General features: G+C 24.9%; 2 protein-coding genes and 10 non-coding genes across 13 annotated transcripts in view; 4 read left to right on the top strand and 8 right to left on the bottom strand.

The window, feature by feature from the left end:
* Positions 1-26,010: 26,010 nt before the first annotated feature.
* Positions 26,011-29,457, top strand: LOC145842426 (uncharacterized). Of its 2 annotated transcripts, none has more exons than XM_082949870.1 (5): positions 26,011-26,104; positions 26,201-26,375; positions 26,568-26,720; positions 27,995-28,165; positions 28,901-29,457. In XM_082949870.1, exons 2-5 carry the CDS (start codon positions 26,239-26,241, stop codon positions 29,373-29,375), a joined length of 936 nt encoding a protein of 311 aa, XP_082805996.1. In that variant the 5' UTR covers positions 26,011-26,104; positions 26,201-26,238; the 3' UTR covers positions 29,376-29,457. The 2 variants fall into 2 exon arrangements, with proteins under 2 accessions (XP_082805996.1, XP_082805994.1); XM_082949868.1 differs by having other exon boundaries at positions 27,995-28,168.
* A 3,219-nt stretch (positions 29,458-32,676) lies between these two features.
* Positions 32,677-32,749, top strand: Trnak-uuu (transfer RNA lysine (anticodon UUU)). The gene has a single exon. It is a non-coding gene; the product is annotated as a tRNA-Lys (tRNA).
* Positions 32,750-33,307: 558 nt separating this feature from the next.
* On the bottom strand, positions 33,308-33,379 carry Trnaq-uug (transfer RNA glutamine (anticodon UUG)). The gene has a single exon. It is a non-coding gene; the product is annotated as a tRNA-Gln (tRNA).
* A 1,947-nt stretch (positions 33,380-35,326) lies between these two features.
* Trnal-aag (transfer RNA leucine (anticodon AAG)) lies at positions 35,327-35,408 on the bottom strand. Its single transcript has one exon. It is a non-coding gene; the product is annotated as a tRNA-Leu (tRNA).
* Positions 35,409-37,759: 2,351 nt separating this feature from the next.
* Positions 37,760-37,831, bottom strand: Trnap-ugg (transfer RNA proline (anticodon UGG)). Its single transcript has one exon. It is a non-coding gene; the product is annotated as a tRNA-Pro (tRNA).
* Positions 37,832-37,936: 105 nt separating this feature from the next.
* Trnaq-cug (transfer RNA glutamine (anticodon CUG)) lies at positions 37,937-38,008 on the top strand. Its single transcript has one exon. It is a non-coding gene; the product is annotated as a tRNA-Gln (tRNA).
* Positions 38,009-39,579: 1,571 nt separating this feature from the next.
* Positions 39,580-39,652, bottom strand: Trnaa-agc (transfer RNA alanine (anticodon AGC)). Its single transcript has one exon. It is a non-coding gene; the product is annotated as a tRNA-Ala (tRNA).
* Positions 39,653-40,292: 640 nt separating this feature from the next.
* Trnae-uuc (transfer RNA glutamic acid (anticodon UUC)) lies at positions 40,293-40,363 on the bottom strand. Its single transcript has one exon. It is a non-coding gene; the product is annotated as a tRNA-Glu (tRNA).
* A 1,581-nt stretch (positions 40,364-41,944) lies between these two features.
* Positions 41,945-42,017, bottom strand: Trnaa-agc (transfer RNA alanine (anticodon AGC)). Its single transcript has one exon. It is a non-coding gene; the product is annotated as a tRNA-Ala (tRNA).
* Positions 42,018-47,196: 5,179 nt separating this feature from the next.
* Trnat-agu (transfer RNA threonine (anticodon AGU)) lies at positions 47,197-47,270 on the bottom strand. The gene has a single exon. It is a non-coding gene; the product is annotated as a tRNA-Thr (tRNA).
* A 768-nt stretch (positions 47,271-48,038) lies between these two features.
* On the bottom strand, positions 48,039-48,120 carry Trnas-uga (transfer RNA serine (anticodon UGA)). Its single transcript has one exon. It is a non-coding gene; the product is annotated as a tRNA-Ser (tRNA).
* A 17,372-nt stretch (positions 48,121-65,492) lies between these two features.
* LOC145843154 (uncharacterized) overlaps positions 65,493-72,089 on the top strand; it is a 7,565-nt gene continuing 968 nt past the window's right edge. The window contains exons 1-2 of the mRNA XM_082950616.1: positions 65,493-65,532; positions 67,384-67,470. Of these exons, the coding sequence (XP_082806742.1) occupies positions 65,493-65,532; positions 67,384-67,470 (127 nt within the window). The remainder of the gene's footprint in view (positions 65,533-67,383; positions 67,471-72,089) is intronic.

Genomic DNA, 72,089 nt, shown 5'->3' with positions numbered 1-72,089 from the left:
CATATATTTAAAGACATATTAATTGCTTTTGATATATTATGACGTCAAATCACCCTAAATGTGCAAATAACATTCTGTAAAATGTAGGGCTAGGGAGTACAGCACATTTTTTTAGTCATATTGTAAAATTCAAATAAGTTAATATAAATTGTATGTGATTTTGCTTAGTTAAAAAGAATCTAAGAAAAAATTGTAATTTTGCAAAAAAAAAATTGCTGCCCAAAAAATGATTTTAACCCCAATAAACAAATATCTTTGATTTTTGGCAGCAACTTTTTTTTACAAAAATTTTATCCAAAAAAATTAAAAAGTATGTGATTTTTGGGGTTGAAATTAGTTTTTTGGGCTGCAAGCATACTTTTTGTTTCAGACTCTTCTTAATAAAGCAAAAACACATCCAAATCATATGGGCTCGTAAGTCTAGCAAACATCACCCAAGAACTCCCTACCCCTAGCTAGTCTCTATCAATTTGGGACTTTGATGTTGCGTCAAAAAGCAGAGTTGACTTTATGTTGTCTTTTTTTATATAAGGTTATTGCTGCTTCATTTTCATGTTGCACAGCATTATGCTGTTTTATGATCTTTCAAAATGCCTGTGCTTGGAAAAAAAAATTCATAGATCCTCTAAACTTGAGTAAAATGAGGAAGGTTTTTAGCGGCTACAGACAAAGAGAAAGAAACTGTCTTCTATATCTAGAAGGTTTAATGAACAAAGAAGAAGATGATAGGGAAGAAGTACTTAAAACTAGTTCTGATAGATCTTTTATGGCTTCTTCTTTAGATAAAAAATACTTATGGCCAGCTACATATCTCAAATTAACATATTTGTTTATACTGGGAACTTGGTTGGTCAGTATAAAAACGTGCATATTTACATTAAGAGAATCAACGTTTTTGCCTATTCTAACAAAATATCAACAATTAGAGTACAGTTATTATGTCTACTTTTATTTATAGTAGATTGTATCCATTCTTTCTTGAGCTGCCTTAAACTGTTTTTGAAAAAAGGGACACTTTTTTTTTTCTTTTTGAATTCCTATTATACATTTTGTTATAGTTAGCATTTATTACTGTTAACAAGTTTCGTTTTACTTGGTCCTTTGATAAAGTAAATACTTTACCAAATGCTTTGGTCCACTGCAAACTGAGGGCTTCTAAATATGTTAAAAAACAATCTTGCATCTTATTTGATTTTGGACTAAAGATACCCTTATCAACATAAGTTGTTGGCAGGCAATCACCCACAGTTATATTAAAACATTTTTAACTACTTTTATTCATCTGTTAAAATTAATTAAATTAAATTTATTAATTAAAATAATGGTAAAATTTTTGAAAACAATGTAATACTATTTTTACAAAAAAGTAAATCACAACTACTATTAACTTATCTTATAATTTTGTTCTGCTACGAATATGCTTTAGGATAATATTTTTTTATTTTTTAAGAATAGATTAAATAATACTTAATATTAACTCAATACCTTGTAAATTGTAGTTCTAGTATGTGTAAAATATGCGTAAGTGTCTAATATGCATGAAGGAACACTTTTGAACGAAGGGTTAAAATGCACGAAGAGGCTTTTGTAAAGACACTTTTTCACGAAGAGACATTTTTTCAAGAAGATACTTTTTTACAACGTCAATTTTGCACGAAGACACTTTTGTACAGATTAAAAAAAAAGTTATAAACTTTAATTTTTTTTTACTATAACTTTTATCCCTAACCCTTAACCTCGGTCGGTAATTTATTTTGTTTTTTAAATATTTACTTTTTATTTTTTTCATGGTTTTGTTTTTGGTTAATGATCTTCACTTGGTTTATAATTATTTTTTTTCTATCACTGTTACCCTTAACCCATACCCAGGTCGATAACTTTATTTTTTTATTTTTTTATTTTTTATTTTTTTATTAGTTTTTTTTTTCCTATCATTATTACCCCTAACCTTCACCCTCGGTCATTTACATTTTATATATTTTATAACTGATCTTTTAATATTTTTTTCTTGGTTTTTTTAGCTTAAATATATTTTACTGTCATGGAAAAATGACCCTTCGTGCAAAAGTGTCTTCATGTAAAAGATACCATGAGTGCAAAAGTTACCCTTAGTGCAAAAGTGTCTTGGTGCAAAAATGTCACTTCGTGCAAAAAAAAATTCCTGTTAAAGTGTCCCTTTGTTCTTATTTGACCAGTTGCCGTAAAATATAGCTTTTAGCTAAGTATATGTAATTATAAACTATATAAATGAGATTTTATACCTTGCTAAGAGCTAAGTCTTGTAAATAGCATTTATATAAAGTGAATATACCAATAATCTGCTTTGAGTTTAAAACTCAAATAAATTTGATACAAAGCTTTTACATTAGATAGTTCAAACATTTTAAAAAACAAACAATAGAAATGTATTTAATATAATGTTAGAATTTTTTTTAATTTAAATTAATTGTGAATCAATACCATGCTTTAACCTTACTTTAAAGAAATTAATACAAACAAATGGGTACACGGCTATTCAAATTCGGACAATTCAAATTCGGAAAATTCAAATTCTTCAAAAAAATTTGTGAAGGCCACGACTAAAGAAGTAATGTGTATTTGTCAAGTATAAAAAATATATTTGTAGGTCCTATTAATATCTTCAAGCCATTTTTTCTTTATGCAAAATATTAAGTAATTTTCGAGATATGGTATAAATAAAGTAAAAAACATAGTTATTTTTTATTATTATTAAATATCTTTAAAAATATTTAAGATTTTGCAAAAAAGAAAAAGAGGCTTGTAGATCTCAATAAGATCAACATATATATATATATTTTTTTTAATTTTTATTACTTTTAGAGAAATAGTTTTTCAAATGTTTTATAAGAGTTTGAATTGTCGGAACTTGAACTGTCCAAATTTGTAGAGTCATGTAACCCAATCAAATATTTATTGTTTAATTAAACAAAAACTCTTTATATAAAACAAATAAAGTTACAGTAATATTAATAAACTTACATGCATTTCTTATAATATATAGATGTTATTATTTTAGTCTTAGTCAGGTATATTTATAAACTTGCAACTGAAATCACATTACATTGGTAGTTATATGTTTTTACTTGAATGACTCGTTCTGGACGACAAGACGTTAAAAGGTATCCGTGGTGCGCGACTCGATAACCTGAAGGTTTTTTCGTGCACATGGTCCAAAGACCAAATATTTTGAAAGTTTTTTTTTTCTTTCAACAAACTATACACACTCCACACATTTAACCTTCTAAGTTGAAGAAAATATAAGTAAAATCAGCAGAAGATTTTTTTTTATATATTAGAAATACAACCATTATACAGTCAAAATTTGTGTGATTATGATGTTTTATGATGTTACGATATGTCAAAAGCAGTTAATTGTCTTAGAATGCATGCCTATTGTTATAAGATTTCATTAACTATTTGAATTATAAGTCTAAGACATGTACAAGTGACTTTATTGCTATTTAAGTTGAAAAATCAAAAAATAAATTATTCTTGGTGTGCAAAATTTTTATTTTCAAATTTTTGTTAATGAAGCTAAAACACATCCACATCATATTTATTAATATGTTCCGCAAACATCAACCAAGTACTCCCTACCCCTAGTATAACCATTTTATTATATAATAAGGTAACAAAATTTTAATCATAAAACTGTGTTAAGTTTCAGGAAATGCATGAAATTTATTTCATGCTATAGTCTAACACTAACTGAACATTTTTTGAACCCAGAATTTAAAACATTGTAAGGAACTATTGAATAACAGTTTAGATCCAACATTTCTAATTCTATATGATATAAAAAAAGGTGTTTTAAAAATTAGAAAATGTAACATAACGTCTATTTAATGGTAAAATTGAAAAAAAAATAATTACAAGTAACACTTTATGCTACCCATGCCTTATTAACTTATATACATTTTAGTAATACTTAAATAAAACTAGTAACAAAATTTTCAATTAATAATGAATTTGATTAAAATTTCAATAAACATAATTAATAACCTAAAAGTATTGAGTTTAGATCAGTGAAATTTCAAAAATTAGTGTAATTGAGGAGGTTTTAGTCAAGTAATTAAAACAACATTTTCAAAATATATCAAATTTAGTTAAATTTTCAAATATAAGAAATTAGAATCTTTTGAACTAAGGGATAGCTGTTTTATAAAAAGTCTTTTTGATAAAACAGAATAAGTTATTAATACCTTCTTTACTTGAAGCTTTTTATTTAGATTTAGCCCATGCAGGAGTGCATCTATCAAGTGTAGAGAAAATTATTTCCAACCAGCATGAAGAAATTTTAAACCTCCAAAAGAAACTAAAACATCAAGCAGTACATCTCGAAAAGCAAAACAAGGAAAACGTGGCACTTAGAAGCAAAGTTGTAAACATGCAGACAGTTCAAAATGAGCTGCAGGATATTGTTTCCAAAGAAAGCGCCAAAATATCTCAGTTGCATTCCGAAAATTATAGCTTAAGCTTAGCCAATGATAAACTGACCGATTCAAAAGTTAAGCTATCATTGAAAATGAAATGTTAGAAAAAAAGTTAGTTTAATAATAGTAGGTAAAGGTTTAAAAAATTTTGTAATTAATAAATAAAGCTTGGGTAATATATAACTTTGTTTTGAATGTATTTGAGAAGAATAAAATTGAAAAAATTTTAGTGAGATTAAGTTTAATAAACCTTTTACATAACTTCACTTTAGTTATTTTTGATAAATAGCTAAAGATTACAACTATAAAATTGATATGACAGGTTTGAAATGAAGGAAAAACTAATGAATGACAAGAATATAAGTCTGATGAAAAAATACAGAAATCTAAACAGAAAAGTACACTTGAAAAACAAAGAGTAAGTTAAATTAAAATATCATAAAAATAATTATATAAGTTTATCGTTAAATAAAACTTCAGTTTTTAACATAAAAAATTGTTTAAGTAACTTGCTTAGTTTTATTTTGTTGTAGTTTTGCTTAGATGTTTTGTGATGGTAAATAGAAAATGATTCTATTCACATTTTTATTAAATATCTATTTAAACGTTAACAAGTTCACGTAACATTAAAAAAACTAAAAAGGAGAGTTAGCTAAATGTTGTGTTTTGACTCTTGTATAAAATGAAAATATTTACAGTTAAAGCTTGTTGTAATTTTTAGGATGCACGAGTTGTAAATCAAAGTTTCAAAGATAAACAACAACATCGATTTGACTCAAACTGCTGAAAATTCTGAAGGTAGTTGTTATAAAATAAAATAAAACTACTAAAACATTAAACTATTTAAAACAAGTGCAAACAACAACTATAAAAATAGGGAACAGGTTAATATACAACTTATGCATGGAGGGTCACTTTTGCACGAAGGGTAATTTTTGCATAAGAGTAAAAAGTAAAAGTAATAAAAAGAAACAAAAATTATAAAAAAAATAAGTAAAAAATAAAGATTAAGTAATAAATAAGTTAAAGTTACCGACCGAGGGTAAGGGGTAACAGTGATAGTAAAAATAAAATTAATTAAAATAAGAAAAAATGTATGAACAAAATAAATAATAAAGATATACGAATAAAAATACAAAAAAAAAGTTACTGAACGAGAGTAAGGGTTAGTGGTAACAGGTAAAAAAAAAGTTGAATAAAAGTTATTAATAAAAAAAAATGATAAAATGATAAACAGTAATAAAAACTGAATTATCAAAAAACAAAAAAAAACACCTAGGATAACGGTTAGGGATAATAAAAACATATTTATAAAAAAGTTTGATAACAAAAAAATGAAAAATATTTTCAACTTGTGCAAAAGTGGCTTTGTGCAAAAAAAGTCCTTTTGTGTAAAAGTGACCCCTTGTGCAAAATTGACGCCATGAAAAAGTTTCTCTGTGCAAAAATGTCTTTGTGCATATTTGACCCTTCGTGCATGTTAGACTCCTACCCACAAAAATATGTTTACGACTTATGAATTTACGATTTAGAAATCGGAATGGAGACTTATGAAGCTGAAAATGACATATATCGTGTTATTCAACCCGTAGGAGTCACAGTATCTGAGTTACATCAAAATAATTACAATTTCTCTGAGATTGTGACTCAAAGTGAACTGAGCAATAATTTAAATCAAACCAGAGAAGTGCAAGATGAATTTATGATACCAACCATAGTTGGTCGTCGTTCTGATTTGCAAGATAATACTTGGAAATCGGGTAGGACTTTTTAGTTTTGCTGTATGAGTTTATATTTTGAGTTTTGTTTAAAAGTTGAGATAAAATACTAGAGTGTTTTTTGTTAACAGATGCTGGAGATTCAGGTTCAAACAGAAATTGTGTAGATGTTCAAGTTGAACTTAAGGAAGCTGGACAGAATTCCAAGCCTTGTGAGCAGTCCTCCAACTTGATTTCAAAAGTGAGCTCCGGAAAAAGTGCTACAAGTTGTTATTTTATTCTTGAATAAACATTAAGCATCTAATACACTAAAAATATGTTTTGTAACTAAAGACTAAAACAAATTAAAACATACTTTTTAAGAATAAAAAACATTATAGTAACATTAATCTAATATCAATTACTGTTTTCAAATGCTACCAAAATTAAAATATCTCATATATTAGATATAAAAATCTTGACTTTGATTCTCATGGTAAATCAGCTTGGTTTATATAAAATGTTTTTTCTTGCTTTAAAAACAGTCTTTTTTTAAATAATTTTTAGTACTTCTTTTAATGTATGCATCAGTGCTTCTTTGATTTTTTTTTTTTTTTAGTAATCATTTACTTTTTTTCAATCATTAGCATAAAAAACTGCTTATAGTTGTATAAATAACTAATATGGCCCATGTTATATGGAAGTAAACAATTTAAAAACAAAGTACTTTAATACAAAGTCTGTATGTACTCTACTTAGTCTGTAATAGGTTATAACCTTAAACTTATTTGATTTTACATTGTTAGATTATTATAAATTTCAACAAAATACTAGAAATGTTATAGCAGGTCTTGTTAGTTTTGTTTTATAAGTTAAATTTGAAATTTGATTAAAAACTAAAAATTAATTTTTGAATCCTTTTTGTTAACACATGCTGAAGACTCAGGTTCTATCAAAAATATTGAAATTCAACAAATGGAAACTGAACTAAATTTCAGTGATTGGTCCTTCAATGGATTGTCAAGACTGAACTCACGAAAAAGTGTTACAAGTAAGCGTTTTTTTTCTTGAACAAGTATCCAAAATCTTCAAAACCCTTACACTATAGTCACAGATTGTAATTAAAAGCTACAGCTAGATTGAGCATACATTTTAAGAATAAATCACAACTCAAAAACATTAATCTAACAAACATTTTGTTACAGATGCTTCAAGTAATACAACATATCAAAAAAATGTTGGAGATCAAAATGTTGTAACTATCTCTCAAGGTAAGTAAGCTTGATTTAGATTAATTTACACTTGCAATAAAACTAGTCTTTCTGAAATAATTTTGAGTACTACTTTTGATGCAAGCAACAGTGCTTCTATATTAGTTTTACAGTATTTTTAGTAGTTATTTACTTGTTTTGAAATTAAAGCTTCCTTAACTAATTGCAATTGTATTTATAACTCTTGTAGCTAATTATAAAAACAAAGATTAAGATCAAAACTGTATGCACAATAGCTAGGTAAACAGTTTATAACCTTATATTATTATGAGTTTTACAATGTTACTTAAACGTTGCAACATAGTACATATTAATAGGCGTTTAGGTAGCAGGTCTGGTTTGTTTTATTTTTAAGTTTAATTTGAACTTCGTTTAAAAGTTAAAAATTAAACCGAATATTTTTGTCAACAGATGCTGAAGATTCAGGTTCAAAAAACGTTTGTCAAACTTTTCAATTTAAAGTAATGAATATTGAAAACAACACCAATGCCTCCATTTTGAATTCAAGATTGAATTTTAGAAAAAGTGTCACAATTGGTTATTTATTTTTGAATAAAAATCCAAAACCTTCTTATCTCGTAAACTTAACTTAAAACTATAAATAAAGGCTACATTTATTTTAAACATACATTATAAGAATAAAACCGTACAGAAAGATAGTTATTTAATATAAATTGATATTTTAGGTGCAATGGCAGGTTATGAAAAGTCTCAAAAAACTGCTGATCAAATTATTGACCCTCAAGGTAAATCAGTTTTATTTGTTTTAATTAATTTTTTATACTCTGTAATAAATTAAAATTTTAGAGCTTCGAGCACTATTTTGATATAAACAAAAGTTTTTGATTTAATTTTTTAGTAATTATTTCCTTGATCTAAAATTTTAGCTTCCAAAAGTAACTATACACTTTATACAGAATATCAGTGTATGGTATAAAAAAATACTTAGTTAAAAACAAAATTGTATATCTAAAGAAGTTTATAACCTTTCTATTCTCGAGAATTTTGCTAATGATATTTTTATTTTAAAAAAGAACACTTAACCTTAAAGGTTTACGTTCCATTTAAAGCAGTTTCTTATTTTATTTATGCACGTATTATGTAAATTTTTACTAGAACTTGTTAAATAATGATTTTAATTTTTTCTAGATAAACAAGTTTTGCTGAAGTCTGTTCAACCATCGACTAGCTCTACTACTCAAAAATCTAGATCTAATGGTAAACGTGAGTAGTTTTAGATATACTTTGTAATAAAATCTAAACAAAATTGTGTTCTTTAATTTTTTTTTTCTGTAGTGATACTGTTTTATAAAAAAAATACTCTTAGAAAACTTATTTAGTTGTATGTAAACGCATGTATTTGAATTACGTATCTGTTTTATTTTTTCATACGGCTCTTAAGTTTCAAAATTTAAATAGATAAATTTTTTTTTTAATATTAAGGTTGCAAAAAAAACCGGGAAAGACCTAGAACTTGACAGCTTTGAAAATAATTTTATTTTTTAAACGTCAATAAAAAGCATGCCTTTTCAAACAGTTATATAGGTAAAATATTAAGCTTTTATGAGATAAAAAATCTACCATGTACAATAGATTTTTTTTATCGTTTAACGATCTAATTGTTTTAAAACACATTTAAAATAGTATTTCTAAAAGTATTTAATGTTTTTATACTATGTAAGGCAGCTTTTTTGTCCTAAAATTTAGTTTTTAAATAAAATTTTAAAAAATCATTTATCTTTAAAAACCTGGAAAAATCAAAAAACTTGAAAAAATAACTATAAATACATTTGGCAATCATGTACTATCTAAATTTAAAAGAAATCTATTGTACCGTTTACTGTACTTTATTGATATTTATATTTTTGTCAAAAGTAAGACTTTTTTTTCATAAATAATGTTTCAGTAATGTTTGGATGTTTTAGTGTGATCATTACATTTAATTTTTGTATTTGATTAATAAAATTGATTGTTTATTAATACAATATTATAAAGTTATTATTGGGTTTAAACCATGTTTTTCACTTATTTGGTATTGCCTCTTATATAAAAGCTCAAAGTGTGAACTATCATTCAAATTAGATAAAACATAGAATTTTAACATATTTACCTTTTATGATATACACAATTGAAAAAAATATTAAATAAATTCTTCAATTCTTAAAATTGTTGTAATAAATTATTTTTTTAAATATATTACATTAAAAGTTAATTTTTGAGAACAAATTGAATTTTTATGACCAATGAAAGTTTTTTTAGCGTTTTTTTTTTTGATATTTAAACTATTACTTATATATTGTCTTGATTTAAGTGTTGACTAATTTAAGATTAGACTAACTTTTATAACTATACAAGAAGATAGATACTTTAATAAAATAGTATTTTTGAATATTTTCAGTTTGCGCCGTGCACAAATATACCTCTCCAATTTCTTTTGCTCATTCTCATAAATTACTTTAAGTTTTTACAATTAGATAAAAGTAACTAGTAGCTTAGGGTTAAAAAAAAGACTTTGCTTCTAACAAACACCATAATCAGGGTTGCAAACGGACAGGCTAAGTCAGTTGTTTTTTTTTTTTTTGTAAAACTAAAAAATTATAGCTAAGTTATTTTTTGGTTCACAACGACCAAAAGTCAGTTTTTTCGGGTTAAAATGGTAAAAACATTCAAAAAAATCTCTTTAGTCAAGACTACAAAAAATCTAGAAACAAATTGAACTATTACCTTATTTGAACAAGTAGTTGTAGTGTGTAATCTTTTTAGAACTGATGATCTGTGGCAAGGACACTTCCATAGTGAAACTTTGGTATATACATAAAGGTCTATTTTGCAAAATTTTAGAATCAAACTGTTTTTTGTTAAAGTAAGTTATTAAGATGCACTTATTTTAGTATTTTATGTAACAAATTTATGTGTATGGTTTACCTCTTTATATAATTTTTTCAGAGTAATTTCAATAAAAAAAATGTTAGCAGATTATATTATTTATTTTTGTATTCTAAATATTTCATAACATGTATTAGAATTAGGAGGAAGTGTTTTTTTAAAACAGATCTATGGTTTATTTTATATAACTATTATTAAGTTTGTAAAGTAAGTATAAGTAAAAAAAATATTTATTAAAAGGTTTAATTTTAAAAGATATAAGATAATATCAAATTTATATAACAGAACATGGTTAACTTTACTTATTTGTAATATTTTGCAGTTTTACTCAAGTTTTTAAAATAAATGAGAGCAGACGTCTTTGTTACAAATTTATAAATTAAACGTTTTATATTTAATGATTAGAGGAAATATTTTTAAAACAGATGTATAGTTTACTTTTACATTTATTAGTTAACAGTTTATATTTAGGTCATTTTTAAGAATTCTCTTTTTTTTTTAACTCTAAACTGTTTCTATGTCAGAGTTCATCATAATTTAATAAATATGTTAGTTTGAGGTTATATTTTTAAAAAGTTTTTAATAAGAGCGTTATGCTCATATATTAATCATAGTTATTATCTCATTACATATGTTGTTTTCTTTATTTTTATTTTGTTTTGTAAGGTGTGTTTAAATATTTTATGCAAGAAATGGCTAATTCTTTTGGGTGGGTGTCACTTTTGCACGAGCGTAACTTTTGCACGAGGGAACACTTTTGCACGAGCGTCACTTTTGCACGAAGGGTCACTTTTGCACGAGAGGACACTTTTGCACAGCGTCACTTTTGCACGAGGGGAAATTTTTGCACGGCGTCACTTTTGCACGAGCGTCAATTTTGCACGAGGTGACACTTTTGCACGGAGGGTCATTTTGCACGAGGGGACACTTTTGCACGGAGTGTCTTTTTTGCACGGCGTCACTTTTGCACGAGGAGACACTTTTGCACAGTTGTAACTTATGAACGCAGGGTCCTTTTTGCACTGCGTCATTTTTGCACGAGGAGACACTTTTGCACGGCGACATTTTTCACGATGACAATTTTTTACGGCAGCATTGTTGCACAACGATACTTTTGCACAACGTCACATTTTTACGTTGAAGTTTTTGCACAGCGACAATTTCTCACGATGAATTTTTTGCACAGAACATCAATAAATCATTTTGGTAAAAAGTTTTCTGTAACATAAAAAGAAACTGAAAACTAAAATTTTATAACATACTTATATTAAGGGCAAATAATGAAAGATTAAAAATCTTAGACATTAAAAGTTAATGTTTGAAACAAACTAACGAAAATATAAAATAATATTATTTACAAAAGATTACTACCAGAGACAAAAAATTTAGTTTATTTAGAAACAAAAATAATTTAAGTGTGAGTAAATTATTCTAGTTTATTTTGTACTATAATATATTAATCAATAGCTATGCCTTTTTATATAGTTTACTATACGGTTAGAAGTCTATTGTCCATGTGATGGACCTAGGCATCACTACCTAGACCACTTAAACTAAAAGATACATAAAGAAAAAAAAAAGAATAGACACAAATAGTTTCTTTATTAAAACATAAATAAAAACATATTTTGATATAAAATTTATAGGTTAACATAAAAAGCAAAATTTTAACCACAAACTTATACTTATTTACGCTTCGATGTAGAACGATTAACATCAAATATTTAACTGCATTGACTAACAACAAAATAAAAAATCTAACGCTGCAAGGACATTAACGGTAGACTGGCCCGATGAATAATCATTAAATACATTGAAAAATGACTCATTATTAATAGAGTAAATATGCTGCTAACAGAATTAACCTATAGAATAAACTAAATCTTAAACTTAGATCAACGGTTGATAAAAATTACTTATAATTTTACTAACACAAATATGATTAAGATAAAACCTTTTTAACTTGAATCAAAATTCTTTAAAATTCTTGCAAGAAACTAATATATTTGGTAGTTTGTTCCATAACTCAACTGACCGATAAAAAAAAAAGAATTCTGCCAAGCCTCACTATTGAAGTATTGCAGCGGTTTAAGACTATTATTGTATATTTTATTAGAAAATAAGTTTAAACTTCCAAATGTTACTCTCTCATTGGCTTATCATGATCATTCAACATTATAGTAATGAAACAATCCAAGTTTAAATCATGAAAAATGCGCTATTTTATTGCTTTCTTATTCTCACGCTAAATTAAAAGATAAAAACAAATAAACACCAAGTAAAATTTGAATACCTTTAAACTTCATAAATTAACTAAATCATTTTTTTTTAGTTTAACGATTTTTTGAAATTAGAATAGAATTAAAATATTTTTTTAACAACTATATAATGTTAATATAACATCAAGAGAATATTAGTAAAAAATAATACTCAAGATTCGTGTTTTAAAGCCTTACTAAATTAAGTTTATCTTTCTGTTTGCAAATTCACAAGATTGAGGCTATTTTTATTTAAAGTATTCAAAATTTTTTTAATTTAAAATAAGAAAATGTGTATTTATCTAGTTTATTTAAATTAAGATTATAAATATGAATTAATGAAATGTGGTAGGTTGAAATATTGTTTTACGTAAAACTTCAAATAAAAACTTTTATTTTAGAATTTTATTTAAGCACTTACGAGGTCTTTAACCGAAACTTAAGTTGTAAAATAAATCTTTAAAAGAATAAATTTATAGAAATTTTACGTTAAAATTTCATTAAAAAAATAGCTAATTTTATTCATTCAAAACAACTTTCGTTTAAAAGCGAATATTATTTAAGTTAACAAAAATATTATTTAAATTTATATATGAGAAAATAAAAATTAGAAGCGTGCTAAAAAGAAGTTCCCTTTAAAATTTGACTGATTGTTTAAAATTTTTGCAGTTCATAAGTATATCCGTGAAAATATAACGCCGTGCGAAAGTGACGCTTTGCAAATGTAACGTCGTGCAAAAGTTTTGATGTGTAAAAATGTCTCTGCGTACAAAAATGACACTGCGTGCAAAAATGATGCCGTGCAAAAGTGTCCCCTCGTGCAAAAGTGACCCTCCACGCAAAAAAGTCGCCGTTCAAAAGTGTCCCCTCGTGCTAAAGTGACGCTCGTGCTAGAGTGACGCCGTGCAAAAGTGACCCTGCGTGCAAAAGTGACGCTCGTGAAAAAGTGACCCCTCGTGCAAAAGTGACCCGTTCCCAATTTTTTTTAGTATGCATCATGATACAATTTTTTCAAGTATTAACGAAGTTGAGTACAAATGTATAAACTTTAATACTGATTTTATTTTTGCAGAACTAGTTAAATTTTAATTTGAGTATTTTAGGTAAAAATTCTTTGCCAGTAGTTTACTTCACACTTGTTACACTTAGATATTATTTTTAAAGAGGAAAACAGTAAGAAAAAAGTATACCTAGTTCAGTGCAAATTTTTTAACAATTAATTTTGTATTATTTATTTTTACATTGCAATAACTTATTATTACAGTTATATTTTACTGAAGTAAACATTCTGAACACAGCAGCTACTCAATAAAAAGTTTGTAGCTAAGAATTATTATTCAAAATAAAAAATAAATTTGACTTTTTTTTTGTTTCACAGATGTGTATTAAATAAGAAGCGCGAACTAAAATACGTACTTGTCAAAATATGCGTATCCAGAATGCGTAAATAACTTGAAGTGCGTACTTAGAACGCTTACCTAAGAAGAATGTAAAAATCAGGCTAAATCGGTCAAAGTTTTGAAAAGTCAGGATAAATTTACAACATTTTGCATGGCAACCCTGATAAAGAAATTTCTTAATATATAAAACATGAAATAGAAGCTTTGAGTTACAAATTTACAAAAATCATACAAATTTTTTTTAACTATAAAAGTATATAACTATATTTATAATTACTAAATAATATATTGTAGAAGTTTAATTAAAATTGGTTTAAATAAAGTGTATGTTTTAAGCAAATGTTTTTTTAGTTTGCCTTTATTAAATGAACCTATTGAATTTTCCAAATTTGATCCCTTATACCTCAAAAATTACTTTTAGCTTAGTTACTTCATGTTATAAAACTCTACAAAACAAGAGCAACTTGTTAAAAGTAAGCACAAGCCCCTACAGCCTTATTAAGTCCCTTTTACAAACCATATTACAACAAACTGTTATTATCTGTATGTATAGAAACACGCATAAAAATTTTCAATTTGAATTTTATTTTTAGCTAAGCGTCGTACTACGTGCGGAATATCTGTCAAACCAATCAAGTGCCCAAGATGTCGCGTGAATTACGCAGATTCACTCTATGCACAGCATTTGACTAAGAGGGAGAACGGTTATTCCTGTACTGTGTGCAAATCATCTTTACTCACCAGATGCGAACTAACAATCCACATGAACAGTAAGCATTTTGGCGGGAAATCAGCCGGTAGAAAAAGGCGCCAACAGGATATTGGAACCAGTGTTGCGGAAAATTCAAAAAGATCTTCAATTTAACAAATGAGGTTTGTTTGATCATGTAGTGATTTTTTCATGCAACATCGCATTACAAGAATCAATGTTTTCAAGTGATTCGAGTTAATTAATTAATAAAACTAATAATGATCATATAGATATTGAAACTTGAAGTAAAAGTTAAAAAAGTTGTATGAAAGATATTTCACAGTTTTTTAAGTATTTTAAAAGTTTAAAAAAAGTGGTTTAGTTGTGCTTTTATTTTTAATGTTAAAATTGTTTTGGTACAAAGTTTAGTATTCAATAAGTAAAAGTTTTCCTTATATTTTTGACCAAAGTATGTCATTTTCTGTTTTAATTTGTTAACTTTTTATAAGTAGAAAATTTTATTAGTTATTAATGTTAAAATGATCTAAAGTAATATCATTCGACTTGTAACACTTTTTAATAAACCACAACTATTTGAAATATAAATTTTATGATTTGCTTGCAAAATTAAAAAGGTTATACGTCTTGTAACTGTATTTAATTATATTGCTCAACAAAGTTTTTTTTTTGAAAAATTATTGAATCTGTTAACAAATTTGCTATCAAGGTTGCCACTTGCAAACACCACCGACTCAGAATATTTTATTTTTTGGAAATTTAATTTAAGCTTTTTAGCATACTTTTAGTAGGGCTATTTAAACGGGCTAAGGCTGGTCATTTTGCATAATTCTGACTTGCTTAATTTAATCTTTAGTTAGATGAAATTTTGTCTTTAGTAGATTTTTTCCTAGGAAATACTTAGGTTAGTTGTTTTAATTTTTCTGCTATAACTGTTTTGGTTTGTAAATTAAAGCAAAAAAAAATATTGCTAATTATAGTAAACAACGTATGATTTCAATGATTTATTTAACGTTTTATCAGGGTTGCCAAAAAACATAGAACTCTGGAAAAACCTCGAATTTGAAAATTTAGGGGAAAAAAAAAGGAATTTTAAACTATTTTTACAGGCAAAGTAACGAAATTTCAATAAGTTACGAAAAATCTATCAAAAGCAAAAAAATATTGATTAATATTAAACATTATTCATTTAAATACACATTAAAATTAGCTTGATATTTTTTTTCAATAATCTTGAAGAACTTTATAAAAAAAATAATCAATCTTGTTTAACTTTTATAAGTGGCAATCTTATACTTTTTAAAATTATGTTAGAATAGTTTAATCTTGTGTTACTTGTTTGATGATTGATATTTTTTTTAAAAACATTGTATGTAAAACAAAATTACTGGTATGAGTTTTTGAATTAACCCCTATTGTATAATAAATATTTAAACTTATAAGCATCTCTTTTCCTACTTAAAAAAATTAAATATACAATTTAGTTTTTGCTTTTTACATTTTAACCTAGCTTACATCAAATCGTAATTTAATGAAATTTTAAAGCTTGGTTGTTTAAGTGTTAATGAGCCTACTAATCAAAATTAAGTCTTTTTTTTTGCTTTATAACAAACAACTTTCACACGTTCTTTAATTGAAAATAATAAAAAGTTTATATATATTATTTTCAATTTCATTCTTAATTATGAGAAAATTTAGTATAGATCTTAAAAATTTTGACTTTAAAAATACATCAGTTAAAGCTGTTATTTTTCTTGTTATTATTTTTTTTTTTTTTGAAATAAGTGGTTGAAACCATTATTTTAATTCTAAACTTTATTTTTTTAATTTTTTCTAGCGTTTTCCTTTTGTCTTAAAGTAGATTTGAAAAAATTAATTAAATAGTTTTATTTTTTATTGTTGATAACTTAAAATGAAAATGAACTGGCTTTGTTTTATTTTAAATTTTTTATAAATTACTTTCGTCATGGTTTTAAATTGTCTAAAAATAAATTTTTCCTATCAATAAATGTTGTGATTTCTATTTTAAAATAATAGATTTACTTAAAAAAATTAATTAATAACTACAACTTACATTAAATAAGTATTAATCACTAGCTCATATGTAAGTCTGTAAAGATAGTGTTAATCCTAAAGCATTAAAGTTCACAAAGTGAAATGGAAATTATTTCAAGTTGTTGCTTAAGTATTTTATAAGAGTTGTAAATTTTAATAATAATAAACCAATTATGACATTTTATCAAACTCCTAAATACCAATTAAAAATTTTAGTGTTTTATCCAGTTAAGCAGGGTATTTTTCTTACTTTTAGCCATAATAATGGTTGAAAAATTCAAGTGGTAAAGGTTTATTGGTTAGTATAAATCTAATTTTGATTCACTACATCTAATTTTTAAAAACTAGTCTATTTAAAAATTAACATATTCAAACAAATCTTCAATTTTCTATGGTTTGCACTTTATTTGTTTGCAAGCAGCCAAAGTTTTCTCAAGTGGAAAGTTTTGACTCCTTAAGGTCAATTTTGATTTTAAAGAGAAAATTAACAGTAAGGAGACCAAAAAGTAAACAGGTATTTGATCAGTAAAGGTGCTACAGTTAATAAGATGTGGTACTTGTTTGTTCCTGCAAAGTCAATTGTTTTTAACGTGATTTTAGCACAAATTTTTATAAAGGTCAGGGAAACGATATTGGCTCCTTTTAGGAAACTTTTAAGCGGACAATTTAGACGTTTCAATTAAAAACAATATCACTTCAAGAATTTTTTTATTCAAAATGGTTTCCAATAATAACCATGTTTATTTGTTATTTAATGCCAATTCGAAATTTACAAATTTAAGACGTCAAAATATACTGGTTTGTTAGTATTTATTTATTTTCTATATATTAGCAGTATAAATTTTTAAGTGTAGATAAAAAGTCTAAGATCTTGAGCTGGAAGGTTGCATGTTATGTTAAAGTTTTACAACTGCTTTAAAAAATAATTTTACAAAATATAAATGTACCATATCATAAAGTTTTATAAATGGACTAGTTTTAGTACTAATTGTTTATTACAAACATTTATTTAAAAATAAATTTACCTTAAATTAATTATTTGCATGCGAGTGAATTTTTTTCATAATGATTTTATTTTAATAAATTTGCAAATGAGAACTGATTACCAATAAACTGAACATTAAAGTTTACAAAAAGTATAATTTTATTTCTACGGCAGTTTTCAATTGGTATTAGGCCAAAGCGTAGTAAATTAAACTTTTATCAATAAGTAATTTTTCAGCAGATGTAGTTCATACATGAATTATTACAAAAACTAAAACATTATTAAAATCAACCTATTTAACGAGCAATATTGATCATCCACAACTAAAACTTAAGTGCAATACCTTATACAAAACCAACAAAAACGTCATGTTAGTTGCGATGTTTGATGATGTCATAAAGGGTTTTAGGAATTTAAAAGTTTTGGTCGTAGTAATTTCTTGTTTCTCAACCATGTATTTTTATCTTTTAACACCGTTAACACAAGCTGCCTCCATAAATACATTAAAACTAATTATTTTTTGAGGTTTTTTATGCGGCTATACCTCTTATGACGTCATCTTGTGTCACCCATGTTTTTAACATGCGACTTTTCCTGATGCGATATAAAAGAGAAACGACTGTAAAGTTACTTGTTATGTGTCATTTTGGAGACAAAAGTTTAATTTCAAACCGTAAAAAAAAAAATTAATAATCAGTATCGACATTAAATACTACAAAAAAGATTCATACCAGCGAATGCTGAAGAAAAGTTTTCAGTAAAACTCTTTTATTTTTATTTTTTAGTTTCGTTTTTAAGACTACTACTACTTCAAGTAGATGATTATACTTTTATTTTAGTTAAAGAATAAAAACATTAAAGTATAAAAAAACTATTAATGTTTGCAAAAATTGTATTATAAGCAAAAACTTTTATTTATAGGTCCATTATTTTTTTTTTAACTACTGCTTTATTGTAATTCAAAAAAGGTAAATGGGCATGTTAAAGTAAAATATTAATAAAATGCCATTAAGAATGGAAGTAAAGATAGTATTTTCAGTTAACACCATTTTAAAGTGTTTTATATCTAGAGTCAACTGCAAGACAGCGCAGTAAAACATAGATATAAATACATTGTAAATATAATATTACCGTTTAAGCATATCTTGTCGGTGCAATAAAAAATTAATGTAGTTGAGTAATGAAAGTAACTATCTAACAAGATAAAGTGAGCAAATTATCAAATAACCGTAGGATTTACTATTAAACTGTAAAGTTTTTTTTTGTCTAAGTATGCACTTTAAACGGTTAGATGTAAAAAACGCACGAATGGTCACTTTTGCACCGGTTAAAAAAATGTTTGTATTTACTCATTTTATTTAGTTACTTTTTTTACGATCACTCTTACCCCTTACCCTTGATCGAGAACTTTTTTTTTTATTTCTTTTTTTTTTTTTACAACTATCACTGTTACCTCTAACCCTTGGTCGGTATTTTTTATTATTAATTTTCGTGTTGCTTTTGATTAGTTTTTTAATTTACACATGCAAAAGTGTATTTGTACAAAAGAGAACCCTTCGTGCAAAAGTGTCTTTCTGCAAACTTGACCTTACGTGCATGTTTGAACCTTCGTGCAAAAGTGTTTCTAAGTGCATATTTTGTTTTTCTCTACTTCAATCAAAGCCAAAAAACGCATACTTAACATAAATGCTTGCCGAGAGTTTTGATTAAGGCAATTGTACTTTGAAATCTCAAAATCTATATTTCAAAAGAGTATCATTATGGCTGGGCCTAGTTATGACTTTTGGGCTCACTTTTTGATATTCTGAAACGTACAGCGTTTTTTAGAGTTTTGTAATAAGCTAAATTTTTAAGTAACCAATTCTAGTTATTCAAATTTATTTTTTGTTTTTAGTCAAAACATTTAAATTTTTAATGTGTTTTTCACAATTGTCTGTACCTAAATTCTAAAGTTGTACGTTTGCAGTTGTATCCATTATGCCTCGGCAAAGCAATAACAACAAATGAAAAAAATAAACGGTTTAGCAAATGTTCAGAGCAAAAATCTGAAAGTCATGCTTTGCATACCGGGTTGGTGTTTGTTCAAGAAGAAAATTTGATTCTTGAACTTTTATTGCTGTTTTGTATCTTGAAATTCTAGTGTGTTCCAGCTGACCCAGAAAGCTATTTTGCTGTAGAAGCGCATGATATTTTCAGCTGCTAAACTATGTACCAGAACCACTAAACTGATTGACTTGAGTATCTTAGTAAGTTTTTCTTAAATTTTGTTGAGAAAGTTTTTTGTTGGTTAGAAGCTGGAAGTTGATGCTAAAGTGAAATTCATGTAACTTTTTCTGTTGTTTTTGGATCTCACATATTATAAAAAAAAATAATGACAAATTTTTTTTTTATAAAGTGTAAAGAAAAGATATACTAAAACCTTCTACACCAAAGCGTTAATAAGTTCATAAATATAATTTTGTGTATTAAAAATTTAAATTTTTATGTTAATTAAAAAAAGAAATTTTTTAAACAAATGGTCCTTTTATGTTATTTTTTGTCTCTTAACAAATGTATATCAATTTAATTGGCCTAGATTTTGATGCCTGCTTCCATCGTATTTACAATAAAATTGCAATAAAATTATGAACTAAATGCGTTATTTAAATACTTTGGTGTATCAACCAACTAGCAATCTTCAATAAACGAAAACCTACAAAAAAAATTACAAAACTTTTATTAACACATTTTATAAAAGAGTAAATTATTTTTTTTTCAAACTTTCATTAAAATTTTGATTACTGTATGATGAATATTATTTTGAGTTTGTTGTTCAATAAACTTTAACTTTGAAATATATACATTTACATTTTTTTTAAATAAAAAAAAGCAAATAATCTTAAATAGAAGGTTTATGTGCTTAATTAAAACTTTTGTTTTGACTAATACATCAATTGCAACAAAATGTCATACAAACAAATTACTCAACTAACTTCCAAACCATTTTTTTACATAGTAGTTTTATAGTTTTTGATATAAAGCTAAATCTACGTTGCAAGGACAGTAATTGTAAGTTTTTTGTTTTTAAAGAAAATAATTCTGTTTAAAAAATATACACAAATAGTTAATCAGTTATCTGTGTTTAGTTTTTATTTTATTTTTAATAAATGATTTTATAAACTTTCATCAAAACCTTTTGCACTACTAAAATTAAATATATTTAATTAAAGTCAGTGAAAATAACATAATAATAAGTTGAAAACTTTTTGTACATAGGACAAATATTTTTTAGTAAAATATGAAAAAAAAGGATAGTATGCGTTGAAAGGAAAATATTCCCTATGAAGTATTTGATTTCTTGAAGTTTTACCATTAAATTTAAGAAATCTATTTACATTTGTATAGTGCTTTTATACTCCATTACGGGTTTATAGATTTTTTGTTGGTTGCTTAACATTTTTTAATTACTTCTTACCGAAAGTCTTAATACAGACTTTATAAAAACTTCTATCAAAAATACGTAAGATTTAAATGCACTTAAGCAACGTTTTTGAGAGAGTACTTGACAAAATTTCGGGTTTAATACTGATTTTTATGGTTGAGCTAGTTTTTTAACTTTTTATATGAGTAACTTTATGTTGTATAAAACTAGAATAATTAACTTTTTAAGAATATTTACATAAATGCACATTGAATTACATAGTTATTACTTCTTTTCATAGATCAATAAGCGAGTTTTAAATGTTTTTTTTTATTCTTTCATAAAAATTTGATGTAGCTTTGTTAAACAATACGTAGTGATGAAGCAAAATTTTTTGTTTTATTATAAATAGTAGTTTACATATGCACATAGATTTTTATTTACTAGAGAATACTATTAAAAATATTAAATATATTATATTTTCCTTAAAATTAATTCTAAGAGCAAGATATTCAAGTTTAAAAGGAACTTTAATAACGTTTACATTATGCATTTAGTGATTTATTAGTAAACTATTTTTTCATTTAAGGTTAAGTTTTTTAGAAGTGTTTAAACACTTCTGTTTGAAATGTTAATAGCAATCAAGGAAATACAAATTTATAAAAAAACAAAATCAACTCATATATTTGAAAATAATATTTACTTTGTGGTCAGTTAGTTAGCTTAAATGAAATCCTATTAGATTATGTTAGAAGTGTAAAAAATTCAACTATGTGATTACGAAAAAATGCAAAAGTTTTAAGTAAAACTTCATTTCACAGATATTTGTTGTAATTGATTTAAATAATTTGTTTAAAATAGTAGCAAATATGGAAATATTTCGGTAAATTTAGATTTCTATAGTAACTTAATACAACAAAGAGATTAGCTTAATGTTTTTAAGTAAGTTGTATCAATACTTGAAACGAAAAACTCTAATGAGGCCATAAAAGCTTTCGAAGGAAGTAAGTTAAGCTTATATTTTACATACCATACCAACTGTTTAAACTATTTCAAAATACTGTAAATAATAACGATTTTTAAATTACTAATTTAAAGTTGAAACATCTAGCTACTGTAACAAAAAATCTTAACTCAATATCGTGCTACAAAAAAATAAAGAATGTCACTAAATCTTTAATTAATGTAAATGTTAGGAGTTTATTTATACTTGAACTGTTTATGCTTACTTGTTTGCTTGATCTCCTTTTTCGAAAAAAACTATTTTAGCCAGTAAAGTTTATCTAAAAGTAAATCCCTATGTTATTGAAATATATATTCAGATAAATAAAAAACATGGTAAAAATATATTTTTATTCTAAAGACTCAGGATGTACTAAACATAATACATAAAAAAAAACCATTAAGAAAAGAGTTCTAACAATAATTAATAATTTGAAATATACCGAAATAAAAACTATATACCTATAAACTTTGGTTTCCTATCAAATGAATGTTTCATGCTTTTTATTTAAATTTTGTGATTTTGTATATTTTAAAACTAAATGTTCAAAAAATAATCATTTTTTAAATACAAAAGATATATACATAAAACGTATTTTAATAATTAAAATTACTTTTTGATAAAGTTGTTTTAGTAATAAGCTTAATTTACTTATTTAATAATTGAAGAAACTTTAAAAGTTGTTAAAATACGAATACATGTTTCTAGTGTACTAAAGTTGCACAACTTCAGCATACTTAAATTATCATTTGAAAGTTGTGAAGTTTTTTAAAAACTTCAACGTGATTTTAGAATAACATTTTTACCGTTCAATCTCGTGAGATCGTTAAACAAATACCAACTTAAATTATTCTTCAAAATAGTTACGCTTTTGATACTCAAAATCAAACGTAATAAAACTTTTTGATGTTTATTCACATCAATCATCAAAGAGTTAAACCTAAAAATGAACAAAAAGATACGTTTGTCAAGCTTAACTAATGAATAAATTACATTATAAGAAATAATAAAAAACAAAAAGCTGTGCGAAAGTTTGCAGTATAAATGTTTACAAAAACTTTTTCCAGGGGATTTTGTATTTTTCTATTTAAAAAAGCTTTTACAAAATCTTTTAAGCGTTAAATTAATACTTTGGCATTATTACACGTTTGACATTAATGGCTATTCTTTGCACATTCGAGTTCAAGACATAAAACGTTTTCTGCTTATCAAAAAACTTTTTTCTTACTTTTTTCATTTGTTGAAAAATGTATTTGCACCAAGTGCTTTTTTTTTACTTAAAGCTCACGACTATAAAAGTTTAAAGTGTTTCATTGTCTAGTTTATTTTAAATACCTATATATTTTAATTAAAGCGTGTTTTAAAAAACTGATCAGTTACAACAGAACTTTAATTATTGTTTTAGTTCGATAAAAGTGATCAATTGCAACAGTTAGTATAGTTACAATATTAAGTTTTAGCTTGAAGTAGCTGATATCAGAATTTTTTATTAAAAACAGTTAAAGTTTTGAAAACTTTAAAACATGCTTTTATTTCAACTGGTACTTAGGCTTTTTTAATCCAATGAATACATTTAATGTTTTTTGCAGCTCTTGGAAAAAATAAAACGACAGTCACTTAAATAAATTAATACAATGTAATAACTTTGTTTCAATTTAATACATATATGATTGTTAATCAGAATATTTTTAAAGATTTAAAAATGTTTTTATCATACTAGTTGCAGTAATAAAGTTAAAAACAAAATTTTGTTTTTACTTTAAAACTTACTTGAATATTTTCGGTATACTACCTTTTTAAAACTAAAAAGTTTTCAAGTCTATTGTCACGAAAATGATTACAAATATGTAAGACAGGTTGTGTAATTCACATGATTTATTTATTAATAGTTAACAGTAATTCAAAGATATTTAGTATGGTTTTGTACCACTTGCTTATTTTATGTTAAACTTTATTAGTATAAAACAAAACTACTTAGTAATTTCGTGTATGGTAAAAAAATAAAACAATGTTTTTGTGAAAAAAAAGCAGCCTTACTAAGTTTTAAAACTTTTAATTTTTGATTTAAAACTTTTAATCTTACGACAGAGCGTTCAATTTTATTTTATAAACTTAATACCATTCAATCCAGATTTTATAAAAATAATTTCATACTTACAACCTTCAAAAGTTTTTCTAAAATTATCATTTTATTGTTTGGAAGCTTTACATACTACTTCAACCGTAAAAAAGCTTTTTTTCGGTAACTGACAAAGCGTTAAGCAATCTTTTAGTTTTGGCATGCGTAGCTCGCTTTAGCGTGTTAGAACAGAAATTTATTAAATAATTCCAATATATATGATATTAAGTAACTGCTATATATAAAAAAAGAGGATTTAACTAGTTAAATATGTTTTATTTTTAATCTTAAATTAATATAATTTTTCAAACAATAACCTTTAGTGTCTTTTTAAAACGCTTTAATAAAAAAAGCTCTTATTGACAAGCGAAATCTAAGTCTTAGTTTTGAAAATCGCTTATTGAACATTTGAAAACAAACGGATAATTTTTTAAAAGACAAGTATTTTTGGACTGCGACAGTGGTAAGTTTAGAGTTTTTTTTCAATCGTATTGTCTATTTTTTCTTTTATTCTAAGCAATTTTTTAGAAAAAGACACGTATGTTGTTTTCAGGTATTGCTGATTAAAAGGCTTAGAGACAGATATTAACTTTAGTTTCTTTTAATCGATACTTGTTGTTTAGTTTGCAGGTATTTTTTTTATTTTTAACAAGTTAACTTTCATCGATTTGAATTATGTTTTTCTGAGAATTTTTATAAAATTTAAGCTAAAGCAGCTTTCTATTAACAACAGTTTTTTTGTTTGTACACTTTTACTTACGTCTTAGCATATATTTTTTATATTTTATTATATATGTTTACGTACTAAAACTCAATCAAGGAGTAGTTGTTTGTTAGTTCACTTGTTAAAACTATAAGTTGCAGTATTTTCTTATAAATCTTTCATAATTTACATTTAAAAAACTTATGTGGTTATGCATTTAGGACATTGGTCGGAAAATTGCGACATACAACTTAGCTAATGACATGCTGAACATTTTTAAAAAAATTGTTCTGAGTTTATGTAGTAAAGACCTACAGTTAGGCTCTTAAATTGATATCAGTAGTCAGTAACAATTTATTAATTTCAAGAATAACTACTTTCAAGAATAAACTTATGTAGAATGACCAGATTTCTGTTAAAAATCTACTGAAATATATAAGCCAGAATAGCTCTCGTTGCTTTTGGAGCAGGCGCAGTGGTCGATTGGGCCGGCTACAAGTTGTACGCTTATCTGTCTCCAAGGAGTCCACAGGTTTTAGGCTATCACTGTTTTAAAGCAACAACATTGACAACGAATATAATGTAGTCAATATATAGATGATTTAAAACTTGTGTAAATCTTTTGTTAAGTTTCTATTGAAAAAAATTCCAGCTTAAAAAATCTAGCACATTTTTTAGTTAATTTAAATTCAATTAATCAATTTGATAAAGTAAGTATAATTAAACTATAGTAATTACATTGAACATTTTTGAAGTAAAAATATATTTACTAGTTAATAAACAAAGCATAAAAATCATTTGTCTACATAGAATAGCATTTTATTATGGAATTTTAAAGCAACTTAGTAAACAGTTTCCCAGATCAAAAGTGAAACTTAAGTGGACTACTTTTATGTAATATCACTGTAAAAATTTAGTTTTAATTTTGTTTCAGCCGGCTTAAAGAGCTGCCCAGCTAAATGTGAAACTTTCTAAATGTAATTTTATTATGTAATAAATCGACATTTATTATTTAAAAGTTTAGCATACATGCATAACCAAACATATAAACAAAATTTTTAATAAACAATCTGAGCTTCTTTTCTTTCCCTTTTCTTCTTTTTTTTCAGAGGATGCACAGGAAACAGGAATGCAGTCAAAACACGTCCCTGATAAAGACATACAGTTAAGCTCTTAAATTGATAGTTACTAGTTACTAACAACTTACTAAACTTCAAGAATAACTACTTACAAGACTAAACATTATTACAATGGTTATAGATTGCTATTAAACGATTGTCAAAATATTTTGCACCAAAATGGCTCTCGTCAGTTTGGGAGCAGGCGTTGTGATAGGGTGGGCCGGTTACAAGTTGTACGTTTATCTGTTTAAAAGGAACCCACCAATTCAGGAGATCATTGTTTCCGAGCAAGCAACGTCGACAACGAATATAGTGTAGTTATTGTTAAGATACTTTAAATTTGAATTAAGTTTTTCTTAAGTTTCTACTGAAAAAATTTTTAGCTAATAAAAACTAGCATTTTTTTGTAGTTTATTTGAATAATTAGTTAGAATTTTCTACTGCTATAAAAAGTAAGTACCATGTTTTAAAAAAAAAAAAACCGGACAATCTTATATTTTATCAAGACCCGACGAAGAAAACAATGCTCAAGATTCTGGATCAAGAAGTTTAGTTATGTGGGCCGGTAACAAGGTTCTGAACAAAATCGCGGACTCGATTATAGTTAAACTGATTAAAGAATTCGGTGCAGAGGTGATTGAAGATTTGAAGCAAGTGTGGTAAGTTTTTATTTTTATTGATTTTTTTTGCTTGGTATCTTTTTTTGCTATAACATTTATCGTTTATGCTAATAAAAGTTCGACAATTTATTTTTAAAAGCTTAAATCATTAAAAATAACTATCGTATTAGTATGCTTAACACTTTACAAAGATCCCAGCATAATAGTAAAATCTAAACCACAAAATTTCCATATAAAGTGTTTTGTTAATTTTTAAAGTTTTATCTTTGCTGAAGTTTTAACACTTTGATTAAGTCCGGGGTCAGCAGTTTTTTTAAGGGAAACGGGCCAGTTTAACGTAACAAAACTCTTTGTCAGCAATATTAAAAGAACGAAATACTTTCTTGAACACAATACTTTTGAATAAGTTTATTTTTAAATATAGCAAACACATATACATGAAAATTCAAATTCAGACAACTCAAGTTCTTATTAAAATGTTTAAGAGACCATATTTCAAAAATAAAATACTTTTTTTAATAAAATAGTGGTTGTAGAACTGACTAATGAATTATGATGATAAAAAAAAACTATCAAAAATAATTCTAAAGTCTACTAAAAAAAATATGTTTTTAAGCTTATTTTAGCCATATCTAAAAATTTATATAAAATTTGGCAAGATTAAAAGTGATCTGTAGGTATTTATTAGACCTTGATGTGTATGTTTTCATTTTTCTCCGATAAACTTAATTTTTTAGATTTTAAACCTTTAATTATTTTTAAAGAAGTTAAATTGAACGAATTTTGAATAGTCGTACACCCAAAAAAAGATAAAATAGAGCAGTCTGTTTACAAGACAAAACAGTAAATTTATAAACTATTATAAAGTATTTAAATTGCTTATACTAAATTAATCAGATTTTAGCTGTAAAGTTCTTGCTAATTAAAACTTTTACTTGTTGCGTCAAATTTAGACTGTGAGCCGTAGTTTTCTGCCTCTTATTTAATTTGATTATATTTTAAATGTTTACAGTAGTTAATAACTTACCAATACTTAAATGATTATTTAAATAAAAATTTAAATAGCTTAGTAATTAAGTACGCATATATTTTACTTTTAAAATTAGGTAGATTATTACTTTTTTTTATAATTAAAGTTTTAAATAATGGTAATATTTTACTCTTAATCTTATAAATTTTTCTAAGCAATGAAAATTAAAAGGCATTACTGTGTGTCTAATATTTTATACTTATTAAAAGTTAAGCGTTTTCAAAACTCTTACATTTTTATATACGTAACCGTAAAATAATAACAACTAGTATCATTTGAAAAGGTCGTGTGAAAAAAATAACGGTTTAGTATCTGCATCAGTAGCTTTAGTCGGTTGTATAGTTGAGAAAGTCTTCAGCTTTGTCTGTGAACTTGGTAGTCGAGTTTTTAAAATACTATGTTCAGCTTGGTCTTTCATGAAGCCTTACATTTGTGAATTGCTCATCAGTGGCGGGTTGTTAGTTATTATATTGTATTTTTTACTAATAAGTAACTATTGATTAAATATATTTTAAGTAACAATATTATTACTTTCTTTAAAAAAAAAATGTTAATTTTTTTTCAAAACAACAACCTTGTTATAAACTTCTATGCTGTTTTGCTGAAATTAAATTAAATTTAAGAACAATTTATACGTTTCAGTATAAAAATTTGCATTCATTTTGGTATAAGATAAATCGTTTAAACGAAATAAGCTTAAAAAGCTTCAAAAAAAAGTAAAAGTCGCTCTGCAATGTTGATTTTTATTTTGTATAGACTAAGTGACAATATAAGTTACTTCAAGCATTAAAAGTTCTTTTGTTCAAGTAAGAAAGCATTGTTAAAGCTAGCAATTTTCTTAAATATATCATTTTAGCAATAGAAACAGATAAAATATCTTCTAAAGATTTGTATATATATATTTTTTAAACTCCATCATAATGATTATATTCCAAATATTTTTTTTACTATTTACTACATAACCAAAAATATTGAAAAATTACTTAAAACTCAAACACTATTCTCATTATTAGTTTTTTCTTAAAAAAAGAAAGCTTACTGTCTCTAAAAACAAATACTTAGTAAACAATTTCAAGTATGAACATTAACATTATTTAGTAAAAAGGTAAATATCAAATTACTAATTTTAATACAACCTGTAGATAGTCTATTTTTTATGTTTAAGTGAACTATACCTTTTTTTTCAAAGGTTTTGTGACAAAATTGTCTTTGCTTTTGGAGCAGGAGTTTTGATCGGGGTGGCCATTCACAAACTATACAGCTACCTGAAGAACTCCGGTTTAGGAAATCGTATCTGCAATTTTTTCGCCAGAATTTTTGAAGCGTTGCGTTCAACCTTTTTGAAAGTAAAGAGTTTTTTTCTGAGCTTGTTAGGTAACGGTGCGGGAGAAACGGATAATGATGACGTCGATTCTAGAAACAGCGGCACGAACCGCAACGAAACGGAAAACGGCCGACCGGTTAGAATTGCAGAAGTTGACGTCACCAGTAACTCATCTAGCGCCGCAAGCGATCGAAACGAAAGCCGTGTAGAGTTAACTGAAGGCGGCCAGCCGGTGAGAGCGGCTGATGATGACGTCACAAGCTCTTCTGGAAACAGCGCCGTTAGCCGTAACTTCTCGTCTGCGTCTAGTTCAATTATCAGGTTGAGAATTATCAGCTAATACTTACCTGATGAAGTTTTGCTGTGGAGTTTTGATAATAAATTGTACAAATATGTAGTTATTTTTTTATTCAAACTTTTAACCCTGCTTTGACAAGTGTTTATTTTTAATTATCTAAACAAAATTGTACGATATTTTTATATTTTTATAAGTTAAAAGTAAATTTAATAAGATACCGTTTGTGTTTTATTTAAATAATTGTTAAGAGATTTGTTATCTCTGTGTCTATTCTATTTGTGAATGTGAAATATAAAAACTTTCAGTAGTTTTCCTAGTTTTGAAAATAAACTTGTATATATATGCAATTGTTGTTTTATTTAGTTCAATAGTTTGATTTCAATAACTATTTATTGTTTGTTGGTTGTTTCTATAAGGGAGTGAAATCAAGTGTTGCAAGACTCGTAAATAACACTTTCCATATTAAAATTTTTAAGTAACATTTACAGATATATAGTTTTTGTTTTGTGCTTAGAGACTAGAATGAACCGCAAGTCTATTAACAACAGCCGTTATGAAACCGTTTGTATTCTGTCATGAAAACTGTCGTTAATGGTCATGTGGTTCAGTCTAGTGCATATTGCAAAAACACCTTTGCTTTGATGAAGACCGCCAAAATATTGCTAAAAACATGTTTTTAGTCTTTAAACATCAAAAAGTTTGGGACACAGTTTTAAACGTACTTTTTAATCAGATTAAGTCGTTTTAAATACCAAAAAAAAATATAATGCATTTAACATAAGCACAAATAAATTCATTTGAAAGTATTTAAGAAGTTTTTTCTACGTCGATGGTATTTAGTTCTTAACTGCTTCATTCGAGCATGAACTACTTTACTTAGGAACGTAATTATAAAAGTTTTATTGTCCATAAGTAAGAAAGTTTATTGAGAAAATTTGGAGATAGAGAACAAAGTTTTGCTTAAAATTTTTATAATAAAATATATAATAACGTTTATTTATTATAAAAAGGTGTATCGAAAAGTTTACTGTTAAGACTATTCTTATTTTAAGTTTTATTTGAATAAAAATAGTTTTAGAGTAAAATTCTATGAACATGTTTAAAAACACTAAAAGGCAAAAAGTGTTGTTGTGTAAACTATAGTTATAATATAAAGTTAATGATGTATTTGATCTTTAAATAACACTTTGAAAATTGTTTTATCTTAAAAAACTAATTTGTTAAGAAAATTAATAAAATAAAGTTATGTATAATAAAAAAGCGTTATCTTATAAAGTGAATTAAAAAAAATAATTTTTTACATAGATTTTTCTATTTTTAAACTATAAAGGATTATAAGATTTAAGTATTTTTCTCTTAAAAATTAGTTTTAAATTTGCTTTAATCTATAAATTAATTTGTTTGTTACTTTTTTATCAAAGTGTTTAATGATGTTTTTACTCAGTTTTGACTTTTGTTTGTGGCATTATCTCGAAAAAAAAAACTACTCAAAATTTCAATTAAACGATTTGTACTTTTAGTAAAATATAAAGTTTTATTGAGCTACTTTTTACAAAGGTAATTTATTTATAACTTCTCTCATCAATTAAATAGTGCAGTAAAGTACAACAGACAATGAGTTGAGAGCTAAGATTAAAAGTAATGAATTTCTTTAATCTTTATTGCTATTAAAGTTTATATTTATACTTTAAATACATTGTTGTTGTAGGTCTCGTGAAGACTTGCGACCAATTACATAACATGTGACTTTTTTTTCAAATAAAAATAAAAACATTTCTCTTGAAAAAATACTTAAATTGAAAAATTTTGCATAATAAAAAAACTTATTTTTGATTATTTATTAAATTTTTCTTTTTTCAATAAAACAAAACTAAAATTCTTTGAAGGTCGATTAGTTTATAAGTATCTGTTTAAATCTCTAATAACTAATTTAAATATTTTTTTTAAACAGTGATAGTTTAACTTTAATTTTGTAATTTTAGATTTTACGGAAATTTAAAAACAAAAGTTTTTCAGTTTCTATTTAACTACAAAAAAAAGCTTGTTTTTATATAAACTCCGCTACTTATTAACTATTCATAGCTAAACGACAATAAATAGGGCAATGTTTATCAAACACAATCAGAAATTTAAATTTAATGTTGTATAGTTTATGAATGAAATATTTAGAAAAAAAAACCTTTAACTCACTACAAATTTCTATAGGATGCATTTAGAAGTACTTAATAAGTTTTTTTAGTTTGATTTTGCAAGTAAATGCAAATACCTGATTTCTATTATAATTTTAAAAATTACCAAATATATCTATCATTTTGGAAACCATTTCTAGTATATCAACATTTTAAAATTTGTTCTTTTATTCAATCAGTTCGACGAGTTTAGTATAGCAACTAATAAAATATATAACAGGTTACACAGCTGTTTACACACTAAAAAAGGCGCAAAATATTATTAATCTTTAAGGGAAATTTAAGAAAACGTTTCAAGGTTTAAATCAAAATTAAATGCTTTCAAAATGTTGGCATAGCAACAATTCTAACAAATGTACTTTAAATTTCATCAAAAAACAATCAATAAATAGAATTACAGTTATTGCTGTAATAGAATAGTTTTGTTATAGTAGTGGAAAATATATTATTAATAGTTTTATGTTGATACACAATTAAATATTTCCTTTAGCAAATAGATAAACTATTTTGTGTTTTATTGAAAGTATATTAATAAACAATAAGTTTAATTTATATGATTTACTTATGTTAACTTTTGACTTAAAATTTGTTGGTATGGAGTGTAAAAAGGTGCACAAAGTAAACAAAAAATTTTAACAATAACAGATTGAAAAGATTGTTAGAATAGTCAGCTGATTATAATATTTTAGAGCAACAAAAAAAAATATTTTATAATTTTGTAAGTTTAGAAGTTTAAGTTGTGTAAAAGAAATTTTTTTATAATGTAAATTTATAGTTTTATTAAAAAATATTTAATATTTTATCTAAATAACTTAATAATAAAACATATTAAGAACTTAAAAACACACACAAAGTTTGCAGAATACCAAATATCTGTATAATATATTTTTAAAATTTTAGTACTGTAAAAGTATGTACGATGAAAAAGAAAAGATTATATAAAAGATTTTAGACAGACAAGCTTTTGAAAATTACTCACTTTTATTTATTATTTAACGAGAAACTTAATTTTCAAGTAAGTTGTTAGCAGCGTAGTGCTTGCTAAAAATTTTCAGTAGCTAGCCATGTTAGAAGGACTTGTGAAACGGTCTAATTGTTACGTCGCTACATACTAATTTGCTTATATAAACGCTCAAACATCAATACTTACGTGGGCCTGGCTAGCTCAGTCGGTAGAGCGTTGGACTTTTAATCCAACGGTCAGGGGTTCAAGTCCCCTGTCAGGCTCTATTCATACTTTTAAACCTTATTTATTAGATTATATATATTATAATTAAGAGTGTACTTTAATGCGAAATATTCATCTTAAATTTTTAAGTTTAATAAACACTGTAACTGTTTTAGAAACAAAATTACTAAAAAATAACAATTAGTGCCGAAAATGTAAAATACCTTCTTTTTTTTTTAATGAACTTTTTTTTTAAAACTTAATGCAATTATTTTACATATCAAAATCAATTAAAATGAGTAAATTTTTCTACAGTAATATTCTTTTGACTTGAAGATTTATCTTAGCGGTTTAAAATTTTGTACTGTACACTAAACAACTTATCTTGTACTATTAAATGCAGATAGAGTTAACAAAATACTTTAAAATAAACCCTCTGATTACCTTATTTAATGCCACTCTAAAAAAGAGGTGACTTAGGGCTCTTACTCAAAATAAAATAGGCGTTTTGGTTTTTAGAGTTTTTTGAAGTTTATAAAACAGTGGTGATTATTATTAAAAAAAATTAGTTTAGTCTGTATTTAAATTAATCCACAAAAATTAGCTTGATTAAAATGAGGTCCCGCCGAGACTTGAACTCGGATTACTGGATTCAAAGTCCAGTGTGATAACCATTACACCACGGGACCACTTATTTAAGAAATCGTTTAAGCGTTTATAAACTATCATAAGTGCTCATAAAACAAAACTAGCTCTACCAACTTTAAAAATTTGTAAGCTTTAAAGTATATTGCTTAAAGTGTTTTTTATTTTTAAGACTGACGCTTTTGAATTTTACTATGCAAAAATTTTCGGAAAAAAAAAATACTTGTTTGTTTTTTATATGTTCCACAATTTTTTATTTTATGTGCTTAAATAAAAATTTCAACGATTATTGTTTTTAAACTAGTTTTAATACTTTATACAACTTGACAGCTATTTTTAATCTAGAATCCGAAAAAAAAAAATTGACTTAAACAACTAAAGCATAAAAACTAATGCAAAGAAATTTAACTTAAGAACTAATCTTAACATACACAAATGTAGTTAAAAGAAAGCAATAGTTTAACGACAAGTTAAGTGTTTATTGAAAAATTTAATAGCTTGTTTGAACTGAAATCAAATGTTAGAATATTTGTTTATATCAATTTCAATCAAATTAATGTGTTGTTTTAAAACATGTTTTAAACTAGTTGTACTTCTTTTTAAGTTTTTATTCAGTTATTAAAAAATTCATAGCTTTGAATGCTTTTAAGTAACTTTTTATAGAAAACCAAACAAATGTTATTTATTTCTATAAAAAATTAGTTTACGCAACATGAGTTTACACAAAATAAGTTACAAAAAAAAACATTTACAGACAAAATAAAAATGTTTTTATTATTCGTAAAGTATCGTGTAACCATAAACAAAAAAAAACAACTATAAGATTTAAAACATAACTTGTGTATAAATAAAGCTTAAAAAAGGCTTTTACTTACTTATCAATTGTTACAGTTAAAATAAGTATTTTTACTTAAAACAATTTTTACTAATAAGTTAAATAGAGTTAGTTGTATTATCTTGATTGTAAACTTAATATACTTTCAACATCTTTACATTCTAGCTAAATCAATCAGCTTATAACAACAAAGCCTCTGTCGTTACGTCACTATGTTTAAAACTCTCCTTTATATACGCTCCAATACCATATATATCACGAGCCTGGCTAGCTCAGTCGGTAGAGCGTTAGACTTTTAATCCAACGGTCAGGGATTCAAGTCCCCTGCCAGGTTTTCCTTTATTATTGGTGATTTCTTAAGATATTTATATTGTCGTCGATTCTTATTTACTGCTGAATAAGTGGAACAACAAAAGTTAATGCTTTTTTGAAAGACTTAATCTTGTGTTGAAATATTTTGAGCTTTAAATCACGTTTTAAGCATTGAATATCAGTTTTATACACAAGTTGTATTTTATGTTTCGAAAATAGTTGCTTTAGTTTGTAATGTTATTTTACATCTATTGTACCAATTTTTAAAGATACAGCAAATATTGTTTTTGTACTCTTTTATTGAATTTTTGGTTTTAGAATAATTTTTAAAGCCCTTGTTTATGTATCCAACTGATCTATTTTCTTATACGAAAAAAAAACTACAAACCAAATATCTAGTATCACTGTATATATCTGCCACGTTTTCAAATGTACTTAAATTAAAAACAAAAAGTGTTTATTTCAGATTTACTTCTATTTATCAATGTTGATTAAAAAAGTAAGTTTTTTGTTAACGAAATATGTTGTATCAAATGTACTTAAATTAAGAACAAAAGAGTGTTCAATTCAGATATTTTCTATTTTTCAATGTTGATTAAAAAAGTAAGTTTTTGACAACGAATTATGTTGTAAACTTTAACTATTTTAAAACTTAGGGTAAACGTTTAATCATAGTTGGCAACTAGCTAAAATAAATAGTTCACAAGCACCTGCTATTTTTGTAATAAGCATCTAAAGTTAGAGTGTTATAAAATAACTTTGCTTATTAGATTGAATAGAACTTTTGATAATGTAACTTGGTACTATAAAAATTTATTTATTACTATAAAGAAACTAAAAGAAGTGGCAGCAGTGGAATTCGAACCCACGCCTCCGAAGAGACTGGAGCCTTAATCCAGCGCCTTAGACCGCTCGGCCATGCTACCAGCTGTCTGGTAACGAAATAACGGGTTTATAAACTTAGCGTTTACACACTGCTGATATTCATACATACAATCTACCAGTGAAAGAAAAACTTGTTGTGAAAACCTATTCCGTTGTTTCTTTTGTATTTTAGAATGATTTTGAATTAAATGAACTGACTTTGACATAGTTCTAAAAATCTGAGCAGATTTGCCCTTCAACTTGTATTCTAATAAGGTTTGATACATTAAGCATCTATTCTGAAAAATACGTAAAACAAATGCTTTTTTTATACTAAATCCATATTGCTTTGTTTACCAACAAATCTTTTAACGAAATTTTTACAGATAAAAATAAACCCTTTACTTTTCTTTTTTTCTTTTTAACAAATAATATTTATTAAGTTTCAAATGTAACTCACTTTTGTTCTGAAAATTACTTTCTTAAACGTTTTAGAAAAACTAAATACTTTTATAACGAAAGAATAAAAACTTTTATAAAGTTATAAACAAACATTGAAAATTAAGCGTATTTTTGATCCTTACAAAAAGAAACTCATCTTAAAATTGCTCAAATTTTTAGTTAAAACTAACTTTAAGTACAGTTAAAGTAGCTATAAAATGAAAAACTGGAAGTCAGACTTTTATAAAAGCTACAACAGCTATATTTTGTTTGTACTACATTACGCTCTTTTATATTAAGTTCTAATAGTTTTTACAAACACATATAATATATATTAAAGATTTTTCACTTTTAATATTCAAAACCGCTAAAATATTCATCTAAAACTTAGACTTTTAGTTATATGATGTGAATTGTTTTGAAAAACACTTTAAAAGAGTGAAAATTTATAAAACTATAAAAACATAAAACCAAAACTTATTGTATTTTTAAATAAAAAGATATAATTAAGTATTAAAGTTATATATGTATATAAACACAATGATCCAATGAATAAATAAATAAAAAAAAATTAAAAATTAAAGTAAATTAAAATTCAATACAAAAATATATATGAATAAAATTAATAATGCTTTTAATTTTCATCGTCGGCTTCGGTTTTTTTTAAAGTATTGATATCCCTTCTTTTAAGTCTTTTTTTTACAGTAGATCGCCGTTCGGCGCGATCATTTATAAGCAACTCCCACTCATCAGTTCTTATATTTTAGCTTTTTATGTCTCGCTTGCATACGTTCTCAAAACTTAGCTTTTGGGCGACCTCGGTTGCTTTTGGGGCGTTCAGTCACAATCCTGCAGATGGTAGCTTCATACCATTGGCTCATCAGCCAAACATTAACGGACCAAATTTCTGGATCTGCGGTGCCTCTCGTACTAAACAGAATTACTATCGCAACAACGCTAAAATAAATAAAAGTACTGTGCAAATTGTTTTTGTTATATATTCAAGCGGACTTGCTTCGTTAGGATCTGTACTACCAAGCCATTACCTTAGTTAAAATAAAATAAAGTTATTATATAAGTAGAAAATTTATGTACTTTTCAACAAAAAGCTTTACTTACTTTGAAAATTTGAAAGACAAATTGCAAAAGCCAATACAAGCCTTGTTTATCAACAAACTGATTTTTGAATAAACGAGCTAATAAATTCTGCATTGTAACGTGAAAAATTTTAGGTTTTTTTAGTTTTAATAAGCATTACTAAATTTAAAATTACCAAATATATTTTAATTAATTTGATGAAAAGATATTAAACTTAATTTAGGCTTCAGTTCATCAACGAAATGAATTTCTTGCTAAAAACTTTTAGGACAAGATTATTTGAAATGAGTTTTAAGAGACTTCTTTCAGCTGTTTATATATTTTTCCATTCTATTAATGTTTTAAGGCTTTCAACATAAACTTAATTAGAAATAGAAATAAGACTAGCTTGAGCTTACATTAGGAATACTTTTGATTATTTTAAACTTTTAGATTTTTATAAAGTCGTTGACTTAAATATTAAAAAACAATAAAAAATAAAGTTCTACAAATCAGTTCTTTAAATTGTCCTAGTATGTCAACAGCTTTTTTGTGATTATTTCGTGTTGATGTTGTATCCGTAAATACTTTACATATAATTAAACATCTCAAAAACTAATACTACAATAATAGTTTTTCCCATTAACTATCTTAAAACCAAACGATTAACATTGTATTTAAAAAGTGGTCAAGATTCATATTTACCAACCTTATCTAAGCTAACTAGACTTAAATCAAATTTAATTGTTACGTTATAATATATTTGCAATTATTTTGTATAGAAAATAGCTGTGTTATCAATTAATTGTTTTTGCTTTCTGGAGAAAAAAGCGAAAGTCTTTGAAGAAAAAACAACAAGCTTTTTTAGTAAATTGATTACATACAATAAAAAAGAGGGCTCGTCCGGGATTTGAACCCGGGACCTCTCGCACCCAAAGCGAGAATCATACCCCTAGACCAACGAGCCATCTGTCGACAACTGTAAACGCAAATTTATAAACAGCATTGTTACGTCACAATGGCTGCTCTTAGCGTAGCGTTTATATTGCTATATTGCTCATTGTAAGCGTGCGGTCCTATGGTGTAATGGTTAGCACACAGGACTCTGAATCCTGTGATCCGAGTTCAAGTCTCGGTAGGACCTTTTTTTATCTTTGCTAAAGTAAGTTTATAAATTAAAGTTTTATCCTTTTACTAACACATATAAATATATTAAAGTTGTTAACGAAGCTAACACTTCTAATTTGTACAATTTTTATAAAAGTAAATATACCAATAACTTTAAAAACAAGACTGAACATCTTATAAAGCGAAGTGAAATTATAGTTAGCATTAAAATAGACTGGTGCTTATTTAAAAAATATAACATTTTTAAACTTTTAAATATAGCCAACTGTTAAAAAATATCTAAAATTAGTTAACTAATATTTTTTAAACTAGATTTAGTATTTTTAAACAAATTTTATTGAAACTAACGTTTGTGCACAAGTTTGAATTATGTAAATTACTATCATATTTTTCATTATAAGAATTTTAAAAAACATCACTAAGTTTTTATTGATATTGCTAAAAACATATAACTTATCTTACGAAATTATTAAATATTGTTGCATATTTAAAACATGTAATATGCATATTTCAACACTATAAAAATACTAGTTATAAGTCGTTTCAATTTTTATAAAACTAATCTATAACTAATTTGTATTATAATTTCATTTTGATAAGTTAAATTTCATGCTGTTATATTATAAGTATATATACAAATAATAACAGTTGTAATACATAAGTAAACCTTAATCTAAAATCTTCTCGAGCTTAAAAAAAAATTTTAATAGTATTTATATTGAATGGTTTAGGTTAAATCTTATCAATCTGTTTTAAATTTTAAATTACACAAAAATTATCTACAATGAAAACTTTAAAAGCGATTTTTTTAATTAAAATCATTAACGTTAGATATGCTTTTTGTTTGATATACAAATACATTTTTTATTTGAGAAAGACTTGTTGGTAAAAAAAAATCTTTTTTTAATCATACAAAAATTTAAAACAGGCTGTGTTTTAAAAACGATAAAATAAATTATTATGATAAAACTTTGTTTTAAATCAAACTTCAAAAAAATAAATACCTAAACAGTGTTCAATTTTAACTATAAAATAACTACCTAAAATTTACTATTCGCGCTTGTATTTAGAGTTTGACTTTACTATATCTCCTAAACTATAAGTTTCGAAATATACTGTATTTCAAAAATAATATACTTAAAACAGTACAAGCTTATGGATTATATATAAAACATATAAATCATATATTTTTAGAAAATTTGAAATTATCATAGACTTGACAATTTTAATTTTTGAAAATAAAAAGCTTTGAAGTTAACGAAAATATTAAATTTAACTCTGAATTAATATTAGTAAACTGCTTTTAAATTTACATAAGCATACGAGTAAAAATATAAGTATTAATATAATCCATGAAAATTATTTAAAAAACTTTAAAATAAAACTTTAATTTAACAAAACAAAAACTATAAAATAAAAAAAATGACGTTTATAATCGAATGACAAGCTTAAAACAATGTTTTAAGGAAATATTGATGCAAAAACAAAGAACTTTTAAAAAACAAAATGTATCTAGTGCAAGAGAATTATAATCAAATACTTCCAATTTTTTTTTTTTAATTAAGCTACTAAAAAAATAGTAAAAGGTGGAGGTGCCGGGCATCGATCCCGGTACCTCTCGCATGCTAAGCGAGCGCTCTACCATCTGAGCTACACCCCCACGCATTTATTATGTGAAATTATCGTTTATAAACAGCTAATGTGACGAAATAATAGCGCGTAAGTGACAAACTAACACTCAATGTTTTAGCTTAATTGTGCGTCTAGTACAGCAGTATTGTTAGTTATAATTATTAACGACAAGTAGATTTCAAAAATATTATTTAGCACAAAAACTAAGCATAAGTTTATTTTTGAAATTTAGGGACTGTAAATCAAAATATAAGAAAAAAAAAGTTTAAGAAAACTTTTACGCAAACGTCTTAGTTTTTCTATTTACTGTTGTAATTATTAAACTAACTGCATTTTACAATATTTTAAAGCAAACATCTAATAAGTTGTTAATTTAATTTTTTAGATTTTTTCAGAGCAACTTTTTTTAATAAAAAAATTCAGTTAATTACACCAACAAAAATTTACACTTAGTTTAATACTTACAACAGTATGAACTACACAGTAAATAGAAAAATTAAGACGTTTGCGTACTTTGTAAACAGTGAAACTTACTTATTGCTCACGTATTAATAATACGTATTAGAATTTTAAACAGTATACCGATTTAAGACAAAAAATACATCTGAACCCAGGGTGGTCATGGCCACAACGTGAAGTACTAACCACTATACGATTACAGCGAAATGTTCCTACACCGGGAATCGAACCCGGGCCGCCTGGGTGAAAGCCAGTAATCCTAACCACTGGACATGTAGGACTTAATTAAAGAGCGCTTCTTGCGTTTATAAACTAATAAAAGCGCATTGTGACAATAAAGCTATGAAATTTAGTTCAGCGAAGCTAGTTTAGCACAATTGTAAATGAGAACTTATTTTTACATTGGTAATCATCTAATTTGTTTTTAAAATATTACGGTAGGTTACAAATATGGACGGTTTAAAACCTAAAGTACAGTCCAACTTCCATAAAATATTTAAACAGTTATAAATTTCTTTAACAAAGTATAATCTAAATAAAGCTTTTTTACACTTGAAATAAATTAAATCAATTTACAAATATGATTTTGTTAGTTATTTATGCTTTTCTTACTTTATAGATCGCAACAAAAGTTCTCGACTTAATGATAAGGAGAATGATCAATTCAAATTTTTAGATTTTATTAACAAAACAATGTTTCTTTGAACTGAATCGAACGAGATCATCAGTTAAACAAAATCTTACTCAAATTCAAACGAAGGTTTCTGCTTATAAATTTAACTGAAGCGTGCTTATTTTTGACTATTAAAACAACTTTTTGTCTACTTACTTAATAAAGCACATAAATAAATGTATTTATTTAAAAATTTTCATATCTATTTATAATGTATTGTATATTCAGAACATTATTTTAATACTTTTAATGTTAAGTATAAAAATAATAAAACTATTTACTTTTAGTATATAAAACATTTAACCTAAATTTCAAATGCAAGAGGGTATATTTATTGTATTTTGAAATTATAATGTTAACAAAATAAATAGTGATCTGGCATTATTAGTTTTTTCTAAGCATAAGTTGTACGAATTAAAATTTAAGATTTATGAAGTAAAAATTAAAAGATCAAACATAAACATATTCTTATAAAAAAGTTTATTAGTTGTAAAAAATATTTAACTTTAAGAGATCTATTATAACTTTAAAAACTTATCTTAACTTTTTAAAACCTACTTAAAACATACTCCCTTTTTAATTCGATAAACAAGCTTCACCAAAAACAAAACACAGTACTTGCTTTCAGAACATGAATTTTTTAATTCCATATCATTGAGGTAGTTTAAATTCACTATTCGCGCTTGTATTTAGAGTTTGGCTTTAATATGTTTCAAAACTGTATTTCAAAAATAATATACTTATAACTGTACAAGCTTAAGGATTATATATAAAACATTTACATCATATATTTTTAGAAAATTTGAAATTATCATAGACTTGACAACTTTAAACCTGGAAAATAAATTTACTACTAAAAGCTACTAAACTTTGAAGTTAACGAAAATATTAAATGTCAATCTGAATTAATATTAGTAAACTGCTTTAAAATTTGCATAAGCATACGAGTAGAAATATAAGTATTAATATAATCCATGAAAGTTATTTAAAAAACTATAAAATAAAACTTTAATTTAAACAAATGATGTTTAAAATCGAATAAAAAGATTAAAACAATGTTTTAAGAAAATATTGATGCAAAAACAAAGAACTTTTAAAAAACAAAATGTATCTAGTGCAAGAGAATTATAACCAAATGCTTCCAAAATTATTTTATTTTAATTAAGCTACTAAAAAAATAATAAGACGTGGAGGTGCCGGGCATCGATCCCGGTACCTCTCGCATGCTAAGCGAGCGCTCTACCATCTGAGCTACACCCCCAAACATGTAAGGCGTGAAATTATTGTTTATAAACATCTAATATGACGCAATAATAGCGCGTTAGTGACAAACTAGCATTCAATGTTTTAGCTTAATGGTGCGTCTAGTACAGCAGTAATGTTAATTTTCAATTATTTACGACAAGTAGATTTCAAAAATATTATTTAGCACAAAAACTAAGCACAAGTTTAGTTTTGAAATTTAGGGACTGTAAATCAAAATATAAGAAAAAAAAATTTAACAAAACTTTAACGCAAACGTCTATTTACTTTGCAATTTTTCTATTTACTGTGTAGTTCATACTGTTGTAAGTATTAAACTAACTGCAGTTTACAATATTTTAAAGCAAAAATCTAATAAGTTGTTAATTTAATTTTTTAAATTTTTTCACAGTAACTTTTTTTAATAAAAAAATTCAGTTAATTACACCGACAAAAATTTACATTTAGTTTCATACTTACAACATTATGAACTACACAGTAAATAGAAAAACTAAGACGTTTGCGAACTTTGTAAACAGAGAAATTTACTTATTGCTTACGTATTAGTAAGTATCAGTGGCGTCGCGTAGTATTTTTGTTAGGGGGTGCTGCAGATTAAGTTGTCAACTTAAAAAAATCCCCTAATTTGAAACTCTGAAATATAACTGAAGGAGTTAGAATGAAATAGGGAAACTTTTGAGTTAAAAGTCTTTTAAATGCTTCTTGTTATGAATATAAAAAAAAACATGATATACTTCAAAATATATATTTTATACTTTTATACTTAATTTCGAATGAGGAATTTGTTTAAAAGTACTTTATGAAGGAAATAGATTACTATGTTGCTAAAAATTTTTATCATAATACAGTACATAAGTTTACAATATATCATACATTGATAAAAAGTTTGTGTGTATTAACATAACTTAATTATATAAGCAAAATTATTTTTTTTTTACAGATTAAAAAATTAATTATTTTTAATGTATAAATAACTTCTTACAATACAACTTTTAAAAAGATTTAAAAACTACGTATTTAACTATTTAAGCATCAATGGTTTTATAAACAAAAAAAGAAAATATTTTTAGCAAAATAAAATTACGGATCAAAAAATATCATTAATAACTTTTTTGTAGATTATAAAGTTAACTCAAAAAGTAAAGAAACTTTTAATGCAGCTAAAAACAAATTGCTTTAAACAGTAACTTTGTTTCTTTTGAGTTACCTACTTATTTTTCACTAGTAAAAAATAACATTATAATTGAAAAAAAAATCACACTAGAAGGAATTTTCTTTTGAAACTTTTACAATGCAACACAAAGGTCTTGAAAAAGTTATAAATATTACAGCAGTAAAAAAAAATATTCTTAAAATAATTTTAAATACTAAAAAAAATTAAATAAAATTCTACTTACTTTTTGAAACATATTAATTTAAAATCACTTATAAAAAACTAAAAAGCAAAATTTAGTCAGAATTAGCTTTCAATATAGATAATAAACAAATAAAGCAAAATTTGTTTAAAAGGTCTTTGTTTGCAAACTAAATAACTACAAGTTGAAAAATAACCTTAAAAAGTTTTTATCTAGGATCAAAAAATTATTATCTAAACCAAATAACTTTTACTAAAAACATAATTAAAGTTAAGTCAGAATTAGTTTTAATATACAAAATTAACAAACAAAGCAAAATCTATGTGATAGTTCACAATTTGTTGACTAACAAAATTAAAATTTGTAAAATAACCTATAAGCATTAGCATCTAATTAATTAAATACAAACTACAAACATATAATGTATCTGAAAAAAAAAAGTTTAGTCAAAATTAGAATTCAGAACAGAGAATTAAAAATAAAGTAAAATATTTTTAGTAGTTCACTATTTGCAAACTATAAAAATTAAAAGTTTTAAAGTAACATATAAACTTTAATACTTAACAACAATAAATATTAATCAAAAACACAAAACAAAATTCTATCTTTTTTTTAGAAAATTAAAAAAAAATTACACACTATATTAATAAAAAAAACTCTTCATTCTCATTATTTAAGTGCTATAGTTGTTACAAAATCTGATATTTATTATAAATACCTGAAAAGTAAATATATAAAAAAGCTCTAAAAATTTCTCCTTTGCTAAAGCAATGTTTCAAATACATCTTAGCTCTAAAGACTTTAAGTTATAAAGCTAATACTTTAGTTAAAACTGCAATAATCTTTGTAAACATAATAACTTTTTCCTCATAATATCTTTTCTATTTTAAGTAACAAACACATTTATAAAATATAATAATATTTTTATATAGTTCAAACTTTTAGCTTAGTTATATAATAAACTTCAAACCTGTTGATGTATACTCTTCGTATTGAAATATCTGGTGTGGGTCTGCTGTTTTTCAACTTGAACTTTTCAACTTCAGACAAAGCATCTATATCAAGGCGTTTAAGCTGGTCCACAGTCCATTCACTATAATTTGTAGTTTGCATGTTGTTTTTTTTTTATAACAACCTAAAGAATTCATTATGTTGAACTATTTGTGAAAATTTTTACACGGTACTGATATTTTAAAGCTGATATTATTATTTTTTTCAATGTGAAAAGTATTTTGTAATACATAAGTAACGCTTTCATATAATTTCTAATGTTAATTTTTGTTATAAAAAATGATAGACCCCCTATGTCCTTAACAAACTTTCTATATACTTTTATATACCTTAAATAATTTTTTCATTTAAAATAAACAGATGAAACTTGTTAGTTTTAATACAGGTTGATATAAGTTTAACTATGAGAATTGTCTTTTGTTGTGTAAGTAAGTTTATCTAAAAACTTTAATGTACTTGTCTAAAAAATCAAATTGGAGATAAAAAATTAGTTTGATTTTGTTAAGAAAGTTTGTACTTCCCTCTCATTATAAAATTTTAGTGCTCTCCAACTTTAATTAACTATTTGTCATAATTCAATTAAAAGAGCAATTTAAAACAATGTATAGTTTTCTTAAAAGTCTACAAAATAAGCTCAAGCTGTATAAACTTCTTTTATAAATGCTTTAATATCAATTTAAATTTCATGTCAAACCATACAGAGATCATGGAGTGGTATCAGAGTTCTTGTAATTTTCATTAATCAAATAAATGCTTAAAATAAAACTAAGGCAACAACAGGTTCTTTATGTAAGGAATTAAAAAAAAAAACTATTTCACTATATCTAACCTTTTCCTTTATTTTCAGCAAATCTTAACAAAGTTTTTTAGCAAAATAATTAAGATTTTTTTAATTTTTAAAGTTTTTAGTTTAAAATATTTTTTTATATCTTTCATCATAATATTGTTCTAAAAATTTTTACACTAAGTTGAGAAAACTTAAGGTTTTAGTTCTCAACTTGAAAACTTTTATTTTTTAGGCAAATTTTATTATCAATATAAAGCAGTTACATTTAAAACTTGCATGTAACTTGTTAGCCACATATTGCTTATTGCAATACTAAAAATTATCTAAAAACAAAATTATTTATATTTAAAAGAAATTCAATTATTTTATGTAAATAAGATAGGTAGCCTTTGTTTTCTTTTACTTTATGGTAATCAGGAATAGAAAATTATAATATATGAAAAAAAAAATTCAATGACCATTTTTTAAAGAATTATCAATAAAACACACACAAATTTCTTGAGTTTTTAAATTTTTTTAATAATGTCCTTTAAAAACTTGTTACAACTTTTGGCTTATATAGTTTTTTATTGTATATGTGTTGACCACTGGGTTTTGATCTTGCAACTTTCACCTCAAAAACTAAACTTTACTTTCACTGTATTCAAGTTGTTTACATCTAGTAGTTGTTTCAATGTTAATGTTCAAAAACTAGTTAACAGTGTATTCATATTCACTATATTCTATATATTCAGTTTATTTCACACAGCGCTGCATTGAATGCAGCTCTAAAAATTGTATAGGAAATTTGTATATGTTTAAAATGCAGCACCCACAGTTTTAGCTTGCAGCGCCAGCCATTTAACGAATATTTGAAAATTGAATGTAAAATTTGAAAAACTAACAAATTTATCTTAAGTTCAATGAAAAAAAGCAGGAAAACTGAAATAGAGGGAAATTTTCTTTTTTCTTCTTTTTTTTTTTAATAGGTGGGACTGCAGCTCCAGTGTGCCACCCCACGCGACGCCCCTGGTAAGTATTAGAAATAAGATTTTTAAACAGTATACCGATTTAAAACAAAAATACATTTGAAACATAAAGAAAGTTCATGTTAATGTTTTAGCATGAATTAACCAGTCTAGCTAAAATGTGAGGCATTAGTTACAAAAGAACAAAAACTAAACTTTCGAGTTTAAAAGCAAAAACAAAAGCAGCAAATAAGGTAAACTTAGTATACAATTATTAATTACTAACCTGCATGGATTTATTTGCAGGGTTTTCTTATGAAATTAGCTTCATGCTTTTCATTACAAATTTTTCCTACATCACCATCATACGTTATCGTCAAGTTGCAGCAATATAAGTTTAAACCTCCTTTTTCAAACAACGACGTTTGCCTTAAAAAATTGACGGTAATTAAACAAAACCTAAGTAAATACAAAGAAAACTTGAATTTTGTTTATAGCAGGAGTTAAACTCAGCTAGAGTTCAGTTTAAATTTTAAACCTTATATCGAAATGTTCAGAATGAAAAAAAAGCATGTAATAGACAAAAAAAGAAGTACTAAATACTGAAAAATATTTACATCAAAACAAAAATTTTGACAGTATAACTAATTTCTATTAAATCTATTATTAATAAATTGACCTTTTGTACCAAAACAAGAGGCGGCAAAAATAAATAACAAATGTAATTGAAGAAAAATGAGTTGAAGCAATATATTCAGTTTTCATGTCAAATAACAATCAAAAAACTAACTTTAAAAGTAAAAAATAATAAAGTACACAGAGTTCAGCTAAAATCCGTTCACAAATTCAAGCGTTCATTAAAAAAATATAATCAAAAATGTTATAAAATATATTCACTACTAGTTTTATTTATATAGAAATAGTACAAAAATACTTTATTGTCAAGCTACAATGTTCAGTTAAATAAAAATTGAAGCATACTTTGAATACCTTTTTTAAAAACAAAAATCACAATTATCAGAAAATAAAAATCATAAAGTAATTAAGGAAAAAGTTGTATAAAGGGGTAAAAAGGCTAGGCACCACCGAGATTCGAACTCGGGATCTCCTGTTTACTAGACAGGCGCTTTAACCAACTAAGCCATGGCGCCGCACATTCGATGAGAAAAGTTGCGCTATATATAATCAATTAAATTCTTATGCTTTCCGTAAGTTAACGGCAGTTTTTATTTTTAGTTTTATTATTATTAACAAGTTAAAAAAAATTTTAATCGACTAGTTTTCTTAATAATATTCTTAAGCACTAATATTTTGATATAACACTTTTTTATCTAATTTACGCAGATAATTTTTTTTTGTCTAGTTAAAATTATTTTTATAGTTTAATAAAAAACGTTTATATAAGTTGACAATTTACCTATTTATCTACTAAACAATTACAAAAGTTTCGTTGACAAAAAAGTTAAAAATTGTAAAAAAAACTGCATAATGTTTAATTATTGAACATAGCTTATATGACGTAACCATATAGATTTATTTATAACAAATCTAACTTTAAACTTTTTAAAACAATTTGTTGCCTACAAAACTGTTTTTTTTTTGAAAAGCTCACAACAAATATATGTGTTGTTACAAAATTGAATTGTTGGTAAAACAGCTTGAATTCAGAAACAAATTAAATAAATTATCATAATTTGGAATTTAAAAAAAACGTCTTAATTTGTAGTTAACCTTTGCTTTTAAAAATCGAAAGCTAACTTAATTAAAATAGTTAACAATAAACCAAAAATCTTTTAACTTTTTTTTAAAATGAAGAAACACATTATATTAAACTTAGAACGATCTTACAAACTTAAAAATAAAATACAAAGTCTCGGCATGGAACTTAAAGATAAAGCGAAATGTTTTTTATCAAAAAGCGCTGCGAGCAGGATTTGAACCTACGCGGGGAGACCCCAATGGATTTCAAGTCCATCGCCTTAACCACTCGGCCATCGCAGCTTACGATTGATCACGTAAATATGTGTTTATATTTTAAAGCATTACAACAAGCGGCACGTCATAAGTAGCACAAACTATTTGACATGATATAATAGTAGTTTAGTTGCAAAACAATGAAATGTTATGTACCAGGGGCGTAGCGTGGGGAGGGACGCTGGCGCATGCGTGCCACCCAAAAAATAAAAATAAAGAAGTAAAAAAAAATGTAATATCTTTATTCTTTATTGTTTATTTTTTCTGATTAATTTGCCGTTTTTCAACTAAGTTTTTCTAGTATTTGAAAAGTAAAACGAAATTTCAAATACCAATTAGTGACAAGTTAGGGAAATCACCCAGTATACTGATTCGGTGCGTAATTTCAAATGTGCACCAATGTTGATGCAAAACTCCATAAGGAAAAATTTTATAACTTCATTAACTTCATAAGAATTTACACTCAAACAGTACGCAACCAGTTAGTGCACCGCAGTAGTATAACCTTGTGAGAGAATTTTCTACAAGGACAAATGCTAACATTTTGTTAGCAAACCATAAAGCTAAACCTGTTTTATAGTGATAATGATTCAATAATAAACAAATAGTAGTAAAAATAGCAATTAATAACTGCTAATAAAATAAAAATAAATTGATAATAAGAACAAAAAATATTAACAACATTATTTAAAAGATAATTAACAAAAAAAAAAAACAAAACAAATAAAAAATAAACAGTTCATACTGTGATTGCAGTTTTAATCTCACTGTACAAAAAGTATTCTTTAAATTACCCTAAACTTAAATTTTTTATTAAAAGTAGTTTCTTTTTTTATTAAGATAACAAACAAATCAAACTTTGCTATTCTATCAGCCATAAAGTTTAAAAATTAATCAATTTTTGTAGCTAGTTATTTTAAAATTTCTTCAGTCACATCATGAATAATATTATAGCAACTTGTAAAACAGATTTTTTACAATCAATATTTAGTCTTAAAGACTTAATTGATTAAGTTTAAATTTAAATTTATTTAATTTTACATCAAGTCTAAATGGTATTTGAAAAAAATTTCTTTCTACCCACTGTTTGTAGTATTTAAAAATTGCTATTCCTTAAAGATCATAGAAAAACCGATTTCAAGATAAATGAAAAGCTATATTTCTTGTGATTTTTTAAAAGCATGGAAAAGGTTGACCTTCAACAATTTATCTTTTAAACTTTTTGTTTTGTATCAGAAACATTTAGTAAAATCTTTCCACACACTAAGGATAACTCAATATTCTATGAAGTTTTGGAAAACTTTAGTATGACTCAGTTAAAGCCAGGATAACTTTTTTAATATTTTATAGAATTAAGTATTTTTAAGCTCAGGCTGACTAAGGATATATTTGTTTTTTTTTGTTAACTCAGGGTAGATTTAGTGGTTTTAAAAGCTTTTTTTTAAGAGCCTAGTTTCTATTAGTTTAAAAACAATAAAAAATATCTTTAAAATAATTTAAAATGCCTATGATGACACATGATATTTTTAAACTAACTCAGGACAGTTATTTTGAATCAAAGAGTGGCAAGGCAATCCTGATATCTTCAAAGTCGGTTATTTTTTGAAAATTTGTTTTATAATACTAAATAAAAAGTAAAAATCTGTTTTCATTAATTTTTAGATTATTATTTTAAAAAAATATGCAAAGTAGTATTGTATGGAATGTTGCAAATTTTAAAATATGTCAGATAGGAAAACTATCTGAAGTTCAAAAACTTGAATTGAAAAATAGCAGACCAACACCAGATATTGCTATTACTCAAGACTGCAGTTCAAGTGGTATGAAATTTTAATTTTTGTTAAAATTTCAGATTTTTTCATTTCTTAAGATATATTTTTACAGTTTTATATTGTAATATAGCCAAAAATGTAGAAGTTAAAACAAAAAAAAAACTAGCTCTTTAGATTTTTTTTACAAATAAATTAAAAATTTAAGACTTTTAATTTTAATACTGAAGATTTAACATTTTTATATAAAAGATAAAGATAGTATATTAAAAGCTGCAACAAACTAAAAGTATGAGTTATTTTGAGTTTAATACAATTCTATTTGTTGATAGAAAATAGATATTGAAAATTATCTAGAAAATGCACAGAGAAAATGTTTAGAGGCATTAATTTTTATACTTAGTTGATTATTTGTTTGTATTTTAAGGTCATAGGTGGGGGGTAAGCCATGTTTTTTAGAAGTTGATCTTATCTTATAAAAATTTTTCTAAGCAATAAGGTGCTTTTTATTGTTATAAAAAATTCGAATTATTTTTCGAGATATGACTAGTCAAAGTTGGGCCGCATAATAGGTTCCCTATGGGAAGGGAAAAGTAAAACAGCGACAAAAAGACCATTTTGTTTAAAATCTATCTCCTCCTACATTTTTTAAGCAATCTTCTTCAAACTTTAACAGTTTAATCTTTTTACAATAATAAAATAACATTACTTGTGAATTTAAAAAAATTGTAGTAACAATGTATTTTTTTATAAAAAATAAAAATAAATTTTAAATTTTTTTTTATAAAATTTTTATTTATCTTAATAATCAAAATTCATAAATTACATTTTTTTTTTGTAAAGTTAGGATCATTTTCTAAAATTTATAAAGATTGCTTGAAAAATGAAGAAGAAGATAGATTTTTAATAATCTTTTAAAATTCTCAGAAAATTGACCCCGAAGTAAGTTTACATTTGTATAAGTATAAGTAGTTCTAATAAAGTTTATACTTATTTTTAATTATTTAATTTTGTAATAAATAATTATTTTTTAAAACAGTTGCTATGAACTTATTTTACTTAATAAACTTATTTCAATTATATTACTTATAAAAGATCTTTTTATAGCTAATTACAAAAGTTGCAACTTAGGGGATTTTTTGAGAAAAAAAATTGCGCACCCCCTGACCAAAACACCACGCTACGCCACTATTATGTACTATACTTGAATTTCTGAATACTTTGATTTCGGTACTGATTTTAACTAAAAAATTAAAACATAAGCCACTCATTTAAAAAAAGGTTTATTAATTAATTTCTTTTAGCGCGTCATCAGAATAATCTTGCTAAAAACGGATAACAATATAGTGTAAATTTAGTTATATACAATGAATTTAAAAAGTCTAGCTAAAAATAGTTACGTCATAAAGTATAAAAGTCTGTTTAAAATGTTTAAATTAGAGTTTAGTTATACTTTGCTAACTTCAAGTTATTCATAAGACAAAATTGTTAAGACTTATATTTTAGAAATAGTATAACGGTTTTTATTGTGTTCTTTTAACTTTTGAGATTACAATAATAGTTCTTAACTAATAACGAAAGTAACATAACTTCTAATTTTTAAACTTTATTGTCAAAAAAAAGTTTCAAACACTAGAATCTATTTGAATAAGATTTTATTAATCGGATATCGTTTGGACTATTTCAAACGAGTAAAACATTTTTTAGACAATAAAGTTTAAAAACTTATAAAAAAATTTATACTATTTCAAAATAATTTGAATTTCAAACGCGCAATCGGTTAAGACAGTAAAACAGAAAAAAATGTGCAACAATATTGTACATTGTGATTTATTATAAAAAATATGCTTTTGTGAACTATTTGCTTAGGTATTTTAACTTCAAAATATCTTATTTTCAACTTTAAGTGTTAAATTTTTTAGTTTATAATAAATCATATAACCCATTTTAATTAAAAGGAAGATTGTTAAACTTGCTTAATTAATTGAATTTTTAAATTTAAAACAACAAAACCCAGAAACTGTGCGAATATACTAAATAATTCAAATTTAATGAACTGTGCTATTTTAAATGATATGATCAAAAGAGTAGTTTTAGTAAAACGTTTGGCTTCTTATAACAGTGTAGCAAACTAATTTTTTCATTTTAAAAAATTGAAAGTTTTTAGCTTTTTAAGCCAAAATATAACACAACAAATATTTAACAGATTAAGCTAAGTTTTTAACTATTACATAAAATTTAGTCTTAAAGTATTTTACAGGTTTTTTAACCTTAGTTTCTTAATTTTTATGCTCTATAAATTAAAAAAAAAAGTCTAGAACTTTAAAAATCCAAGTTATCAAACAAATTTTACGAAAAAAAAATCATGTTGAATATTTTATCTAAAATATGTAAATTTAAACAATATTGTTATATAAGTTAAGGCTTTATTTTATTTGAAAGACTCAATGATGTTAGAGTTGAAATTGAAAACAATGTGACTTACTCAGTTGAGTTTCATGAATCGTTTATTGTCGCACAGGGAATAATGACTACTAAATATTGATAGTTCTACCACCTTGAAAAACATTTTTTGATTTAGTAAAAAAAATAACTTTAAACTTTTTTCTTAATATTTAAACCAATTAGTTTCTCGACAAAACAATATATCAAGTGAAGAAAAAAAACCATTGAAAATTTAACAAAAGAAAATTACAAGCTTTTTCTTTGGTACGATCAAAAAGTAGAGGCAGACTGGGATACGAACCCACGCCTCCGAAGAGACTGGGGCCTTAATCCAGCGCCTTAGACCGCTCGACCATATACCAATTGACGATCAATATTGTTTTAGGTTTATGTACTCAAAATATACTGCAGCAATAACAACACTGCTAACACTTTGAACTATAAATCAGCAAGACAAGACAATTTGATTATCAAGTGAAGTAAGTAATTTTTTAAAAGTTGTAATTGTGAACTACTCATACATATATAAAGTATTAATTCAGTTCAAACTAAAACTTTTCAAAGTTTTGAAGCTTTACAAGTATCGTTTATAAAACCTGCATTTTAAATTAGTGCTTTAAAAGTTCTTAAAGCTTTATGTTTTTAAGTTGTTAAACTTTAAAAACATAGAACTACTAACTTCTAAATATATAGCTGGAAAAACAAGTATTACTAAAAAGTTTGAAGCATACAAACGGTTAAAAGTAAATCATGTAACAATCAAACCTATTGTAAAATATGTAAGTGTAGCATGTAGGTAACACGGTGAAAAATTACTAAACTGTCAAAAAAACACAAAACAACATTGTACAGTATTAGTTTATTACTGTAATTTTTAGAAAACAGAAAGAAACTTGAAATATGATAACATATGTAAAAAATACTTTATGTATTTAATTTTACAATTGAAATGATACTGTTTAAAAGCAGTTGTTATGGAAATAGCATAGGCTTCATAAATAAAATTCAATAAAGACGAAATGATTAATCGAGGTGCAACAAATTTAAATAAAATATTAAATCTTAATAGTATAGTTAAAACTTTTAGTGTGTTTATTATATAAGTTATCTGATGTTTTTACAATTTAAGGTTAATACGTAGCAAAATTTTTAGTGAATTCTCTATAAATAACTTTTAGTTTATAGAGGCTTTAAGTTGTTAAGTTGAAAAGAGAGGAAACATTGAATATAGATAAGTGTTCTTTTATTTTATAAAAACTACTTATGGATTAAGTTTTAAAAAATAATACTCAGATTAATTTTTCAACGGTTTTATTTTATCAAGATGTACAAACTTAAGTTGTTACTGCTCTTCAAAACAATTAAGACCATAAAAAGGTTAATCACTTTTTATTTTATTGATTATATTTTATACAGTTTTGCTATAGTTTGATTTTTACAGATTTTCAACATTTAAACTAATTTTAAAGTACAGCCGTAAAAGTTGGAGAGTACAATAGGTTCCAAATGGGAGATGAAAACTACAAAGGAAAAAATTATGATCAACAAAAGTATATTTTCTCCTACTTTTTCAAAAATGAATACCTCTTAATTTTTAGAAAATGTTCCAGCCATATTATTAATGGTTTGATTGGGAGAGTTTGAGAATTATTATTTCGTATCAAAGCTACCCAAATTTTTTTTTCTAAGATAATACTTTTTTCTAGGTTAAGAAAATCTCCTGCACAAAATCACATATTTCACTCAAACAAATTTAAGATTACCTGTGAAATGATGAAGAAGACTGATTTAAAACTGTTTGAGGAGATAGATTTTGAATCGAATAGCTTTTTTTTTAATTGCACCCCTATGAAGAAAGTATTGAACTTACCATTTTCGACTCCTTGTACCTAAAAAAATAGTTAGAATATTTTAAACTGTGAAATTTATTAAATAGCTTATATACTTAAATGTATACCAAAATTAGATAAAAGTTTGTTAAAACAAGCTAGAACACCCTGAGGGCTTTTAGCCTAAGTCAGTCTCTGCTTACTTCATCAATAAACAACTAAAATAACAATAAGTAAATGCAAAAAAACTTAAGTAGTTTTAAAAAGGACAAAATATAAAACAAATGAGATTTCCAGAAATGTTTTATCAAAAATAGATAATGAACTCAACTTTCAATGACATTTTTTTAATGTTTATTATCATTATGGCTGGTTTTAAGATTGATAAAAAATTTGCTGAAATATTACCAAAGAAAACTGCACTGTAGGGAAAACTTAATTAAGTTACCAAAAAGTACAAGGTATTTTTAAAAAAAATATTTTAACAACATAAAAAAAACAGAAACCATAGTTTTACTAATGCAAATCAATTAAGTATAAGCACAAACACCTTTTACTTATAAATACTTCATTTCCCAAAATTATACTAACATTTCTTTTTATGAAATTGCTACTTTATATAATATTTACAAATAGTAGTTATAAACTACTCACATTTTATGAAACTATATTATAAAAAAAAATTTAAAATGTTATTTTAAAGTTTCATTAACTTCATACTTGTAATGTTTAGTGCCAAGTGTTTCAGTACTAATTAACTTTTTACAAAACTTGGTTATTTCTAACACAATTTTTTTTTTATTCTGGTTAACTTGAAAATATAAATTTAAGTTAAGGTCATCTAAAAAATTCATCAGGAAAACTTTGGTGAGTAAAATGTTTGATTGTAATATATTTATATAAGTAATTATAAATAGATTTATCAGTCACTACATGTATTTAAGCTAGAAACTTGGTTTTTATAAAGTTTAAAACTATTTTCAACAATTTAAAATTAAGGCCATAGAGAGATAGGGATATTTTTTTACAAAAACTAGCAAACTGTTACAAAAAAACTAAAAGTATAAAAAATCAGGCAGTTTTTATAAAACAAAAAAAAAATCAATTATTCTTCTAATAAGCTTTCTTTTTTTAAAGTTTCCATAAAAAAAACTTTAAATTCATAAAAAATCCATCTCCATATTTTTTTAATTTTTGCACTAAAACCTCAAATTTCATAATATTTATACACAAATTTCTTTATCTTTATATGCTTTAGTTGATTTGAATAAATTGACATGTTGAAATTTTACAACATTAAAAAAATGGTTCTAATGATTATATTATTTTCAAAATTTTTAATTTCTGCTAAGTGACTTGTTCATACATTTTTGATCAATTTACTATAAAACTAGAAACAGATTGGTTAAGAAATTATAGATAAAATTTATTTTTATTGATATTTTTTTAAGCTTTGGTTTGTGACTTCAATACAGAACCTATCAAACTAACTTTTTGATCACTTATTTTTCCAAATTTACTATGAATTTTGTTAAGCATAAAAAACCATAACACCTATGACAAAAAACTCTACAAAATAATATTAAATCGTCAAATAGGCCACACACCCCATACCCTTGATAGTTGAATCAATTCTTTAAATACTAGATTAATTTAAAACATACTGTTGTAATTTCTTTAACGAAAAAAAAGAAACTTTTAATTTAGTTAATTTTTGTTACTCAACTTTGTTATTGTATATTGAATTAAGAGGTCCAATAAACTAGTGAAACTATGTTAACATAACTTTAACTTATTAACTGCTTTAATATGCATAAACTACTTAATAAGTAGTATGCATAAAATAATAAGTAGTTTATTTCTAACATTGAAAGTAATAACTTAATAGAGTAAAATTGTAGGTAAATAGCATTAATATTTCTTACTCACCCTTTTAATAACTACCCATAACAATTAAAATTTTTTTTATTGAAATGCATTACACAATTGCTTTAGTTATTAAGTATTCAATAAAGTGAAGCTGAAGTTTTACAAAAGCATTATTTTTGACTAAGTAGCAACTATATATATATACACATTGTATTATTTAATACTAAAAAAAACTCCTTTTTTGTCTAACTGCCAGAAAAACTTGCCTGAATAAGTTGCAAATAAATATTTTAGCTTGTAGACATTTCAACTTTGGATGTAAAAAAAATATTCATTTATTTCAGATACGAGAGAATTGTACAAAAATGTAAAATATGTTTCAATGAACTGGCATGCAGTAAAAACTTAAGTTTAAACTTTTTCATATGTTAAACTTGTTTAGTTTTGTTGCACTTTGCCATTTAATTTCATTGAAATCTTGCCAAAAAGGTACAAGGTTTATGAGGTTATCAATAAAATGGTTATTAATTTTTTATTGTAGAAATTTAAAAACCTGAGGTTCACTAACCTGGTTTTCTTTACTTTTTTGATTGAAATTTCCACTTTACAACAGGACTAAGTTTCTCAATGATTAATAAATTGCACATACCATTTGTACTAAAAAGAATATCTTATTTTTATCAACTCTTTTATGAAATGTTGTGTTGTTAAAGCCAAATTTTAACAGTGTTTCATAGTGAGATTACTAAATTAGCTTTTAGTTCTTATGTTCAAGGCCTCTAAGTAAATATAGATTATAAGTACTATTAATAGAAAACTAAAGTAATATGTATGTAAACTATATTTTCTTTTAAACTAAGATTATATAGTTTTTTTATTACATTCTGTATTTTAACGATACAGTATAACTTCTTGTTTTCAACTTCCAAACTAAATACACATTTAGAATAAAGCTTGCAAGTATTATTGGAAGCTAACAATCAGTTTGAAATTTCTAAAACTTTGTTTATAATGTTTTATTAATTTTAAACAAACGGCACTAATTTAATTTGTCTACAAAAAAATAATTTAGTGCAATTAAACAAGAAGCAAATAAAAATTACTTTTGTTTAAGACACGTGATTGGTACAAGCAAAAATTATTTCAATTCGTAACTTAAACAAACTTAAATGAAATCTTTTAGTAAATATTAAAAAAAAAATAACTAAAACCATTAAAAAAACATTACCGAAGGATGGTAAGGGTTAAGGGTAACAGTGGTAATAAAAATAGTGATTAAAAAACAACTAATAAAGATTAAAATTAAAACAAAAGTAAAAAAATAATTAATTAATAATATTAATCAAACAAACAATATATTATTCAAAAAGTTAGCTAATATTTAAACATTTGAATAATAAAAAGTGTATGATATTTACATTTCTAAAAGTTATAAAAATAGTTAAAGTGAATAAAAATCTTAAGTAGGACTCTATCTATACTGTATATAGTCTTTTATAGCTTTGGATAACTTATAATAGGTATAACTCAAACTTTATTCTCCTAATATATACTTTATTAGTGATAAGTCCAGTCAAGTCTTAACAAATAAAAAAGCAAATATTTTAGAACTGCTAGGTTTAATGGAATAAACCTCATAAGGATTTAGGTTAAAACAGATTTAGGTCGGCAGACAGTTGGTGTTCGCGGGCCAAATTTCAAGTTTTCAAAATCTTCGCGGGGCACAGTTTTAGTTTAAGTGATATTTGATTATCTTTTGGCTTTAGTTTAAGTCACACCAGAGATAGTTTTACTTTTATTCACTTTATTACTTTAATTGAACTTTAGCTACAAAAGGAATGCTAATTAATATATAAATATCTATTAGAATAAAATTTACATTGTAAAATATACTTAAGTCTTAATAGAATATGTACTTTCTCAAACACTTAATCAGTTAAACTTAATAAGCTATTTTTATTGTTTTACTTACAACCTACTTTCTATAAAACTGAGCTTGAAAAAACATTTATTATTCATTTTTTTACATTTTTATATTATGAACCACCTTTTCATATTTAAAAAAGTTTTTAATTTTAAAAATGAAATTTTGCGTCTTAATAGTTTGCATTGCACTCTTATGAAAACTTAATAATTAGTTAATTAAATAAAATTAATACCTATTTATACGTATATAAGCTAAATAAAAATTTTAACATAATTAATGTTCGAATACTTTAATAAAATACTTTATTAGTATTTAATTAGTCTTTTACACGGTTTCCACTTCAAAACCGAAAATGTCTAATTTGTATTAAAAATTTATTAAAAGTTAAAATAGCTAAAAGCTTTTTGATAATCAAACTTAAATACATAACTAAAATATAGATATTATAAAAAAGCACAATAACTAAATAGACAAAAAAAAACTATTTGTAAACTACACTACAGTCATAAAAACTATTCTGAGAATTCTAAGATTTATTCAAAGAGTATGAAAAAAAGTTTGAGATACACCTGAGTCTAAAAAAAAACTTACTAAACAGCTTTTATTAGTCTGAGCTTTAAAATTTTTTAAACTAGCCTGTTTGTTTGGCAGCCCTGTTTTAAAAAAAAATCACAAAATAAAGAAATATCGAAGTTCATTAATAGTGAATTAATTATATAACTAAAAATTCATTGTAATTCAGCTTGAATAAACAATTAACTTTTATACATTTTTAACACATGTATAAAAATTTATCAAACTTTTAATGAATTAGAAAAAAGTATTTTTTATTGCGCATTATAGAAATTCTTTATCTGCAATTAAAATATTGCATTTAAAAAGAGCAAATGTGAATTATAAGACGAGCTATAAAAATTATAATACGTTAGTTTGGAGTTATTGCGAGAAACTAAATACGCTTAAGTCAATTTCTACAACGCACATGATTATTTTCAGTAACTACAGACTGATCAGAAAAATCTATTAAGGCAAACTATAAAGTAGCAAAAGTAATTACTAAAAAAAGATAGCGTTTAGAATTAAAAGCTCATTTAAATAATTTGTGTTGGGGTTAGTAAAAGATTGTTGTTTGTTTTTTCAATAACAAAAAGAAGTCGAGTTTAGAAAATGTCTGAAGATTATAAAGCCGCATAAACCAAATTAGGACTTAAAATAATCTGTTAAGATGAGGAACTGATACAACAGATATTGCTCATTTTAAAATATTTGTTACAAGTTGTTTTACTAATTTTGACATTTTAGAAGAATTCCTAGGTTTAGTTCCAAAACAAAGTATAACAATAGGTAAAACCATTTAAAAGCAATCTGCAATGCACAAATTTATAGTTTTTAAAAGTACAACTTTTTTCTTCTTTTTTAATATAAAACTAAATTAAAGGCAAAAAAAACTGTCTTAAATAATATAGAAAAATTTAAAAGATACTGTTAAACTACTTTATTTTTTTTTTAATAAAAAATAACTATATGGTAGATTTTTAGTGTCAAATCGAAATTTCTTTACTTTACATTTAAAAATTGTTTAAAATTCTAGGTTTTTTCAATAATTCTTAAATTTAAAGCTTTTTCATATTTTTTAAGTATAAATTGTTAGATTCCAAGCTTTTTAAAGTTGTTTTGGCAACACTAATTGTTCACAGTTATATGTATACAATTAATATAAATAATAACTCAAATTAAATGATCTACAAGAATTAAATTTTGAAATATATTTTAATTCCAAAAAAAACTGTGCATTGAACAAAGCATACATTATAAACTTAATTTACCACTATTTAAAGCAAAAAAGTCAGTCCGAGTGATCAAAACTAGCCTGATATTTTGGCATAAAAAAAGCAATTCAAGCCAAAAACTGAAAAATGAATAAATTGAACTGAGATTTGAAATCTCCAAATAGTCATAGTCTGAGTGTGTGGCAATTTTTATTTGTTTATTTAATCGAATTTGAACTATTTTGTTTAAAAATGTTTAAACTTAATAAATTACTATTTCTCAATCTATTTTGAATTAAATAGGTAATTTAAAATAAACAGCAACTGTTTATATTAGTATGCAATGCATAAAAACTAACTTATTTTTCAAAAAACATTGTTTAAAAAATAAAAAAAGTATACCTAACAAAAACTTTTTTTAATTTATGTCATATATATTGTTTTAAATATGTGTTAGTACACACTTAAATATTACATGTAGAAACAATAATATTAGAAAGTTTTTGATAAACTAAAGTTTGTCTCGTTAAGTATTTAAAAAAAAGTGGTTTTATATGTAAGCATCTTTGTACATTGGTTTGCATAGGAATTAATTTAAAATGCAAAGAAAACTTCTAAAAAATTAAAGGTGTCAAAACCAAAAAAAAATTGACCTTATTTTTATTATTATGTTATTTTAAATGGTTTTGTGCACCTTAAAGTATAAAATTTAGTAATAAACCATCTGTAATAGAAACTTAGGTAAAAAAAAACGTGTAAAAAACTAAACTGTAAAGAAATGACATTATAGTTAATTACTGTGAATTACTTTTTACAAAACGGAAAACATTTACAATCAGTTTATTCACAAAATGATATCAGATAAGTATCTTACTAATTTAATGATTTTTTTATACTCATTTTTTAGAAAACAGTTTGCTGTTGTAAGAAAAAAGTTTTTATGAACTTGAGAAAAAAAAGTTGAATGCTAACCTGTCTTTTCCATATTTTTAAACTAAAAAAATAAAGTATTTTAATTGTTTTAAAATGTTATACAGGGACTTAAAACTAAATTAATCAAACAAATTTATTTTAAAATATATTTTTGCTCAGCGAGCCACATTTACATGCTTGCGGGCCGTAAAATTTTCTTTTGTGGGCCGCATTCCATTCAAAAAAGTAACGTGCTTGCGGGCCGCAGATTTACCCTTCGCGAGCCGTATTTGGTCCGCGGGCCGCAGTTTGCAGACTTCTGGGTTAAAATATAGTAAGGAGAATATTTTCATAAAAAATAAAAATAGTTTTATGTGGTTAGAATGGTTAATATCTTAAATAGTAGACTTCTTTGAATACTTAAAAAAAAATAAAGGTTTATGTATACTGCTTTAGTATTTAATTAGTTTTAGTCAATTTATATACATAAATAAACAATAAAAACAAATTCAGCCTCTGGCTTTATTAAATTTAAAAATTTGAGGCTTGTTATTTTTTCACTTTGGGATTTCCCCTTTGTGGAAACATTTAGATGTGAACACAATTTAAGAAAAATAAGCTATTAAAACTGAATTTTATAAAATAGATTACACTACATGTTCAAAATTTAAAAGCATGACAAAAGCATGTCTGTAATATTTTTGTAATAAAAATTTATTAATTTAGTATACACTTCAAAGTTAAAGTTGTATTTGGCAAACAAGTTAGTGATTTTTACAACATTGAAACTTTGGTTGTACTTTTTGTGGGTAGGTGTCAAAAATGTACAAAGGGACAATTTTGCACCAAGCCTTTTTTAAAAGTTTTTAGGTTACCTAGCAGATGTCGCACTTATGTCAATCTGAAATTATATTATATTTTAATTCTTTTTAAACCATAAATTTAGGCTAATCATCAATGTTTTAAGCCTAGTATGTATAGTCTGAAAAGATACTTTGTCTAAGACAAGCTATAGGTAATTTCCTAGGATGATGTCGCGCCATTATCAAAATGAAAATATTTTACACTTTAAATTTTACACTTTGATAAGACAAGTATAAAATTAATATATAGGTAACACTAATACCCAATTTTGAACAATAAACTTTTTTTTAATAATTTTTATCAGTTTTTTTTTAACCCTGTTACCTCTAACCCTTACCCCTGATTGGTAGCTTTTTTTTTTGTGTTTTTATTAATTTATTTTTTACTTTCATTTTTAGAACATTTTTATTTGTTTATTATTTTATTATCACTGTTACCCATAACTCTTTTCCTGATCGGTAGTTTATTTTTATTTTTATTAATTTACCATTTAGTTTTAATTTTTTAATAAATTTCTATTATTTTATCTTTACTATCACTGTTACCCCTAAAACTTACCCTCGATGGGTAGCTTTTTTTTTAATCAAAAATTCATTTAATTTATCTTGAGGTCTCTATGACTAAGGTGTAGTTAAGATTTAGAGCTTTACAACTCTATACCTGTCTTATCAGAATGTAAAATTAGAAAGTGTAAAATATTTTTGCTTTGATATTGGTGCAACATCATCCTAGGAAATTACCACTATAAAAATAGAAAACAGATTTAAGTTTATTTATTACAACTTGATAAAACTTAATTATTTAATCACTTTTACTTTACAATATAGTTATCAATATAAAGTATTGTATTGATTTAATTGCTTTATATAATAAAATTAAAGCATTTCACAGGGTTGCCACTCGGTCAGGAAAAATTAAAAAAAATGACAAAAGTCAGGAAAAGTCAGGAAAAAATGGGGGGTTTTGAAAAAAAGTCAGGAAAAGTCAGGAAATTTGATAAAGTTTAAAAAAAAAGTCAGATTTTGTCAGTTTAAATTTACAAAATTCCTTGTTTTCTAAAGCCTTTAAATATTAAAAAATAATTAAAAGTCATTTAAAGTCAGAAAAAATTCCAAAGTTTTCCTAGAAATTTACAAAATTATTTAATTTTATTCCCAATGCCTTCACCTGGTATAAATTAGTAATATATCCTTGATAAAACTGCAAAAACTTTCTATTAATATATTGAACAAGTACACTACTTGAACAAGTAGATTTTGTAAGCTTTTTAGTATTGATGATCTGTAGCAAGGACACTTCCATAGTGAAACTGTGATATGTACACAAAAGATTATCTAGCATAATTATAGAATCAAAATGTTTTTTGTTTAAATAATTGAGTTCTCTATCACTAAGCAGTTAGTTTAGTATTTTATGTAACAAGTTAATGTGTATACTTTACCTCTTTATAATTTTTCAAAGTTGTTTAAATTTATAAATTAAGTTATAAGAGAGGTATACAGGGCTCGTGCGCGTCAGGCTAAGTCAGGCTAAATCAGTTTTTTTGAAAAAAGTTGGAAAACGTCAGGCTAAATCAGTTTTTTTATTTAAAAATTTGAGAATCTCACTTTTTCTCAGTTCAAATGCTTAAAAATTTTTGATAAAAAAAAAAGATAAATCTTTTTAAGATTAAATTGAGATGTGAATTTATTTCTAAATAAAGATTTAGTTATTAAATTCAATATCAGTCAGTATTTGTAAATATAAATGCTTAAAACCTTTTGTTGAATATCTGAAAAATTTTTAAGAATATTCAATATTTGTTTTGATTAGATTATATACGTCATAATTATGAAAGTTCATAAAAAAATACAGTTTAAAACATTACAGTTTAGTTCAACAACTTAGCTGTTTGTTTGAATTTGTTTACATCACCTATGTTTTTCAAAGCTTAGTTGGTTAAACTGTTTTTATTTCTAATTTAAAGGCTTTATACCAAATACTTTTTAGGTTAAAACTCTTAGCAGTTTATTCATATATTTTACTGTTTGTTTAAAGTTATTAGAGATATTCACAACACTAAAACTTAGCTTTAAGATATAAGTATTAAGTTTTGTCGGAGTACAAATTTTAGGTACAATTCATTTTTCTGTACAAGAACAAAATATTTAAGGTTTTTTTTAGTCTAAGTGTTAGCTTTTTAAATCTGATATGACCTCAACAATCACTATATTTATTTAGAGTTTAGGATTTATAATTATGTAACATTTTTAAGTACTAGCCAAAATCTATAAAAAATATTGTTTTACTTATTTTTAATACTCTTGTAAGCATTTCATTTTAAATTTTAATAAAACACGACAATGCACGTTGTTTTGTTATAAGTTTTCTGTTTATAATGTTTTTACTTAGTGCTTAATTAAATTGAAAAATTGTGTTAAGTAATATATATTAAATTTTTACACTAGTAATAGATTAGATATAAAACGTATTTTAAAACTTGTCACTAAACTTGATATGTTAAGGTATAGGGAATGGGGTCAACCACCTTTTTCACAATTTAGTCTTATTTTATTGATTTGTAACTAAGCTATGAGTTGCTTTTTGCAGACTATTAAAGCTCAAAATATTTTTGAGATAAAGCTGGTTGAAGTCGGAGACTACGATAATACTAATTAAGACCCCCCAATACCTAAAATGACTTCTAAAGGGGATTTTCCTTACTTTAAAAAATGTCAGGCTAAATGAAAAAAAATTCGCGCACAAACCCTGGGTATATGCCAAGATTAAGTTTACTTATTATTTGTATTTTTTGTAGAGTAACTTAAGTTTTTAAAGTAAATAAGAGTATATTTATTTGTTACAATTTTTATACTGAATGATAAGAGGAAATATTTTATACAACAGATATATAGTTTACTTTTTTATGTTTTTTTTTTACAGTTACTTAAGTATATTTTTTTTAATCGATTTTTAGTTTGAGGATTTTATATTCAATAGTTTGGGTAGTATTTTATTAAACTAAGTGAACAATTTATATAAGTAAAACTGATTTAGAAAAGTCAGGAAACTTTTGCTAAAAAGTCAGGAAAAGTCAGGAAATTTTTCTCAGCTTGATCAGTGGCAACCATGATTTCATGTTAAGGGTGTATCAGTTTATGATAAATAAGTTTAATTATATTTATTTATAAAACATTGATTGTTTACCTAAAATTATGTTTAAAAAAGATATAAAATATAATGCAATTTTAACCTGATATTGGTGCCACAACCTGCTAGTTAAATACCAATTTTTACTATCCCTGTTACCACTTACCCTTATTTGATTATTATACTATTGTTTTTATTTGTATATTTTTTTTTTACTCTCGTGCAAAATTGGCTCTCTGTATAAAAATTAGATCTGTGCAAAACTGACAGTCTCCACTTTTTTTAATAGTTTTACCATTTATTTCTGCAATTAATACTTTTTTTCAATCATTCAAAACAATGTGAAATGTTTAACTTTTCTGCTTTAACAATTTGAATTCATGCTTTCAAACCATATGGGGTTGCAAAATTTTTAATACAAAACGTACATTAGTTTTTCAAATATAAAATATATGTCATATTTTTAGTGTTTAACATCTAAAATAAACTTATTACAACTCATTTTTGTTAATAAATAGAATACAAACGTTATACTACACTTTTTATTGTAAAATATATTTGAAAACTAAAAACCTTAAAAATATATGTAATTTTTATTCTATAGACCTCAATTTTTTATAAAATAATACTTGGATTTTTGATCTGCTGAAACAAATTAAAAAGAGTGTACTTTATATTCAAATAGTTAAAAAAAAGAATTAAAATTTAAAAGTCATTTTCAAAATACTTTTTCAAATTCTATAAAATTTAGACCAGGGTTTACCAAAGTGCGCCATAAGCAGTAAAGAGACCAAAGGGGGGGGGGGGGTACATGAGTAGTAAAGGAGCCACAGAGGGGCCATTAGTACATATTTTGAAACTTAAACTAGATATTCTGAAGTTGATGATGAAGAGCAAAAAACAAAAAGGTCTCAGGTGTTCTTCAGGTAGTTTTGAAACTTACACTAGATATTCTGGAGTTGCTGATGAAAAGCAAAAAAAAAAGTGTTTTTAAGGTAGTTTGAGTCATCTTGGTAGAATGGGGCCACAAGAAAAAAAAAGTTTGGGAAACCCTAGTTTAGACTAAGAAAGTATGATTTTATATCTAAAATTTTTTTACCTCATGTACTTTGAATAAAATAGTCTTTTTTGATTTTTTGATGAACTTGTATAACTGCATGTTCGACCGATTATCCTACAAAATGTATTTTATAAAATTTTTTAATTCAATAAAAAAAAATAGGTAGTTTTATTTAGATTGTAAAAATAAATCTGATTTATCTACCCTAATTTCCATCAATGATATAAACCAGTAGGCATTATTTTTTTAATCTTTATGATTTGTTTAGCAATTTAGCTTTTAATGGAAATAAAAAGTTGTAAGATTACACTTACTTGCAACCAATAATGTATTTATTTAACTGGAAGTAAGAATTATTTAAAATTATATTAAAGTAGATACTTTATAAGCATTGAGGTTAATTTCTGTTTTAATAAAAACTATTCTTCAAATTTATTTATACTTCTATCAGTACTTTAACAACTTCTAAATATTAACATTATATAAATTGTTAATCTAATTTAAGTTTGAATGGAAAGAAATAAAAAAATCAGACACTAATATAACTTAATAACCTTTAAAAAATAGTCTTAAATTATATCCATAGTGGGTCAAAGCATTTTTATTACCTTGGTTATTTTACACAGAAAAGAACATTAAAGTATGTACTTTTTAATAATAACTCATAGAATATAATCAGAAGATATTTAAGTAGTTCAGAAAAGCCAGTTTAAATGCACAAAAACCTAGATATTTATATTCATATGATCTTTTGCTATACTTAACTGTACATAAATGTTTTAAAAGTAACTCCTCTCATTTTTAAGTTATTATGATTCCATTTTTATAAAAAACAGTCTTGTATTCTAAATGGTATTAATGCAAGTTTAACAAAACAAAAGTTTAATATAACAATTTGTATGATTTTGCTTATACAGCTTTTAATTTGTATGTTTAGTGAAGTAAATTTGCCAATCATAACAGTTACTTATAGGTCTTGATAAATGTTAATAAATCTACAGAAGAATTGTTCATCATGTTATGTAATAAAGTTCAAATTAGTTATAGTTGTTTGTTTAAAAGTGTTTCAATAAAAATGGAGAACTTATAATGGTCTTTCTTCAATTGATTATAAACTTCACTTATAATAGTTTTCAGTTTATATTGATTTTTTTTCAACAAAAACATTAAAATTATTAGCTGATTTGAAATGTCTGTATTTAATATCTTTTAAACTTTTGAAAAGGAATTTAAAACTAGTAAAACCATACTTGGATTTTAAAAATCTTTTTTTTTGTAAAATCTTAAAAAAAGAACGTTTTGTATTCCATCGAAGCCATTTAGTACTAGTTTTATAAACCACATTTATATTTACATTTTCTAACAGAAAGTTTTAATATTGTATTGTAACTGCTTTCAAAAATAGACCAGCTTGGAAAAAACAATCTTATGAATAAAATTAAGTTATGTTTATTTATTAAATAATAAGCAAAATAATCTAAAAAAATTCATCTTATTTAGTTGAACAGGTTATTAAACATTCAAACATAAAGTTACTTCAGATTTTGTATATTCTACAAAAGCTATATCTACTGTGTTATGTTTATATGTTTTAAACAGTTTAAACTGAAGTGATTTGGATAAATAAATTAATGAACAAATTCAATTAAAAAAATCAGTGACTAACTAGAAAATATAATTAAAAACTTGTTATTTTTAATGTTTTTACAAATAACAGGAAAGAATAAAAATCAAAACCCTGATGACGATGATAAAGTTTCAAAATCTTTCCACTCAGATCAAACTTCTGACTCTATAAATCAAAGTGAGTTTTTTTATACCTACTAAGCATAATGTCATAAAATATAGTCATTAAAATTTAACATTGTTTTTTTTTATAAATAGCTTTAAAGCCACGGTAATGTTGCATATAGCTGAACAGCTTTCAGGGTTGCCTCACACTTTGGAAATTCAGAATAACTTGAAACAATATAAAACGTTAGGAAATCTCAGAAAAAAAGATTATTATTTTATCTCAGGATAACTTAGGTTAACTGAAAATTTTTATGAAATCTCAGGAGGCATTGAACAGATTGTTTTTATTTAACTCAGAACTTTTTTGATAACTTCATCAAATTTCAGTAGAATTTTAAGATGTTGAATGAGCCTAGGCTTTTCCAGTTTCAATTTTTTGAAACTTTGTAGCCAAAAGATTTTTAACAGTTCTGAGATATTCAGGATGAATAAGGTCATCCAGGAAAGTCATTTTAACTTAAATGTGGTTACCAATGGCGTTTCATGGTCTTTTTGTTAGGGGGTGTTGCAGATTAACATATTAAAATTTAAAAGTACCCTAGTTAGCAACATTTAGGTAAAAATCATAAAGGTAATATAATAAAGTAGACAAATTTTACACAAGAAAAACTTTAAAATATTTGTTTAGTTAAATCTGACATAAAAAAGTATACATAAACACCTATTTCATACCTTTTCATATTATTATCCTTTGTGAAAAACTGTAGCTACTTTTTATTAAATTTAATTTCCATGTAAATTTCTTTATGTGCACAACTATAAATACAAGACTTAAATTAATCATAATAAACTAGTAACAAAAAATAACAACTTTTTAATTAAAAAAACTTAATGTAAGTAATAAAAAAAAAACTTTCTAAATATTTCCAAATAAATAATTATTTCATTTAAAATAAATGCATGAACATTTCAATTTAAATACAGGTTTATATAAGTTGTGTGTAAGTTGTGTAAATAAGTTTTTTGTAAAACTTGAATGTATTTGCTTTAATAAAATTAAATTAGAGATAGATAATAAGTTTTTTTTGGTTAACTACTTAGTATTTCCCACACATAGAAAATTTTTCTACTCTTCAACTTTAACCAGCAATATATCAAAACTTAATTCCACAGAGTAGTAAAAAACAATAAATATTTAAGTAAAAAATCTACAAAGTGAGATCAAGCTGTTAAAACTGTTTTTATTAATGCTTATATATCAATTTAAGTTTCAAGTCTACCCATACAGTATTCATGAATAGTACCTAAGTTATTTAAAAAATATATTTATTTATTTTAATCAGAGTTGAAAAAATAATTGAAATAAAACTAAGGCAACAACAGGTTCTTTATGTCCGGTGTTTAACAGCAAAATAAATATTTTACTAAAATCCTACCTTTTCCTTCATTTTTTAGTAGTTATTTACAATGTTTGTTAGCAAAATAAAAAAGATAATTTTTTTTTTTCAATTTTTTTAAATTTTTAAATTTTCTTTAAATGTAGGAAATTCTTTTCATAATTTTTTCATAACTTATTTTCTTAACTTCTTCAAAGTATGTCAACAAACTTGTTTTGAATCAAGCTAGGAAAACTTCTTGAAGTTTTTAGATCACAAGCTTAAATATTAAAAGAAGAGTTAGTTTTTAATTTTTTTTTCAATTATTGTTTTGTTTTTCCTCCAATAAGATACTTTTACTTTAACTGGCTTCATCTAAAAGGTTAATTTTAATTAAAAAAATCAGTAAAATGAATTTGCAGGCGCTAGCATAAGATTCTTGAAATAGCTTTTTAAAAAAGTTTTCTCTCCCGTAACAGCAATTAATAAAAGGTTGATGATCTCACTCTTATTTGAATTTTATATAACATTTATCTTACTAAGTGAATATCAAGCTCATTTATAAGTGAATAATGTGAATTTTTTTTTTTGAAATGTTTTATATTCACATATGGTGCTATCAATATATGGCAACTACATTTTAAACTTACATGTAACTTGTTAGCTACATATTGCATATTAAAAATGTAAAAAAAAAACATTAAACAAAATTAATTAGTCTTTTTTGAAACATGTAATATGTCAATAAGATAGGGAGCTTTTTTTCTCTAAATGATTTAAGGTATTGTGAAATAAAAGAATAATGATGTCAAAACGATAGTTAATTTTTTATGAACTATTCAGGGTTTGTGCGCGTCAGGCTAAGTCAGGCGAAATCAGGCTAAATCAGTTTTTTTGAAAAAAGTTGAAAAACGTCAGGCTAAATCAGTTTTTTTATTTAAAAATTTGAGAATCTCAGTTTTTCTCAGTTCAAATGCTTGAATTTTTTTTTTAAGTAATTGAGAAATATTTTTAAGATCAAGTTGAGATGTAAACTTATTTCTAAACAAAATTTAAGTTATTTGTAAAAATAAATGCTTAACACCTTTTGTTGAATCTCTAAAAACAATTTAATAATCTTCATTATTTTGTTTTGAGTAGATTATATACGTCATAATTATAAAAGTTCATAGAAAAATACAGTTTAAACATTACAGTTTAGTTCAACAACTTAGCTGTTTGTTTGAATTTGTTTACATCAGCTATGTATTTCAGAGCTAAGTTGGTTGAACTGTTTTAGTTTCTAATTAAAGGCTTTATACCAACTACTTTTTAGATTAAAACTCTTAGCAGTTTGTTCATATATTTTACTGTATGTTTAAAGTTATTAGAGATATTAACAACACTAAAACTTGGCTTAAATATATAAGTACTAAGTTTTGTGGGAGTACAAATTTTAGGTACAATGAATTTTTCTTTACAAGAACAAAATATTACAGGTTTTTTATTAATTTAAGTGTAAGCTTTTTAAATCTGATACGACACCAACAATCACTGTATTTATTTAGAGTTTAGGGTTTATAATTATGTATCAATTTTAAGTGTTAGTTAAAATACTACAATAAACATTTTTTACTTATTTTAATACTCGTGTAAGCGTTTCATTTTAAATTTTAATAAAACACAACAATGCACGTTGTTTTGTTATAAATCTTCTGGTTATAATGTTTTTACTTAGTGCTTAATTAAATTGAACAATTGTGTTTAGTAATATACATTAAATTATTAAACTAGTAATAGATTAGATATAACACTTATTTTAAAACTTATCACTGAATTTGTTATCTTAAGGGCATAGGGGGTCAATCAACTTTTTCACAATTTAGTCTTATTTTATTGAGTTGTACCTAATCTATGAGTTGCTTTTTGCAGACTATTAAAGCTCAAAATATTTTTGATAAAGCTGGTTGAAGTCGGAGACTGCAATAGTACTAATCAAAACCCCCCAATACCAAAAATGACTTCTAAAGGGGATTTTCCTTACTTTCAAAAAATGTCAGGCTAATTTTGTCTTAGTCAGGCTAAATGAAAATAAATTCGCGCACGAACCCTGACTATTACTGAAACAATTGTCAGTAAAACACACACGAAACTATAAAGTTTTGTTATATTTGACATTAAAGCCTTTTAAGAATTTGTTATAACTTTTAGCTTTGATAGCTTTATTTTTGTTGTATACCTGTTGACCACTGGGTTTTAATCTTGTAAAATTCAATAAAAAAGTAAAGTTTACATTTAGCATATTCAGTTTGTATACATTCATTACAATTTTCAATGTATACTGTTCATAAATAGTTTTTAAATTTATACAGTGCTAAAATCCATGCAGCTATAAAAACAAGCTTTTCAACAAATTTTTGTATAAAAATTTGTATACATTTAAAATGCAGCTGACACAAACTAAGCTAGCAGTTCTAGTTTTAAAAATATCTGATTATATGATGGTCTTTTTTAATATTAGAAAAATTAAAATTAAATTCAATGTAAAAAAGTGAAAAAGCTGAAATTAATGGAATTTTATTTTTCCTTCTTTTTTTATTTATTGACTATGTGGAACAACAGCTTCAGTGTGCCACCTCACGCGACGCCCCCAGTGGCAACCCTGAGCTTTATAAAATTCATGTAAAAGATTAAAGTTTTTGAGTTATAAATATCACATATTGGTTGTTCAATGTAAAATAGCAAAATATGAAATAATTAAAAGTTTTTTTAGTGTTGCCACTTTACCTTGAAACCTGGAAAAACCTTGAACTTGACAATTTCGATAAAAAAACCTGAAATTTGAGAGATTTTGAAAAAACCTGAAATTTGGAATTAAGATCACTAATAAAACATAGAAAAACCTGTATTTTTTACAATTTCCTCATGTAAGTTTTAAAATTTTGATTTGACTCAAAAGTTCTATCATATAAATAAAAATTTTTGTCATCATCAAACGATTTTTTTTATTAAAATCATATTTGAAGTATCTTTTCAATGTTTTTATACTATATAATACAGTTTTTTACCTTAAACTTAACTTTAAATTAAAATAGACCAATAAATGTGTACTTTTGGAAGCCAGGAAAAAATTTTGAAAAAAACGAGTGGCAACCCTGTGTTAGACTAAAAAAGTTTATTAATTTATGCCTTATTGGTTCTAACGTTAGACAAAAGTTTATATTTGGTTTGAAATACAAGCTTAAAGTTTGAGCTTAAAATAAGTTTTCAATTAGTTTTTGATATATATCATTATTTTTTTATTTACATGGTATATATGTATAAATTTAATCAT

This window comes from Thalia democratica, chromosome 8 (assembly GCF_965202585.1).
Source record: "Thalia democratica chromosome 8, ktThaDemo2.hap1.1, whole genome shotgun sequence".
Taxonomy (NCBI): Eukaryota; Metazoa; Chordata; class Thaliacea; order Salpida; family Salpidae; genus Thalia; species Thalia democratica.
This window is presented reverse-complemented; position numbering and strand designations above follow the sequence as displayed.

Bases quoted from the DNA above. Each gene is read 5' to 3' on its own strand.
- LOC145842426 (XM_082949868.1), top strand. From the start codon at position 26,239: ATGGCTCTCGTCAGTTTGGGAGCAGGCGTTGTGATAGGGTGGGCCGGT. The intron at 26,721-27,994 runs GTAAGTTTTTAT...TCATTTGAAAAG, and splicing joins GAAGATTTGAAGCAAGTGTG to GTCGTGTGAAAAAAATAACG. The intron at 28,169-28,900 runs GTTAGTTATTAT...TTTTTTTCAAAG, and splicing joins TTGCTCATCAGTGGCGGGTT to GTTTTGTGACAAAATTGTCT.